The 72,089-nt window shown below is 42.5% G+C and overlaps 1 protein-coding gene across 8 annotated transcripts; it reads right to left on the bottom strand.

Annotated features, from left to right (window-relative positions):
- Positions 1–25,515: 25,515 nt before the first annotated feature.
- On the bottom strand, positions 25,516–69,176 carry LOC148038723 (pentatricopeptide repeat-containing protein At2g33680-like). 8 transcript variants are annotated; one of them, XR_015690308.1, is made up of 6 exons: positions 68,690–69,176; positions 68,538–68,608; positions 68,258–68,457; positions 64,875–68,128; positions 64,456–64,770; positions 25,516–25,940 (listed from the first exon to the last, which is right to left on the bottom strand). XR_015690308.1 is itself a non-coding variant. In XM_087674555.1 (4 exons), the coding sequence occupies exons 1-4, from the start codon at positions 68,736–68,738 to the stop codon at positions 65,614–65,616; spliced, it is 2,835 nt and encodes a 944-aa protein (XP_087530681.1). In that variant the 5' UTR covers positions 68,739–69,176; the 3' UTR covers positions 61,164–65,613. The 8 variants fall into 8 exon arrangements, 1 of the variants encoding a protein (XP_087530681.1); XR_015690312.1 differs by lacking the exon at positions 25,516–25,940 and adding an exon at positions 27,248–27,264; XR_015690311.1 differs by lacking the exon at positions 25,516–25,940 and adding an exon at positions 28,212–28,364.
- Positions 69,177–72,089: the final 2,913 nt, after the last annotated feature.

Below are 72,089 nucleotides of genomic sequence, written 5' to 3'. Positions count from 1 at the left end.
TGACATATTATATAATATAGTTAGAAATGAGACTAAATAAAATTCAATTTCATAGATTTTGATATTTTTTTCTCAAATCTAAGAACTATTGAGTGCACTTACTTCCAAGTTGAGCTATAAAGTTGTTTTTTAGTTGTTTACAATTATGTAGTTGTCATTACAAAATATGAAGGGGCATATATGAAAAGGTTTTGAAATGTGAAGCACCACCATCACTTTCAGCATCAAACTATGAATTAAAACAGATGTATCCATTATCTATGTTGAAAAGTTGTTAAAAGGTCCATTGATATGACCATGGAAATATATTAACACAAATAATGATGCCTATATGGACATATACCATTGGTATATTGATCTATGTAAGGAAAATTTCAAATTTACATATCAACAATTGTAGATATTTGGAAAAAAAACAGGGGATTTAGTCCCTTCTAAGGCCAAATTTATGCTACCTATACATGGTATCTAATGAATCATAAAGTACTTGTTTCCCTTTTATGTATCTAATTTGAAAACTAACTAAAGTACTTGATCCATTTCATAATATGTGAGAATATTTACATAATGACGATGAAAAAATATGCACAAGTTCATATTGGATGTGTAATACATGACAAACCAAGAATAATACTATGATACACATATATGGTGCTATGGCATACATCAAACATCATGGAGGAGGATGAGGATCCTCTCTAATGGCATATGAGCTATAGTATATTGTATCAAGTGAAGCTCCTCCAAGCCAAGATTTATATCCTAATATATTAGGAGATAGAAGACAAACACTCATGCAATTCATAAACAATCCTAAACTAAGAATGCCAGATTGGTTTAAGATCATGTTATGCATACTAGTTTAACAAGAAAACTATAATAATAATAATCATGTAACAAACCTCACGTAGAGGAAATAAAGAGATTGAATACCACTATTGTGTAGAGGTGCATAGGTTGTGTGCATAGCTTATCTATTTGAGTTATTCATCTAGCATATAGAGCTTTGTCTTACTCATCAAAGTCTTACACCTATAGCAGTGGAGTCCTACGCTAGGCTAAGTTAGGCTAGGTATAGGCTAGGCATAGACTTAAATATAGATATAGGCTAGACATAAATGTAAGTGTAGGCTAGGCTAAGCTTGTTAAAGCTATACTAGTCTAGGCTAGGAGAGGCTAGGCTAGGCTAGGTAAGCATATGTTAATTGTATGCTTAGGTGTCTATAGCCTAGGCTAGGTTATGCAAGTGTAGGATAGGTGTAAGCTACATATAGATTTAGGCATACACATAGGCTACTCTATACTAGGTTATAATATGCTACACTTAGGTTATGCTAGGCTAGGATATGCTATCTTAAGATGTGCAATCTAGGCTAGGCTAAGAGTATGCTAATGTAGGTAACTAGAGGACAGGTTAGGCTAGTTCAAGGTTAGATAGGCAGTAGGCATAGCTTAGATGTAGACATAGGGTAGCTATGCTATGCTAGCCTAAGCCTAGCATATGCATATGCCTTGCAACCATGCATGAAAGATATTTTGATGATAAGCCACAACTCAAGTTTTTTGATGCAGATCAAGAAAGATAATCTTCTCATGAGATGTATAGCTTCCATTGACCTCTAAGATGGAACTATATGAAAGCAATGCAACATGAAATGTAAGGCATGTTCTTGCATCTATTTGGCCTAAATATATACTGATTATGGATAGGTTAAGATTCATATGGGATGTTCCCACATGTTAGTAGTAAAGGAATATGCCTAAGGAGGCGATATCTTCTAAATCATAGGCCATTTGAGCTATGTTTCATAGCCCTACTCCTCGATTGCATAGTAATTGAATAGTTAGGATGGTGGAAAAAGAGATTTTGATAGAGTGTTTTCATATAGGTTTTAGCCTATTCATATTGGTTTGGCCTAGAGACTTGCTTTGATGTGGAATATTAACTCATGCTAAGCTATATTTTGATGCCAATGTATGATCCCATGGATTTCTCTTATGGCTAGAGTAACCATATTTGGGAGGTGATAGCACTCATGGGAGCTTGGTGGCGGCAAGCCTATTACAAAGCAATGGTGGTGGTAGATAGGTGATTTTCCCTAAGCTAGAAGGTGGCTATTAGTGTAGTTATGGAGGTCAAGTAGGACATGGCACCCAGACTCTATTACGATTTTCATAGTAGTATCCCTCTTCATCTAGGTCTGGTATGAGTCTTCCCATTGGCTAAATTGCCTCAATTTCTTTAAAGATTTTCCCCTTTGCTTACTTCAATTTTCTACCTCTTTCTTACAATGGTTTCTAGAGTGTGTTGACTAGGTAAGCTCCTAACCTTGAAGTTAGTTTTTTTGTTTTCCTTGTTTGTTTTGGTTCCCTAGAATCCTAGATTTTCTCCTTCAACTACTCTCTTAAACTTTCTTGTCCATTGTTTGCTCATTACCTTTCCAGCTTAAGCGCTTCCTAAAAATTAAAGAAATCAATATTAACACCATTCACACATTATGATTATACTCCCCCATGAACTTATACTTATTTTGACTTAAAGACAAAATCGTCAAGCATTTCTTATGACCTATACTCAAACTATGTGTAAACAATATACATAAAGTTTCATTAACATTCTCACTGTTCTCAACTCTATCTTAGGAACTTTGTTCCTTGATTGAGCTTAAGTAAATAAGAATTTTGACACGAAGGGCTATATGAAGCCCCATTTCTATGCACATAACATGTACCATGTAGTGTACATTGACATCCTTGCCAATGAGTGCATTAATGTATGTGTAATACGCCACCGTTCCGTCAACACCGTCAAGATTTTACCCCCTTTTTTAAAACGAATCAATTAAAAAAAAACAAAATATTTCTTAATTATGTCTCTCCCCCTGTCAACGCCATCGGTTGGCAATGGGAGGGGGAGTTGAACTCGGAGAAAGCGGAGGTGAGGGAAGGGATGACTGGCATTCGACAAGGGTGGAGGAGGAGATCACAACTGAGAAAGGAGTTGACGTGGCAGGTAGAAGGACGACTGAAGATCACGAGGGTGACGAAGATTTTGATAAGGGAGGGGCACACGTGTGCCATTTCTCCTTCTAGGAGGCATAGTTTGCATGGCGAGAGGGCCAGTCTAGTTGTCGGGGTGAAGGTAGAGGGAGGGGGGGACCCGTGTCAATACCCCCCCATAATACCTTTCTCCTTCCCTATAGAAATCCCCCCCCCCCCCCCCCCCCCCCCCCCCCCGCCCCCTTGCTGCCAATTTGAGAAGGAGAGGGAGAGGTGGTGAAGGGGAGCAAGAGAGAGAGAGAGAGAGAGGAGAGGGCAGAGGAACCTAGAGCAAGAGAGGAAGAGAGAGAGATAGAAGAGGCCCAAGGACAATTCCTTGCCTGGACAAAGCCTCGAGCACCCTCTCTCCCCATTGCGATTCCTGTAACCTCTCCATTGACTTCCTCTAATTGACAAGGAGACCGCAAAAGTCGAGACAAGGTGTAGGGAACTCCGACACCAAGGAGTCATTCGAGAGAAGTGAAGGTCACTTTCTAGTTCCAAAATGGCCCCAAAGTGTAAACTCTCCCAAGTAACTGGAAAAGCTGCGACTATGGGAGAAGGATCAGGCGAAGATGCCACCATCAACACGAACAGGTTATCAGGTGTGAACGCTAACTCGACACTCCAACACGAGGTACCGCTATTGTGACTAGAATTTGAAATCGAATATTTAAGCATGGCCATCATTTGGAAGAAGTCATACCTCACATCGAGTAACTTACATATTTTGAAAGGTAGTTGAAAATATTTAAGCATGGGCATCATTTGTAAGAAGTCATACCTCACATCGAGTAACTTACGTATTTTGAAAGGTAGTTGAAAAGGGTTAATAACCATGAGTTGTCAAGAATAGATGAAGCATCTATGGGTTATTGCGGAAATTAAGTCAAGTATTAGGGTTGTGCTCTCATCTCTTGTTCCATCTTTTCAAATGGTATCAGAGCAAGCATTTGAGGAGTTTCATTGACATTCACTTTAGCCCAGAAAGAGAGCTTCATTCACAACTTCCATAGCAACCACTCAATGAGGTATGCATAAGCTCCATTGCTTCTCTAATAAACCCCACCCTTTCTGACATTGTTCAAGACCTTGCCAACATGGATTTGAGTCTAGCAAGTGAGCTTTGAGCTCAATGGCAATAGCAGGAACCCTCTAGGACAACCACTGTGATTTGCAGCAACTATCTTGGTTGTCTTCTCTCAGTTCTCTTCAATCTTGCTCCACCTCCAACACTCTCCAAGTTTTGTTAGAGCTTAATAATCATTGGTACTTGCTCCCTACACTTGTGGCTTCAAACTTGAGCATTTATTGAAGGGTTTGAGGTTAGCCACCATTGATCTACAGTTTAGGACACATCAATAGTTCATTGCTTTAGATACTAAGTATTTGCTTGTGCTATGCTCTATTGATGCTTATGGTACCATTTCTTGTACTCAAATGATGTATTGATGCTTAGAAAAGGACTTTTAATTGATTAGAGCATTTTTAGCTTGGTTGTTGAAGGGTTCTTTACTATAATACCCTGTGGTTAGGAAGCATTCACTATACAAGCTTATGTATTGAATGCCTACACATGCTTTGGGGATGCTACATGTATGTTCTGATGCTTGGCATTGATTATTATGCCAAGATATGCTTATGTTGATCTCTAAACCTTGGATTTGAGCTTGGTTAGATATATATTTGTAGTGACTACTTACTTTGAAGCTTTCTTGGTTACAAGCTTGAAGGCTTACTGTGGGTACATGCCCTTAGATATATTACTTTGTATCATTGGCTACCCAGATACTATAAGGCATATATGTTGAGATTTTCTTTACTCTCGGATATTTTAGTTCACTTTGTGAGAGCACTTTGATCTTTTCTTTTCAGAGCTTGGACTCTTAAGTTAGTGGAAGACTCTTACTTGCTTACGTATATGATTATGGTCTACATTGTTCATGTAGATACTAATGATTGTGGGTTGAATTAGCTTTGAGTTGTGTGCCTAGTACTTTCTCCTTTCAGATGGCTTTGTCAATTTGGATACATTCTTAGTTATATACTTGAGCTTCACTATTCATATGTAGTGAGTTAGTTACAGATTGGCAAATCTCTATTGCTTTTGGGAAATCTTGTGTGCACAATTGGCTTATGCACATGCTATTCTTTTGCTTTGGGATTGCATCTATGACATTGTTAACCCTCAGACGAACAAGGTGGAAAATCTAGAAAATCTAATGCAGAAGACAAGGCCAAGGTGAAAGCGGAATGGAGAACGAAGGAACGCCAATAAAAATTATGAAATACAAGAAGTGTGAAAAAGCTCTAAATCAAGGAGAGGCACACAAGAAAAAGCGCAGGTCAATACTTCTGTAAAAGAGCACAAGGCGCACCATGGTTTATTTTGAGAGCGTCTGGGCTCTGACTTGTGGGCTCTAACCCGTGTAAATTGTAAATGTAGATGGGCAATAGGAAGGAAGCTAGGAAGATAGGAGAACAATGGAAAAAAGGGCCCGGCCATGTAAAAAGGGAATGACCACCCAAAGGGGAATTAGGGCTTTTTACATGGCCTAGGCTATGGCTGCCCATGTAAAAAGGGGATGACCGCCCAAAGGGAAATTAGGACTTTGTATATAAAGTTCAAAAAGTGAATGAGAGCTCATTCTTTGGTGTGTGGCAATAAGAGTCTCGCCTTCTTCTCTTCTTCCCTTCCCTTTGCTTGCTTGTGTGTGCTTGAGGGAGGGAGTGTAAGAGTGTGAGGGTGAGGGATCAAGGAGGTGAAGCTCTCCACCATCTTCTCTCTTCTTCTTCTCTCCTCTTCTCTTCTATTCTCTTGTCTCACGCGCGGCTATGGAGAATGGAGCTTGGAGGTGGAGGCTTGAGGATGCTTGAGGTTGCATCAAGGATCATGGAGCTATTGGAGTGCTTGAGAGAGAAAGCAACTCAATTGGGCATTAAGGTAAGCTCACTACACTCGTAGAGAAGGATGGTACATCGACTATGTGAGAGGTAGCCATTAGTGCTCGCTTGAAACGCTTGAACAATAAGTGGTTTGTGGGTCTTGGCGGTGAGCTTGAGTTTGCCTCTACATTTTGATGTATTGCCAGGACCAACGGATTCAAGCTTGAGCACTTGCGTGCTTGTGCGCATTTCATCCCCGAATCGGAGCTTGAGATAGATAGGAGGTTTTGGGTTTTAATCCATGCTACAAGTAAGTACTTCTGGTTTTTGATGATTAGTTGAGTAGGAGAAATCGATTCAACACATTGCTTTTGATTTTTGTCGCATTTAGAGTAGGATAGAAAGGAAAAATCGGAGTGGCAAGCTCGAAGTTCACTACTGTAAAACAATCCTGAATAGGGTAATAACACGCAAAAATGGGAAAGGAAGAGGGCTCAACTGTCTCGAAGTCATAGGTGGAGTGATTGGAAAGACCAAGGTGCTAACCAGCTAGGGTTTAAGGTCCTGGGTGACTAGGGAAAACCTCATTTGCACTCCTGTTTTAGAGAGAGAGAGCTTGCAAGTCTAGGCTTACGTCAGATCGATCGGAGCATATCAGGGCTTTCAGTGAGATCCAAGTATAAGATTTCATTGGTCTATACTCCTTCTTGGTTCCTTGAATTTCTTATAGGTGCTAGCAATGTTTAGGTGTGGAGATTTGTAGCAAAAACGTGATTGACACGCACTTCGGTTGGGCAAAACCGGACGCCTTCCACAGTGTCTAATTCCCTAAATCGGACCGAGCGACCCATTCAATTCCTAGAATCGAACCCACAAGTCCAATCAGACATCGCATCTGATTTTGAAAATCGGACCAATTCCAAATCGAACACAAACCTGTCCGATCCGACACTCGACCCATCCGATTCCAAGAATTGGACACACCACTTCCATACGATTCCGAGAATCAAACGAGAAGAAATCAAACACCGCTTTGTTCGGATCGAACGCTCGACCCATCCGATTCCGAGAATCAGACATACCCCAAATGGACCAAGTACCCTATCCAATTCTGAGAATCGGACATACCCCAATCGGACGTAGCACCTTGTCTGATTCCGAGAATCGAACATACCCCAATCGAACCAACTCAAGTTGTCCGATCAGACACACCTCTCTGATTGTGACAATCAAATCCGAACTTGTCCGATTCTTAGAATCGGACACTAGTTAATCGGACACAGCCTGAGAAGGAAAACCTAGGAATTTGATGAATCTCAGCTAATGAGAAGCGTGACCCACGCTAGAAGAACCCACCGAACGTCTCACAAGTAGTTACAAACCTAGAGATTGTGATCGAACTGCTTGAAAGGGTGTTTGGTGTTATGGGTTGATTGCAAGACCCCAACACATTTAAAAAAACCCTAGAAGCTGATTAGAATGGCTAGAAACCGAACACGCAACCCTGTCAAGCCAACCCGTAGACAAGAGCGTTGGAGCTACACACGATTTGTTTTCTCACTCACTCTAATTTCCATAACTCAAAGCAAACTTGAAAAGAGCTAAAAGGTTGATTTTGCATAGTGCATGGAAAAGAACACACACACTCACAGAGTGGGGGTAAGTTGAGGACTAGTTGAAATTAACAAGGACCTCACCTAGATTTAAGAACTTGAAGGAACCCATCAGTAAGAGAAGACCCAAAAACATAGACGGGTGATCGAATCCCCAAAGGTAGGCCCAAGCGAAGAACACAGCCAAAAGCCGGACTCAATAAGGACAGGCACTATTGTAGAAGTGGATTTATGCGATCTTCTTATCAACTTGATTGACAACTTGGCAGAACAGGAGGTCCTAGACATGGAAGAGGGAAGCTCAGGCTATAGAAGTAATGAGGAGCTTAACCTAGGAGACTTTCTTGAGGTTGTCCAGCAATTAGTGAACAAATACAATGCTCAAACCTAGCTAGAACTCCGTGGTAGACTGATAGAGGATATCATAGTGGACTTCGAAGAGGAAAGGAAGCTAGCTCGCAGGGCTCTACAAGGCCTAACTGCATATAACTAGGAACAACAAACTAGGAACTTATGCCAGAGCTTAGAAATGTGAGAGATCCAGAGAGTGCTAGCCCTAGCAGGCATAAATCGGGTCAGAGAATAAAAGAGCGCTAGAAGGAGATCTAACACTGAGGGAGCTCCTGAAGAAGCGACTGATAGATCACATGGTCGCAGAACAAAGCACTGCAGCATTGACAACATCACTACTAACAGGGTTGGGAGTCAACCAAGGATCTAAGAGCCAATCGAAAATCCCCATGGTAGCAAAGTAGCTGGACAAATACTAAGCGACCGACGACCCGTACAGCTTTGTGAAGTAGTTTGAGCAGGTCTACAAGGCCAACGGCCTCATGGATCCTACTCAACGCTCCCAAGCCTTTGTACTGTGCTTAGGTGATAAGGGTCGGGGACCTGGTACTACACAAGTCTAGATGCTGTGGAGTGTGCCAATTTCAATGGCTTGAAAAATCTCTTCATTAAGAGATTTTTCGAACCTGGATATTCCAATAACCTATTGGTGCGACTCATGAACGTCAAGCAAAAAGAGAAGGAGGATATTTGAGATTATGTAACCCATGTGAGGAGACTCTTCAAGAGAATTCCCGTGGGCTAGAGACCAACCGAAAGGTCGGTATCCACAGTATTCATCCATAGAATACGAAGCGACGAGCTCTACAAAGCCTTGGTCGAAAACTCAAGCTTGCAGCGAGATGCACTGGTAAGGGTCTTGGAAGAAGCTATTAGAGTGGATGACTAGCTCAAGGAAAGAGGCTCCAAAGGCTTGAACCAAGAAGAGCCCAATGCTAGGAGTTTCGAGAGAGCCTCAACGAGGGATGAGTAAAAGGGACCAATGCACCCACACATTCAATGTGTGCATTGTGGTGGAAACCACTTGCCAGCTAAGTGTCAAGACCCTAGGTCATGACCTTGTGCTAATTGTGGTAGGCTCAGCCATGATACCATGCATTGTCGATTACCTTAGAGGCTCTCGTATCCGCAGCCTTATGGTTAATCCTACTTTGCGAACAGTCCACCAAACTTCTTTGGAAGGGGAGCCCCATTGGCTCTCACAGCACCTAATGATTTCAAGCCATCCATTCCTAGGATGAAGATAAATCCTACAGGTATCCCTAGACCACCTGGACCCTGCATGACCCATCCACCTAGTGATACTCTAGTCCACTATGTGGACAAGCCTAGCAACGACAAGCCTTATGTAAACCCATACATGTCATATGATGACAAAGGCAATGCTATTCTCATGGACTATTGACCAATATCGGTGATGGCGTTAGGTAGAGAGAGAGGAAGAGGCCTAGGAGGGCAAGCCCAAGAGCCAATCGTGTGTTGGACTTGCGGTCACCCAAGATATATTTCTTCGTGATGCCCCAAGAGGAAGCAAGCGAATATAGAGATAAGGCTATCTTGAGATGCATTGAGTGTGGAATCACTCCTCTCTTTGTTGATTGCCCTTGATGGAGGCCATCCTCTAGTTTGGCAAATGAGCCATTGATTCCATTGGGGTTGTTTGGTATCAAGACACTCGATGGGGAGGCCACACCTATCCCATTACATGTCATGACCCGCGGCAGGCCGACATATCATTGCCAGGGCCTAGCAACCTTGACGCAACCTCAGTTGGAAAGAAGAGTCAGAGACGAAGGAAGAAAAAACCAGACGCTAAGGTCACCCTCATAACCAAAAGTGTCACAGCACTACCTATTAGAAAGAAAGTCAGGGACGCAGAGGAAGAAACGTCGGCTCCACACGGACTGCTAAAAAGGGGAGTGCTAGGGTCAGGGAATATCCCAACCCAAACCGCCAACTCGAAGCCATCAAGAAGTTGAAAAATGGGTGAAGGAGGCTCAAGAGCACCTAAAGGATATGGAACCTATACTAGAAGATGAGATCGATGATCTCTCAACTATAAGCATGCTGATCTCCCTCCCACGACCAAAATCAAGGGAGGCGATGGCACCACAAGCAAGGCCACCTAGACAAAGGCTAAATGCTTCGAGCCAGCAAAACAGTCAAGACCATTGGCTAAGAGCCGCAGACTTAGGAGAGAGGCAAGTGACTAGCAACCTCCTCAATACACTGATGACCACCCCCGTAACTCTGAGCTTAGGTGATCTACTTAGGCAACATCCAATACTATCGCTAGAGTTAAAGCAGTGGGCTGAAGAACCAAATGAGCCAATTACCACAGGCTTTCCTGAGCACGACACAAAAACTCAAATATCGAGTTTGACGCTACACTCCATACCTAAATCCTTGCATGTCAATGCTTTCTGGGAAGCCACGGAAAAGCATGTAGTCTTGCCAATCCTAGCTTTGGGGGATGTCTCAAGAAAGGGAATTGTAGACACAGGGGCAATAGTGAATGTGCTAAGCCATGCAGTACTCCAAATTTGGGGTAACCCACCAGTCGAGAATGCTAGGTTGAACATCACATTGACTAACCGAATGAAGGTGTAACCATTTGGAGTGTTGAAAATTTGGCCAGTGAAGATCGTAGGAATCCAATTCTCTGTTGACTTTATAGTCATGAAGGAAGTGGACTACGACATCCTGCTAGGCTGGCCCTGGATGTGCAACGTGAGAGTCATGGAGGATTGGGTCAATGGTCTTATCTTCTTGGGGAATTGAATAATGGAGGCCATAAGAGTGGAGATGGACACATGGAAGACGACCCTTGCCAACCTGGATGCCATCTCCACCACGCTTGTTAACCCCAACACAAAGAAAGCAACAAAGAAAGCAAAAGGAAATAAAAAAGACGCTGGGCAAAGGCGGAAAAAAGGTAGCCCGACTGAAGAAAGAAGAGAAGAAAATGCCAAAAGCGCAAGGGCAATCTTAAAAAGTCCAAGGCAAATGCAAAAGGGAAAATGTGCATTTTAAAATACAAAGGCACACCCTGAACTCTTGTAAAATAGTGCCAGGCGGTAGAAAACCCGGGAAGCTAAAACAGAAGACAAAGACAAAGGCCAAGGCAAAGAGAAACGGAAGACAAAGGTGTACCAGGAAAACCGCAAGTCAACTTTTGTAAAAGAGCGCAAGCACATCATGGTTTAATTCAAGGAGCATCGGGCTCTCATCGGTGCAATTTGTAAAGGTAGATGGGCGGTAGGAAGGAAGCTAGGAAGATAGAAGGGCAATGGGAAAAATGGCCTAGGCTACGACCGGCCATGTAAAAAAGGAGAAAAGGGGATGACCGCCCAAAAAGGGATTTAGGGTTTTTTATATAAAGTTAAAAAGTGAATGAGAAGCTCATTCTTGTGTGAGGCAAAAAGTGGCTCTCCTCTTCTACTTCTTCTTCTTGTTCTTACTTGCTTGAGCTTGTGCTTGAGAGAGGGAGTGTGAGAGTGTGAGGGAGTGAGTGTGTGAGGGTGAGGGACTGTGGGGTGGAGAAGCTCTCCATCTTCTCCTCTCTTCTTCTCTTCTCTTCTCTTGTCTTGTCTCGCTCGCGGCTATGGAGCTTAGAGTGTGGAGCTTGAGGATGGAGCTTGCTTGAAGCTTGCACTTGGATCGTGGAGCTACCGGAGTGCGCGGGAGAGGAGGTAACTAGAACGGCATGGAGGTAAGCTCACTACACCCGTAGATATGGACGGCGCGTTGGCTATGTGAGAGGTAGCCATTAGTACTCGGCTTGGAACGCTTGAAACAATAAGCGGTCTGTGGGTCTTGGCGGTTGAGCGAAAGCTCCCACATTTTGGTTCCGTTGCCAGGACCAACGGATTCAAGCCTTGAGCGCTTGCGCGCTTCGAATTGAGCATCAAAGTAAGGGTTTTCCCCCGAACTGGTGCTTGAGATAGGTAGGAAGTGAGGGGGTTGAAGATGGTATTCGATCTCCTTGGCAAGTAGGTTTTTTGCTTTTTTGAGATTTATGTTGTGAGATGGAGTAGTGTAGGTATTTATTTGTGATTGGGGTGCATTAGGGTAGGAAAAAACAAAGAAAAAGAAGAAAAACAAGCATCAAGGTTTCTGTTGTCATAACAAGGCATGAGGGTTTGATTCGTTTGCCGATTTGTATTTTGGAGTTTATTGGCTATTCCAGGTATATACAACTCTTCCCCTCCATCCATAGCTTGGATCTGGAGGTGTGTACGACAGGTCGTGACCTGAATTGTGTGATTCGGGCGATTTATCGTTGCGCCGGTAAAAAATGCACCGCGCTCGGCGTGTCCGAGTGACGGCAATTCTGGGCCGAGTCCCAGAATCGGCCCTCAACCCACTACCACTTGGACCACTTGACTCGGCCCACCTGACTCGGCCCTCGGACCGCTCAGCCATTCGGCCCTCGGCCCACTACGACTCGGACCACTTGGCTCAGCCCACGTAACTCGACCCTCAGCCAACTGCGACTCGGACCACTTGGCTCGATCCACGTGACTTGACCGTCGGCCCACTACCACTCTGACCACTAGACTCGGCCCTCGGACAACCAAACTCGGACTAGCCGAATTTGACATTCGGACCAGTCACATTCGGCTCTTCCTCCTCGGCCCCTGCAATTCAGACCTGTCGGGCACTCGGTCCCTGCAATTCAGACCTGTCGGACCGAATTTAGATTTTTGCAAATTTTAGCCTAAAGGCAGGAAACTGACCGAGACCATATAGAGTCAAAACCATATCGTAGATCGATCACTGGGCTAAAATTTAGAGCACGTAGTTCAAAATTTGGCTATTAACAGTCCTCCAAATTGTGTATGGCGTTTACCGTAACGGCCCTATGAGCCGGGGGGACTCCCCCCCCCCCAGATCCCCGCAGAGGCGACTTTGCCCTCTCCGCACCTCCCCCAAGTAGGTTGGAGAGAATGCGCGCCGTGACAGGTCCTCCAAATTGGACCCTAGTGTAGTAATGGCTCTACACGAGCATGGATTCTCACTTGCAAAAGAGCAACCAAAAGCCCATACCCGAATAGAGAGAAATAGAGACCCTAGAATATCAATGGGCCAATCTAGCCATCAAGGGCAAAAAAGCCACATCACGAGAACACAAAGACATTGTGTTCAGACCATGTCTAGTCAGAGCGAAATGCAACATCAGGAAGCTACAAATGCCAAGATGACTAGACATGACACTGTTGACAAGAGATGTACCTTGAGCAACACTGCACAAACAACCCAAGACATTGGTGGAGAATCCACATCTAGTCATGCAAGTAGGGACTCAAGGGCATCTATCAAAAGACTTAAATTTACAAGCCAAGACCCGAAAGATGAAGACATAGTACCACCTGCTTATCTTAGGGTCAAACTCACCGTGAAAAGAGAGCATACTATTGATGCTCTGATTGATGAAGGAGCAGATTTTAACATCTTGACCTATGAATCATGGACCCTACTAGGCCAACCAGAGCTCATACCGACTAGTGCAACTCTTAGCCCTGTCCCCCCACAAGCACTCATAGGAAGTGCAAAATCCTTGCGACAATTGAAATGGAAAGCTTGCCTATCCTATTTCATGTTCCTCCAAATAGTGCTAGTTGCGGGAAAGAAATCCTCCTAGGAAGACCCTTCAAAAGGGCGACCAAGTGTGAAGCCGACTATATAGCACAGAGGATACACCTAACACTACTAGGTGTGAGGATAATCGTGACTTTGTATTATGCAGGCAACCGATGGATTTGGGTACCAAAACTCCCTGCTAAACCACCTCTGTCAGAAGCCCAAATTATGTCAAAAACAAAGAGGCGTAGGAGGAAACCTAAACGAAAATCCAAGTCTTGAACCAAAAATATTGGAGTGATTGAGCCCCTCAAGATTGAAATCAAGAAACTAAACATGAACTATCAAAAAATAGATCCTCAATCTAGCATGCTTAGCAAGCAGATATCAGAGGTAACTGTCGAGCGTGCACAAGGTCCACTAGTGCCCAAGGAGTCTTTTACTTCCCAAGAGGGTAATGAGCACCACATGCACAACATTGCTCATGATAAGGCTGATTGCTCAACAAAGCTACAGAATCGTCTAACAATCACGAGCAAATTCTCCAATCAGTGCCAAGCCCACGTAGGAGTCCCAAATCTCCTACATCCTCTTCACCTAAATGGACACGGGAAGCACGGCAACAGCAATAGCCTCGTGCCGCTGCTCAATCTGCACAAGTGAATGTGCAAAGGGCAACAAAATACACGACCACTTCTAATCTGCCTAAGGACTTGACACCGCAATCTACCAATGGTAGCCAGTCCACTGAACTAGCCACCACTACTTCCAATCAAGGACCACAACAGTCACAACCTTTGGCCGTGACAATACCCATTGTGGAGCATGTCCTTAGTAATTCACCTTTGGAAGAAATGTCGCAACAAACATCCTTGACACCTCAAATCCTTCCAAAGCACCTAAAGCCTAGGCTTGAGGATAAATCTCTCGAAGAATTGGCCAAAGAAGTGGGGCATCTGACCAATGAACCAGAGATGAAGTGCATGGTGAAGCTTGATCACAAGCTGACAGCCATCACACATGCATATACCCATGTGGACATCGGAAGGCCAAAACTAGAGCACACAAAGCTCATAACTGAACCACTGACTTGGTATGAGCAGCAACATGTTTGTTTCTGCTATGTAGCTATTGTTGAAGAAGTCATGAAGGACATCCCAAAAGCCATAGCTAGAGAATTGCGCTTGATACCCTCATTTTATACAGCTCTATGTGAGACAAACAAGGAAAAGCTTGAAGTAATCAAACAAAAAGGGAAAGGACAAGGTACCTTTGTACAAAATTGGTACTCCAACCAAAGTTTGGCAGCCAAAATTGGCCACCAACTAATGACACTTGCTGAGCAAAGGAAAGCCCTTTGGACTTCAATACATGATTCCATGTACGTTGCCCCGACCTCATTGAGAGTGTTAGCAACTACCCATGATGTCCAGCTTTCCACCACTGTTCAAAAACATCCCTTGTATGATAAAGTGCTTCTAGAAGAAGATCTATACGTGGCTAGCAGGCTAGGAGTAGGGAACATGGTACTTGATGTCAGCGCATATATCTTCTACCTCACTCAAGACCCTGCAATCCTAGATCTCTATGCTTCCCATCAATACAACCCTGACTTCTTCAATTGGTTTCTTCTAAGCCTACATTACAAAAACCCTAAACCGTCTCATGGTTCTACACTAGAGTCACCCAAACCTCCAGAGCAAGAGAACAGCTCTAAACACAACACTCACCTTGACAAGAAGCAATGGAGACAGGTTCTAATAGATAGGGACAAAAATCTAGAGCAAATGCCTAACCAGGAGCAACTATCAACGCAATCGAATGCGGGGCTGAATAGAGGAGAATTAGCTGGACAGCTAGACTCTCCAAAAAGAGAGGTAGTTGAACCCTCGCAACCTAGCAAGGCTGTTCAACCTAGTGAGGCCGTAGCAAAATCCCATGACGACATGCCACAGGAAGAGAATGCTAAGGCCCAACCAAGCACATCAACTACTGACCTAATTCAAGATCTTGAGTCCTTAAAGGATACACCTCTAGTGTCCAAGAGAAAGAGAAGAAAACAACGAAAACGACAGTTGTAAGCTACTGCAGACGACAAGAAGATTGGGACCAAGAGTACTGAAGAGATGATGAACAAAGCGCATGGTTCATCCATAGATAAACCCATTGCCATCTCTCCTAACAACAGTGAAGTCTCAGACACATCCATGTGTTCTGATAAATCAAAGCAACAATTGCCATCAACTGTTGCTTGCGACACTCAATCCACCGATAGAGAAACTCGCATTGATCAATCAAGAGTGGATACAACACTGTCACAACAGGATGCTAAGACCACGCCGGTCACATCCGAGGAGAACCATGACACAACTACCATAAAGCCTCAGGAGAAACATGAAAACCTTGAAGACATAAGCAATCCTGGCATTGATCAATCTTGCTCATCTAGGCCTGAGCCCCCCAGCTATGCTAAAGCCTAAGGAAACCCTTAGAACTTTGCATGAGATAGCGATTGAGCAAGCCCTCATAGAACATAGAGATGTAACAGAGTGCTTGACCGAGTGGGACACTAAATTGAAATTATTTGCACGTGTCTATGTTCATGCAGACATGGGCACATTCCCTAGGGAGCAACTTAAGGAATATTTGCCTTATCCACTATCGTGGGAAGAGCAAGAATATCTTGATGGACATTATGACAAGCTCTTACATGAATGCATGCGACTCATCTCTGACGAGACTGACAAACTATGCTTAACCGTAACATTTAATGAAATGCTATGCCATCCAAATCTCTTAGAGATAGAGCAACTAAAGCGACAATCAAAGGGTAGAAGCCAATTTGAAAAATGTTGGTTTGAAAAACGAGCTACAATGACCGAACTTGGAGCCCAATCATGACAATCTCAGAGGAGCAACTGGCCAAATGGCGGTCCCAAAGTGACTGGCCAAAGACCAAGCCACTTTTAACTAGGTCGGCAAGCCAACTCCTAAGAGTTGTTGCACTAAACAAGTGATTGTTACTACTAACTATACTAATTTGGTTTAGTCTTTCATTATTTTTACGACATTTGTTTGTAATAGTCCAACTATAGATATCTAAACCCCAGTAAATATACTTAATCTCATACTTCGTTTCTTTTAAACTTTTACAACTAGGTTTTTATATTGGGCACTAAAACGCTAAACCTAGGATAACTACAGTTTCCCTCCATCTTTCAGGAGCGACTCCTCATAAATTTCTCCTGCCATACTAGTGGCAGTTTATCCAAGAAGTTTTGATGTTTGACTTTGAGAATTTTGTTTCAAGGTATAGATCCCTTGGATCCATTTGAATATCTCCATTTAAATTCCCTTTTATATTTCTCTTCGTCAACTGATTAAAATTAATTTTTTTATTTATTTAAGTGATAGCAAACATTCAAAACACATTTTCTAACGTACCATAAACCCATAATTTTAATTCCTTGTAACATTTTTCCTCTTCGTATTGCAATTCATCGTTGCTTTTTAGTGTTTAGATAATTAATTCGTTTTGCAAAAATAACGTCATTTCTTTCTTCTTCTTTACTAAATATCAATCAAGATAAAAATAGGTACTCTCTATACTCCAGCGTAAACACATACATAGTTTATTTTAAATCCCCATATTTCCCTTTAATTTATCAATTAGTCCTAGTGGCCTTCCACTCATAATTCTTGCAATCATCAGATTTTTGTAAATGTAAATAAAATGTAAACATTTAATATAGATGCTCAGACTTCATCCCATGCCATCTAATCATTAAATTGTTAATTTTTATGTTGCTTTTAATTTAAACCAAATATTGTAGCTAAAATCTAACATTAGTAATTATTACAAAGTATTATTAAGCTTCTTATTCTTACCCTCCCATATTTCATAAATTTTCACACCACGGATAATCTCTATTTATCAAAACTAAAACACCTTATCTTAATGCAAGTATTTCTTTAAGGAAACATGATTAAATTGTTATTTCTTTCCTTTTAATCCTTACAAACATTCACTAACAACTCAGAAACTATCTTTTCACCCTTTCACTAGGAATCCATAATTTTCATTGATAAATAACACATTTTATTTAAATGAAAACTATGATTTTTTTAAAATAACCATTTTTAATTTTTTAAATATATTAAATAACCTTTAAATATTATGAAAAAATTTAAGTAAATTCCTAAAGACATAGCCTTTATAAAAAAAATATCATAAGTCATATTGGATTAACAAAAAATTTTGTAAAATTTAATATATGTCAATTTTGAATCATTTTAGAGCATTTTTCACTATTTTTTATTTTTAGAAAATAATTTCAAGTAGACAATCATTCAACACAAAAAAACAGTTTTCAAGGCATTTTCTAAAAATATTAAAATAAACATTTACTCATACTATATCATTTATTTTAGATAAATGAATTAAAACGCTTACGTGTTAAACCGCGGGTCGTCGTCACGTCCTTGGAGACCGTGTCCTCCTGCAGTCCAGCCAAGGGTATCCTCCAGCCAATCATCTCGATCGTGAGCTTATACTATAGTCTTTTTTTCTCCTTCGATCTCTTGCGCTCTATTGCTCTTTAGCTCAATGTAAACCACCCTTAAAGGGTTTAAAAGGATTGAAGAGTTAATTTTAGCTATGGTTTTAAGTTGAGGAGGCGACGGCTTATGAGGGAGATGGAGACTAATTCAATATCTTTTTAATCTGTCCACCAACTCCTGCGCGAGATAGAGCGATTTGACGAGAAGAAATTCTTCTACCAACCTATGATCTCTGATTATATGGTTACATTGATGCTCCATTTTGGCTATTAGAGGAAAGACATGGCGATGGACGAGAACAATAATTGGCATTATTTTGAAGATTAATTGAATTAAATTGACTTCTTTCTGCTGTCTTGGACTTCCCTCTCACTCCAATTAGCAATCGAATGGCCAAAAATGGCGCCCTTCATTCTTTCTCTCCTTGAGAAGTGCCGCCTTGAGAAGATGCTCTCTCTCTCTACTCTCTCGACTTCATTAAAATGGTTGGAATGATGAAAAATTACTAATAATGATGTCGCTTTGCTTGAAAATGATGATGCCTTGAAAACAATGATGGTGCCCTCTCTTCAACATGGCAACCTCTATTATCTTTCCTTTTCTTGGCAGTCCCCTCTTCAAATTTTCATTGCTTGGCGCCCCTCTCCTGTAGACCGACTCCGCCAAGATCGCGCCCTTTCTCTTCACCCCCTCTCTCAGAATCATAGACCATGGCGACCTTTTCGATCTCCCTCTCTCTTCTACAATCAAATCAGATGAAGACTATCAAAATTTGAGACCAGAGAGGATGAAGTGAGCATGAGATGGACGGTTCCTGGCACTGCGACGTCCCTCAAGGGGGGCTTGACCTCTGCCATAGAATGGATACGTGACGTAGAGAGAGGCCGAGATGGTAGCCAGCCCCTCCATTTTCAGGCTCTACGGTCCCCCTATCCAATCGAGCTTCATTATGCCGAGGTCTCCACCATCATCAATCGGCCTGAGCCCAGAAACCAAAGCATTGGAAGGCCATCGCTGCCAAAGAGACAGGAAGTCTCTCTCTCTCTCTCTCGCTCTCTCTTCTCCGATAGCCTTCTTCCCCATCTCCCTCATCAATCGGCACCTCCTCTCTCTCCTTTCGGCAGTTTGCATCCCCCCTTTTTCACACATAACTACCACACCCATATTCATCACCTCGATCTCCTCCATGACCTTGACCATAACCTAAGCATTGCCCTAACAAGCAATGTAAAATCTATTCCAACTAATTGTTCCCACTTGGTGTGTCCATTTCCTGTCATTATATCCTTTTCACTTCATATGTTGTTTTCTAGCTATCCTTGACACTACCTAGTTGGCAAAAAAAAAAACCCAAAAACCCAAAAACCCTTTGTAAATACTAGGTGGCTTGGTCCATATTGCCAGCTAGTGCTGCTGCTATGCTTCATGCAGTTGGCACACTTCGAGTTTTAGTGAGTTCTCTCTAGTTATTCTAGGTTCTCTTGCCGTTATTCATATCCTTGGAAGCTAAGGGAATGGTCAGACATCTTATGAGTGGGAATCCACAATGATGGATCATCTTTGTGTAATGCTCTTGTACCTTTAGTGCCATCTCAATTTTCTATTGAGGGCTTTGACACAATTCTCCTTTGTTGTAACCTAGGCTCATCAAACTCAAAGGGAACTGCATAATCTTCCATGGATGACATGATTTCTAGTGGCTCTAAGGATGTGAATTGTATAAGCTCAAAGGACTTCATTTTGCAAAGTCCTACAGTCTCTAATTCTTGGGCTCCATAGCCTATGCCTTGCAAATGAGATATAAAAGCTTTTCTTGTTTGTACACAGGCCAAAGGTTGAGTTTTGTACCGACATTTCCTGGCCGAACTACAAGGACACGGCCTCCAAAGACAGCAACAACGAACACCGCATTTGTAGTAAATTAAGATAAAAAGTTGGTAATAGGATGCCACTTATATACAAATTTGCCAAAAAATTGTTGCAATAGATGGCATGTTTTTAGGTGTTGTCACAAAGAGACCCCACCTATGTGGCACCAACTTCATTTCGAGTTCTAGCTACAGTTCGAGGTATGGACCTAGCTGGAACTAGCCTAGAGAGCCCTTTGATTGATAAAGTTCTCACTAAGGAGAAACTACATGTTTCCAGTCGACTCGGACAAGGCACCATGCTACTCAATGTTGCCAAATATTTATTATTGCTAAGTAGGCTACCACAGAAGCTAGATATGTGTGCCACACTCGAGTACAATCCTGAGTTCTACAATTGGTTTTTATCCTCACGGAGTGACATGGTTTCATGAACATATACATAAATAAGCAACGTGTTTTGTGACTGTGTAAATAATACCAAAACAAGCAAAGGCCAACACACCCCATGAGCAATGATAACCAAGTACAGGTGATACGTATCAAGTCAAAACTAAGGGATTCAGGTTGGCGATGTCTTGTTTAGCTGGACATTTTCATTATGGTTGAAGCATGTGACTTGCATGTACTCTCACGCCTTTCCAAGTGAATGCAGAATGACACAGGTCAATGTCTAGAAGCGTTTAATATCCAAGTTACCACAAGACCACCAACCCCACAAAGAACCATTATGGAGGAAGTGACAGGAATACCAGAAAACAAAAGCCATGACAGAAACGCCACTGGATGAGAACCCAAGGACACCTCTGCAGAAAGCACATATTGCAACTGAGCATGGCCAAACCATAATCATCGATTACCTCCTCCTTTTGGCCAAACTCTATGTTCGGGCATGAGCCACGCTCTCAACAAGGGCGAACGTCTCTTCATCATCCAGGATTCAATTCGCAATATGCTCTACCCTTGTCCATGCACAGCTCACTCCAAGTGCTACCTCAATTGTTCAATGTCTCACATGTTACAACGAGGTTTGCAAAATGTATCTCTTCATCTCAACAACAGTTCCTCTAGCATCAAGGCTGGTGACACAATCATCTCTGTAATATCCATTCTTCATCCTTTGGATCCCAACATTTCTCAATCCAAATGAAAGGCTAACAGCCTCAATGTATGGCATTGATTGTATTCATTTTTTTCACAAAAGAAAAAAACACAACAAAAGAAAAAAAGCACACATGATCATAGCAACACACCTAGGGTTCCTCAAATTAGGTACATCCAGTGACCTTGGTCGGCTGGCTCCGTCCCTAATCCCCTAGCCCTTTGTATATCCCCCATAATTGTTTAGGGCACATTAAGGGCAGGACATACCTAGGGAGCTCGCCTCGCCTATGGTTAGACCTGTCACCCTGAACCACTTACACAATTCTTTTGCACTCCATCTCAATGCCATTACAATCAACAGTGGTAAGCAAGGCATGAAAGACAATGGAAAAGTAAACCATACTTTTCAAGCACTACAAGTAGCCACTAGCTACCAAAAAATAAGACATCAAGGAGCTCAATTATGCTACATTGCCTTGACAAGACCATAATGATGTCTCAAGCAATCTTCAAGTGTACTCCCCGTCTTCATCGACAAATTTTTCCATCAACTTAGCCCCTTGCTTCACTGACCCATTGTTATACAAGGAATCGGGCCGACAGTCTTCTAACTAAGTAATACCTAAATACGCACGTGTACTCACTTAATATTCACACTATAACCTATACACGGTTTGGGTCCTCAAGTGCAGGACAATACTCCAGGCTTGCTTAGAGTTCGACCTGTCTCCCAAACTAATCAAAATATGTCTTGTGCATGATAAAAAAACTAGCACTACCCCTTAGGGAGAGACCACATGAGAGGTTTTCCAATTGCAGATATTAAAGACTCCAACGAAAGCGCCATCACCTCTACATCAACACTCAACTCTGAATTCTTGTCCTTTACTTCATCATGCAAGACCACCAGAGAATCATCACGAGTAGAATCCCCCATGAGCATCCCAAGAACACCAACACCCGTGTCAGCCTATGAGTGACCATTCCCAACAAAGAGTAGCCCTATCTCCACCTCCAACAATCATATCACCAGCCAAACAGAATAGCAAAGTGCCACCAACGACTTTCATCCGCACTAACATCAGAACTCCTCCCAGGCAACCCACAACAGTCCCTTCCACCCACATCTTCAATGCATGCTAACGCCTGCTACCTACGACGGTGAGTGCCATGGGACTGGCACTCGTCCAGGAGGGGGGTAATGTTAACCCCAACACGAAAAAAGCAACAAAGAAAGCAAAAGGAAATAAAAAAGACGTTGGGCAAAGGAAGAAAAAATGTAGCCCGACTGAAGAAAGAAGAGGAGAAAAGGCCAAAAGTGCAAGAGCAATCTTAAAAAGTCCAAGGCAAATGCAAAAGGGGAAAGGTGCATTTTAAAATACAAAGGCGCACCCTGAACTCTTGTAAAATAGTGCCAGGCGGCGGTGGAAAATCCAGGAAGCTAAAACATAAGACAAAGACAAAGGCCAAGGCAAAGAGAAACACAAGACAAAGGTACACCACGAAAAGCGCAAGTCAAAACTTTTGTAAAAGAGCGCAAGCGCATCATGGTTTAATTCAAGGAGCGTCGGGCTCTCACCCGTGCAATTTGTAAAGGTAGATGGGCGGTAGGAAGGAAGCTAGGAAGATAGAAGGGCAATGGGAAAAAGGGCCTAGGCTACGGCCGACCATGTAAAAAAGGAAAAAGGGGATGACTGCCCAAAAAGGGATTTAGGGTTTTGTATATAAATTTGAAAAGTGAATAAGAAGCTCATTCTTGTGTGTGGCAAAAAGTGGCTCTCCTCCTCTTCTTCTTCTTCTTGTTCTTGCTTGCTTGAGCTTGTGCTTGAGAGAGGGAGTGTGAGAGTGTGAGGAAGTGAGTGTGTGAGGGTGAGGGACCGTGGGGTGGAGAAGCTCTCCATCTTCTCCTCTCTTATTCTCTTCTCTTCTCTTCTCTTCTCTTGCTCGCGGCTATGGAGCTTGAGGATGGAGCTTGCTTGAAGCTTGCACTTGGATCGTGGAGCTACCAGAGTGCGCGGGAGAGGAGGTAACTCGAACAGCATGGAGGTAAGCTCACAACACCCGTAGATATGGACGGTGCGTTGGCTATGTGAGAGGTAGCCATTAGTGCTCGGCTTGGAACGCTTGAAACAATAAGCGGTCCGTGGGTCTTGGCGGTTGAGCGAAAGCTCCCACAATGCTTAGGGGTGATGGACAGACTAAGGAATCCTATGGAGCCCTTACCAAGTATATCCCGTACCCTAAGGATGAGCGAGACTAGATGCATGTTCTCACTACCATCGATCCACCGTTCTTAGACATTGTGGAGTACGAACAAGCCATCAAGGCAATTGGTAAGCTCAAGGACACACGTCAATGCCAGTTTGCATGATGACTGGGAGCCTACATGAAAGACCCAACCCTGTTGCATTTCGAGTCCCAAACGATAGACGAGAGCTTCTAGAGATCCTAGGGTACTTGACCGACCAATTGGCTAGCAATCCAGCAATGAATCTTAAGCCACTCCAAGGCCTCTTAGACGAGCCTGAATGGAAATGGTCCAAGGTACATGATTTAAACTTGAAGTACAATTGGGCCTTAATCCTCTACCAACAAGAAGAGATTTTGTCAAAACTAGGAAAATGACGAGCAACCAAACAAAGATAGCCCTGGCGACGAATATGAGGACTATTGTTCCTTCAATGACAAAAGTGAAAGGGAAATCGATACCATAGAATATGACACTGGGGGACATATAATCAAAAAAATATGAGTAGACTCCAAGCCACGCAAAGACAATGCCCTTAGAGTAGAGAAAGGAGTTAAATACAAGGACTGCGATCAAACTTGGTTGGAGCGGGTGCAATCAACTACGAGCAGGCAAGCCTGCTGGCCTTAACCGAGTGTCGCATAACTATTGCGAATGGACTCACCTTCCGAGCTACGACCGCCAAGAGAAAGCCCCTCTTCTAATAAATACGAAGACTTTGATTCCGAATCGAAAGTTAGCTTAGATAATGACCTTAAAATACCTCAGCCTCCCGAGACTAGTCGCACTAATGGGGACCTAGCCATCCACCTACGACACCGACAATTAAGGGAGGAATGATGGATACTAAGCAAAGAAACGCGAACACAAGAATAGCAAAAATTGCAAGACCTACCAAAACGATTCATGAATTTCAAAAAGGGAGATAGGGTGGAGATCTTACTAGGAGCCAAACGACAAGGGCAAGCAAGTGAACCAATTGAGGGACCTGCCAAGGTCAAGGATGTCAATTTAGCCAGGGAGGGGGAGACTCCATGACTTATCTTTATAGCCAATGACTTGGTTGAGCAAGATGAAGCAAGTCTCATTACTCTCTTGCGAGAGTATGTAGACATCTTTTCTTGGTCCCTAGAAGAGCTCAAAGGGGTAGACTTGAGTGTAGTGACTCACAACATACCCAGGACACCTGACGTAATATCGGTCAAAACAGCGACCATATCCCATGAATCCAAAGCACGCCCATGCTATCAAGGAAGAAATCAACAAGCTAATGAGAGCAAGATTCATGTACGAAATTGAACACACGGATTGGGTTTCCCCCATAGTCATCATATTAAAGAAGAATTGAAAGATTCGAGTGTGTGTCAATTACAAGAAGGTAAACACAGCTATAAAGAGAGAGAATTACCCACTACCGCGTACACTGAGCACATGCTCGAGAGAGTGGCTGGCAAAGAGGCCTACACTTTCTTGGACGATTTCTCTGGATACAATCAGGTGCAAGTATATCCTAAGGATAGGTATAAAACTGCATTCGCCACCACTGAATGGGGAGTCTTTCCCTACATAGTCATACCTTTTGGAATGACTTATGCGCCAGCCACTTTCCAATGACTGATGTGTACAATATTCAAAGTACCCTCATCATCATCCTATCCAAACCACACTAGAATCAACAATAACTTCCATCCATGTAATCTTATTTTCTTAAAGTAGGTGCAGTCCTCAATAACTTCTTCAATTTTTTCATGACCTTCATGTGTTTTTTGTCCCAATAGAATTTTTGCCCCTTTCTAAAAAATTGGTATAAATCTTTTGTAATATGAGCAGAATGGAATATCAAAATCAAGTAAAACACATAAGCACCTAAAACCCTTCTCACTTCAAACACAAAAGAACAAGTCTCGTAATCTTCTATATGGCATCCACTTTCATCTCGGAATGGTTTTCTTCCATAAGGCCCACATATATTACCAACAATCAATACTTCATTTACTCCAAAGACTAATTTTTGACCCAAAAGTCTTAAATTCACTTCTTTAAGCCTGGTCAATATCTTTTCACAATAGACAATGTGAGATGCCACGAACTTTCTACAAACCTAGTCATCCACTTTCTCATCTTTCTCTTCTATTACATATCCTTTGATAGGTACATCATCCAAAAAAGGCATAAATATGAAATATAATCTATGAGCACTTTATTCATGACATTCATCATGTGGACCATAGATTTTATAGGCCCTTGCGGCAAGATACACGTGTGAACTAAACCCAATGGAGCCTTTATCACGGTAAGATCTCTATTCTCAAGAGCTAATTGAAATTGGTTATAGCTTGAATAAAATTCTCCCGATGAATATATGGCTCTCCTTGCAAAAGCTTCATCCAACTCATTTACAACGAGTCATGCTCCCACATTTCTAATGGTCAACTTTTCACTGGCTACATATCCTTAAAAAATCTCAATGTTCCATTTTTCTTCAAAACTGTTAACTAAATGTTGGAATATGGAGTTGAAGAGGGATCTAGAATTCTTGTCCTTATTTTTTGATTCAACAAACCTATCAAGTTAGGAAAGTGCGTGTTGGAACTGGAATAGACCATAAATCGCTTCTAATCAATTGGAATAGCTTGCTCAAGTTCTCCTCCTCATTGAACACAATAGGCTTCCGAATTGTGGAGACAGCTGTAGATGAATAGTAGAAAATGTAAGTATGCATATGTTTGGTATGGAAAAAAAAAAGAACTCTACTACAATTTGATATTATAGAGGTTTACATAAACATGTTAACATTGCTCTCGAAAATCTCCCCTCTTTGGCAAAGGGATGCAAGCATATGATTTGTCTTTGAGAATCTAACTTTGTTGATGCAAGGGCATCATATCCCAAATTGCAAGCTAATATAGTGTATGTTTGCAAAAATTAACTCCTAAAAGTTGTACCACATTGCATACCATCTACAACATATGGTTCTTTTGCTAAGGGATTAGAAATTCACTAAAAGTCCAAGAACAACTCTTCATTAGTTTCATAATAATGGATCTCATACCAATCTCTCATTAGGGCTCTTGTTGTACCTTGTACCCATTAATATATAATTATGTTATATGTCATGAATTCTATAAAAAATCCTCACATAATATTCATGACTAATCGCATGATGCACTAAAAAAAAGATCCATGGATCAAAGGGATAATTGTCCCATAATTGACATCTGAGTGCATGTATGCTAGAATATGTGTCACATGTACTTGTATTTCAAGCAAAAATATTAATATTAGCTATCACTGTTAGTAAAAGGAGCAACTAAGTTTGATATTATTAAAGAAATCAAGATGATCATATTCAAAACTCAATACCACTCGCCTCTCTACCTCCGATGACACAAAACAAATATCTCGTTACTATGAACAAGTTGTGTCATACACAAGGCCCAACATCTCTTCTTTGACTCTATTAGTCTGCGTGACCATCATCCACAACTTGCTCAATGAGCTCCACCATGGAGAGTGTTGTGTTGAAAATTATGCATGTAACTTTGATGCATGATTAACTAACTCCACCTCGGAGTGGAAGTTTTATGATGGAATTGGATCCCTCAATCCATGCACAACATTGTCATGCCACCATGATATTATATGTTGTGTTTGTGATTTCTTCATCAACCTTGATTATTTTGTGTAGATTGATTTCCTCCAATGCCTCCACCAATCGGAAGAACCCTGACTTGTTTGATCACTTCATATAGCATTTCTCGTTTTGAACGGGTCACATAGAATGGTATGCCACTTCACCTTTTCCATCATGGAGTTATGAGAGACAATGTCTTGCAAGGGTACTTCCACATGAATGCCAATATGGCGCTCTCCAAATAGAGGTGATTGTTAACTACACTTTCTTTTTGAATATTACTATACATAAAGTTCATTAGGCTTGTTTGTTTACATGTATGTGTAAGTGTCACATCTTCTAGCATTGTAGGTTCACGCTCTTTAATTCTTTTCTCCTCTACACAAGACAAACCATTGTTATTGATAATGTAAAGAGGAAGAAGGTTCAAAATCTTTCACATCATATGATTATAATACATAAAAATCATGAGTCATGTTTGTTTACTAATATTGTAAAGAGGAGAAAAAAAAGCTTTCCATATTATGATTACAACAAACTCAACCTTACTAGCTCAATGCTTCAAACTTTGCATTTGAGTGGGATATAATCTTATGTCCTCAATACTCCCCTCTGTGCTTTCCACTGCTATTGCACCTCTTCATGTAAGGGTATAGAAGGTAAGCGTCCTCAATGCAAGATTTGAGAGAACTTTCTCTATCATTCTATCCATACTAATGACACAAACGTTCTCAATTGTTGTTTCCATTGTAATAAAAGTGTATTTAAAACAAGTCTAAATATGGAACATTGAGAATCTTTATCATAATTTGGATGAGTATGGAATAGATGGAAAATTTTCAATTTAAAACAATCTCCATGCATCTATTTCTCTCTCACACTACTTGTACCTAGAATTATGGTCTGCTCTTCAATGGTCTCAATCATAAGGCCTATAAAAATGTAGACATGAGTCGTGTTTGGCAACATATTTCCACATCGGTACACAAGATATGTTGGCTACCAATTGTTAAATATCAAATCTCCAGGGATTGGAGAAACCAAATTAATTGGCAATAAGGATCAATCTCCACTCAGTCTTTTTTGGTCAATAATAGGACTCTACTTGCTCTTATGTTTTCATTTTCCAAAAATTTGCATTGTTGATATAATGTTTCTGCACCAACCACAATCTCTTATGAAGGATACAATGAAGGGTGACATATTTGTGAAAGAAATACATGTCAAATTACTTACTAGGGGTTTGAATCCTGTGTCTCTTGCAAATTTTTTCATTTGAGTATTTCTGGTTTATTGTTTTCTCGTTGGATGAAAATTTACCTTTAAGGTAGTCGAGAAAGTAAAGGTATCTCCAATATACTTCCTCATCCCATTGCTGCTCAATTTTTTTATCCTCGTACATGGACTACTCCTCCTTCAAGTTCACCCAGTCCTCATATTCTCATGGTAAAGTTTGCAACATCCTCCCCTCCAACTGACTATACATGAACTTATCAAATAAAATCACTATTATGTATGGAGAAAACAATGATAAGATAGAATCACAAACATGCTAGTATAGAAGGATAATATTTTATGCTTATAGAGAAGCCTCCATCCTACTAAGTTGCAAGACTTATGAGACTCAATATCATCATTTGGTTTGACATCGTAAAAAATTGTATGAAACATGTATTTTCTATGTTTTCTCTTTATCTTCTATGGTGTAAACAAGAAGAAAAAATCATTATCCACTCAAATGTTTCCTCCCAACTCAAAAGTAATTTTTTTCTACCATCCTATAGCGTGGCCCAGAAAGTTTTTGATTTGACACTTAATTTTAAAATGGTGTGTTTTCATATGCTCAAATCCTAGTTTATCATTTAATAATAATGTGTTTAGCTTCTAATGCATCAAATCTAAATTAAAGAGAGAAACCTACATTTGGACATGTCCATCAATACTTGAATTTCCTTGTCAAAACTCTCCATGGCCTTTAATAACCTAACACAGTCTAGCTCATTTAGCTTCAAGGATACCAATGTTTATATTCTCTCCTCATTTAAAATATTGTCAATCTTTGAGTCCCACTCCAAGCACAAAACCTCTCTGTAATGGTAAAAAATGCTATTATTTTGGATCAATGTAGTCTAAATACACATGACTAATAACTATTGAGAGGTAGAAAATTATTGGTATCACTTTTCTCCAATGCTAATTTACAACTCTCACCAAGTGTTGTATTTTTTTAACGAGCTTTTCATTAACACTATAGTATGCTTCACCCCACTTGGATCCAAATTTGGAGTCAAAGTTGTGCCTCTTTTTGTTGGATTAGTGATACAACCATATCATATTTGTCCTCCACTTGGTAAATTATAATTATGCTAATGTTACTGCATTGAGGTTTAGGACCTTATAGTAAAATGAATTAGAAGATAATCTTGAAGGAACTACATTCCACATAGCATTAGTAAGAGCAATCAATGGTATCTTATATCATGTGGAAATGGGTGATGGCTTCTTATGCGCATTCATGCCTTCTCATTCTTGTTCAAGTTTTCAAATATAGACACACGGTCGGCCTACCCACCATTCTTGCTCTACACATGAGGTCTAGATATGAGGTATAAACAATCCCCTTTTGTACCAACCTATATAGATTCTAGTTTAGGGTTTCAAGCACATTGATTCTACCTATTCACTCATATAAAGAAAGCAATCCAAGCATAGAACGAAATGGTTCTCTATATACATGTTTATATGAGATATTGCTAAAAAAAACCTCCCCCTCAATCACACTTTTCACTTTAATAAAGCGATAATCTACATGTATGTATTACCTTGCTTTGCATTATCTAGAAAGGCTATTAGGAACCATTAAAAATGGTAGCAACACAAAAAGTATTCACACTAGAATATAATAGGGGTTTAGGGTTTAGGGCCGATCATATGTGTTTATCTCATTTATCCAAGCTGTAAGATAAAGGTTTCTATTTCAAATATAACATTATCACTAATCTTTGCCCCAAACTTCTAGTGCTTCCTAAGCGAGTGACGTCTCATTTCTTTGTAATTGACTCATCAATTGATCTACACTAGTGCCTTGGAGTCTCCAATGATACTATGAATATACCCAGCCCTCTTATGTATCCATTGCTGAAAAAGGTCTCCAAGAGTTGCTTGTACCTCGTGGTCACTTATCTTATCATGGGCATGGCAACCAAACAACATAATGGGATGGGAGGAAAAGGGATGGATGTCCACATCTATATGTTAAAATATAATAATATCAATAATAATACAAAAAGAAAAAACAACATACAATAATACATCACCATCTCTTACAAATACTCACAATCAACGTTTTCATACGATCTTCAATGTAAGCTTGCACAATATGCTTGTCACAAGTGGCAATGAGAGTAATCTCCCTACTCGTATCCCCAACTTCTGTCGTGCGCTCCTTTCCTATTTATTGTCTATGCATCTTTTGGTCATGTGCATAGCTACTCCTTGTTGTGCACTAAATGATTTGATGCTTTGTTGATCATCACTCTCCTCAACTCCAATCTCTGTGGTTCCACTCTCTAATACTATGAGCTTTCTCTTTCCCTTCCTAGTTTACCTCATCAAAGCATGTCCACCCTCTCTCGAGGTCACTCATCCCTCACATGCAAGTGCAATGGCTACCTCCACCTTCATGGATGTCAGTTATCAGGATTTTGTTACTCTCCACCTTTGTGGTTACGTGCTTCTAGTGACCACAAGTTGGGGAGGAGAGGGGAACAAGTCAGAGTCCTCCTTTGAAGACTCATCAAGTCTCACTTTCTTCCCTACATCAATCCAAAAAAAAAAGTAAAAGGGAGAGGTAAAGCATCATAATTTGATTCAAGAGAGGAGATACTTATCATTAATTCAATTAGCCATTGCACAATTGTACTTTCTTGGAACTCAATCTTATTATTATCAAGGGCCAACACCTTCACACATTTTTTATGTACACTGGTGACAAGAACTTCCACACATCCAAGAAGCAAGCCTTGTGAGATTATCATCTACTAGACCAAGCCTTCTCTTATGCATTGATCACCTTCGAAAAGGGTAACATATGTCAAGAATCGCGTGGTGGGGAGACTTACTTGAGATGCGGCGCCAAACGCACATTGTATACACAAGAGGAAGCTCACTCAAGAACACAAGAAGAGAGATGGATGCCAAAACATTTTCTTGCCGGTTTCTTCTTCTACTTCTACACACTATACAATGTACACAAAGTATAGATAAGATACAACATAAAGGAAAGTGGCCTACTAAGTCAAATAGTGCATAATCAACTACACTAATCGACTGGCGCTATGTCTTTGCCAGCTGTAGGTAGGTGTAATAAACTAAATATAATAAGTGATAAGTCAGTGGCCACGTGAGTATCATAATGACCACCAACGTGCTAAGTGTAGACGTGCAGACCCATCTAGCCAAGTGGTCCATCATCAATGTCCGCACGTGTTGAGCTTGCCATCTCAACACTCCCCCTCAAGCTCAACTCTATGTTTGCAACTCCAAGTAAGCTTCGAAACTTTCGAAGCTTCTCTGCACCCAATGCCTTTGTGAAAATGTCAACTATCTGATCTTGTGTGCTGACATATACCAAGTCAATCTCTCATGCAAGTACCTTCTCCTTAACAAAGTGGTAGTGCACCTCAATGTGTTTTGTCCTAGCATGGAACACTGGATTTCTAGCTAGCTATATGCTGCTCATGTTATCACAATGAATGACAACTGGACCATCTCCCTGCACGTCCAAATCACCTAATAACTTTTGTAGCCATACCACCTCACATGCTGCCATAACAACACCTCTATACTTAGCCTCTGTACTCGATAAGACAACTGTAGGTTGCTTTTTGCTACTCCATGTAACTGCTGCACTACCAAGGGAAAACATGAATCCATTTGTAGATCTTCTGTTTGACATGCTACCAGCCCAATCTGCATCTGTGTATCCAAAGACCTATACGTTCTTACCTGCCTCATAAAAAAGTCCATAATGTAAAGTGGACTTCACATACCTCAATATACGTCTAACTGCATCCAAATGAGGCTTTCTAGGCATCTGCATAAACTGACTGACAAGGCTAATAGCATAGCTCAAGTCTGGCCTTGTGATAGTCATGTAAATCAAACTCCCTACTATCCTCCTGAACATAGTAGGGTCTTCTATCTCATCCCCAACATTAGCACTCAACTTCACATTTTGCTCTAGTGGTACTAAAAGAGGCTTACACGCTATCATACCATACTTGGATAACATATCCAAGCCATACTGCCTTTGGGATAGCCATATACCATCATCGCATCTGATCACCTCAATACCAAGAAAGTATCTCAGCTCACCCAAATCTTTCATCTCAAACTTCTTCTTCGAGAAATCCTTAACTTCAGCAATCCCATTGTCACTGTCACCTATAATAATCAAGTCATCCACATAGATGACTATGATGACCAAACCTGCATCTCCCTTTCTCACATAAAGTGAGTGATCAACATCAGAAATACAAAATCCAATATTGAGAAGATACTCTCCAATCTTGTCAAACCATGCTTTAGATGCTTGCTTGAGCCCGTAAAGCGCCTTCTTTAACCTGCACGCATATGTAGGATGCTCTAAATCCTCATAACCTGTTGGCTGCTCCATATACACTTATTCTTGCAATTCACCATGCAAGAAGGCATTCTTAATATCCATTTGCTGCAAACTCCAATCTTTAGCTGCTACCAAGGCAATCACATATCTAACAGTTGCCATCCTAGCAACTGGACTGAATGTCTCTTCATAATCTATGCCATATGTTTGAGCATAGCCTTTTGCAACCAGCCTAGCCTTATACCTGCTAATCAAACCATTTGCATTATGCTTGACTTTGTAAACCCACTTACAGCCAATAGCTTTCTTACCCTTAGGCAAGGATACCAAATCCCAAGTCACGTTGGCCTCTATCATCCATTAATGTATCCCAATAAGCATAACCAACAGCATCCTCAAAACAAGTGGGCTTAACATTCTCAACTAGTTTCACCATATAAGCATAATGGTGAGCTGTATAACCTTCAAAACCAAATCTTTTAATAGGGTATCTGACCCTCCTAGATCTGCGTACCATCGGATCACTCAATGGAGCCTTTACATTACCATGAGCTCTCTGTACACCTGGTGTCTTGACTGAAGAAATACCAAGCTCATCATCCAAGCTCTTTGAACCACTGGAATCTCCGTCAAATCCCAAATGACTAGTAGATGCATCATTACCATCCAGCACTTTCTTCTTTCCTTTGTCCTTCCCTGCAGCACTTATAGATCCACCTGAAGATGTGGGGCTCCTCCTTAGTCTCCCAGACCAAGGGCTCACTGTAGGTGTAGTACCAAATGATGTTTTTGGTCCACTAAGACTTTGTGATTCTTGTTTATCTTTCTGCACATAGCTGTCCTGATCATTATCACCATCCAAAACATCACCAACAAGTGTATACCAACTTCCCATCTCATCAAATATAACATCCATGCTCCCTCTCAACTCACCTGTGACAGGGTTATAACAACAATACACTTTCTGCTCTAAAGAGTATCCAATAAAAACACATTTTTCTGCCTTTGGATCAAGCTTCTTTCGTAGCTCATCTGGCACATAAACGTATGCAACACAGCCAAATACCTTCAAGTGCGATACATCAGGCTTCTTGCCAGTAAAGCATTCTTCAGAAGTCATCCCATGAACTGCAATTGTGGGAGTTCTATTCATAATGTAAACAGCAGTATTGACAGCCTTAGACAAAAAATGTTTGGGCATATTCTTTTCAGCCATTAATGCCCGTGCAACTTCTGCAATATGCCAGTTTTTTCTTTCTGCAACACCATTTTGCTGTGGGGTATATCTGCAAGTAAATTGTCTTATTATCCCATGAGTCCACAAGAAGCCACGGAACTCATTAGAGAGGTACTCTCCCCCTCCATCTAATCTCAAGCACTTTACTTTTAAGCCCGTTTCTGTTTCAACAATTGCCTTAAAAGATTTGAAGTGCTTAAACACATCACTTTTTTTCTTCATAAAGTATACCCGTAACTTCCTTGAACAGTCATCAATAAATGTGACAAAGTATTTGCTGCCACCAAGAGATACATTCTGTGTAGGCCCCCAAACATCGGTATGCACTACATAAAGTATTTTTCTACTCACTTCTCTGTCATGTGAGAAGGGTTGTCTTGCCTGCTTACCAAACTGGCATGCTTCACAGACTTTATGCAATTCTGCAACTGTAAAAGAAAGCAACTCTGTAACCAATCCTCTGGAGGACTGCATTAATTTCAGACTTTGCATATTTGCATATCCAATACCTTTCAATATCTGCAACTACTTCTTTTCCTTTAGCATACATAGTAGCATCCATTGCAGGAATTCCAGCATCTAAAGTGAACATTCGACCAACTCTACTTCCTTTTGCGACCAACCTGCACTTATCATTAAAGTCTTCTACAAAACAACCTTTTGCATTGAATCGAACCTGCAACCCCTGCTCTACCATTCAGCCAACAGACACTAGATTCTTTGTAATTAAAGGCACATGTAATACATCTGTCAGACTCTTTGTCTGGCCATCATACAAGGATAAGGGAACCTTTTCAATGTGTGAAATTGGATGGCATGAATCATCACCCGTCTGTACATAACCTGGGTTTTATAAGTCTTGCATCTCTCCAAATCATTCAACATGACTGGTCATATGATTAGATGCACCTGAATCAACATACCATACATCATCATATGTCCCCTTTCCTGTAACTGCATTCATCATATGCTGCATGACAAACAAATGCTCATTTTTGTCTTCATTCTGTCGTGAAGATGATGCATAGTTTCCTTGCTGCAATTTACCACTGCGAATATCATCCTTCTTTGCATAGCAATGGGCTGCAATATAGCATGTTTTGCCACAATAATGGCAAACAATAGAAGAATTTCTAGAACCTCTATTCTGCCATCCACCTCTTCCTGTAGAGCTCCCCCTGCCTCTAAAGTTTCCTCTGCCTCCAGAAACCTGCATTTCATCAAACTGTTGATTGAATCTGTTTTGTTGGTTATCGCCAGCACGTCCCATACCACGGCCTCTTGAAGAGGATCTTCCACGTCTCCTTCTTGAACTCGAGTAAAATGCTTGGACCTGTTCACCATTTCTTTCAGACAAATCACCCTGCATATTAATCTCTTCAGTAATCATGAGAGAGATCAGCTCATCAAAATCTGAAAATGGCTTCTGTACATATACTGAAGTGACAAATGATTTTCATGCCTTCTCATTGTTAAGGCCACTCAGAGTGTATGAAACCAAATCATCATCATCTAGCATTGCATCAATCGCTGCTAAGGCATCTGCAATGCTCCTCACCTTCAAAACATACTCATTAATAGACATTTTTCATTTCTTCAAGGCATTCAACTCTTGCTTGAGTTGAATCTTTCGTGCCTTTGTATTTACTGAAAACATGCTCTCAAAAATTGTCCAAGCTGCATGTGAAGTTTCTGCATTCCTGATATGTCCCAGCATAGTTGTGACATTAATGTGACATTAAAAGTGACATTTAATGTAAGGTTAAGGTAAATCTAGGAAAACATGCACGAGAATGACCGTCCGGACTCTTGGGCGCCCGAACCGGGTTAAGGGGAGCCTAGAGAGTAAGAGAGTCCAATAATAGTAGGACTCAAGAAAAGTGGACGACTGGCAGAGGAAATAGGAGAGGGGTGCTAGCACTTATCTAGGCATGGCTGGGAGGAGAATCGCTCGTACTCAGAGAAGTTTTCATCGTTTTTCTGTCTCATCTTTCATTGGTATCAGAGCCTATGGTTCAACGGCCAGATCCGTCATTCGCCAGGTCGCCAGTCGTTCGCCAGGTTGTCAGTCCTTCGCAAGGTCGCGTGTCACTCGTCATTAATGAGTACTGACCGAAAAAAGACGCCGTGAAAGCGTGACGGGCCGTGAAGAAAAAAAAAATGAGACGTGCCACGTCACGTAAAAAGTGACACGTTACGGGCAGAAGGAACGTTCAGACGAAACGACCAGGCGTGGGGTCGCGAGGACCAGGCGTGGGGTCGCGAGGAAACGTGACACGATTGTTGTCACGACTGCTGTGAGATGGACATGACACGACTGTTGTCACGACTGCTGTGAGGGACAAAAAAGTGTCATACACGACTGAAGTCAGGAAATTGAAATTCCAACATGACTGCTTCACTGCTCTAGTCTGGGAAGATAAAATTTGTTCCTTACTCTTCGGGTTTCTTTCCAAACCAGCAACCACCGCCTGCCATTAAAATCAGGAAAGTACTTTACTTTGTATGCAAATTTATTATCTTTGCTTTTCAATTCCAGTGTATTAATGGCAGAAAAAGGGAAAGAAAGGGTAATGGAAAGCTCTAGTTATGGTAGATCCCCATGAACCAGAAATACAAGAAGAACAATGGGAAGAATTTTTTGCTACGCGAGAGCAATTGGATGATCTTACTGCTCGTGTGCAAACTCAGGGGGTTCAAATGGAATTTTTAACTCAAACACTTGCTGAAATAAAATCTCAATTAACTTTATTGTTGGAAAGAGATAAAAATAAGATAGAAATCTCAGATGTCCCATCTTCATCGAAAGATTTAGATGTGACTATGCGCGATCCTAAGGAATCCCAACATTACAATAAATTAAGGGATAATCCAGTTCTAAAGGATATGAAACCACCTCAATTTTACGAGGAGGAAAAAGATAGGAATAAAGACACAATCTTTAATTTCCTCCAAAAATGGAAAGATTTATATAAATTAAAAAATACCCCACCACATCTCCAAGCACTGGAGGCTAGTTTAACTTTGGGGCCCAAAGCATATAAGCGGTAGCGAACTTTAAAGGAGGCGAATAAAATACCTGAAACCTGGGCTCAATTTGAATCCGTCTTTTTGAAAGAATTTCTTCCTGAAAATGAAATGGAAAGAAATTGGAAAGATTGGGATTATGTCAGACAAAAGGGAAGACCCCTACTGACATATGTGGAGGAATATCGCGAGATAATCCTCAAACTGGAAGGAATAGATGAATTCCAAAAAACAAGAGGATTCATTAGGGGACTAGATAAAGCCTGTAAAAAGGAAGTAAAACGAAGTTTACCTAAGATGCTGGAAGAGGCAATTAAATTTGCATTAATTCATGAAGATAGTATGCGTCCAGGTACACTCACTTGTCTCACTGATACGGAGCCCAAGTCTAAGGAATTGGAAACCTCAAAATTTGTGGGCAAATTTAAAAGGAAAATGCCATTTTTTAAGGGTAAAAAACAACCTTTTGAAAAGAAACCATATATGAGGCCAAAGTTAAGTCCTGATGACTTTGATAAGGCCAAAAAAGAAAAGTTGTGTTTCAATTGCCTATCCCCTAACCATGCTGCTTGGAATTGCCCTCAAAAGAAAAAGGGGGAAGACAAAGGAAAAGATAAGGACAAGGGCAAGGGAAAAGAAAAACAAATCCATATAGTGCAGACCTTAGAATTAAAGAGCCATGAAAAGTATAAATCTTTAGAGGTCTTGCACATGGATGTACAACATAAGTATTGTATGTCAACTTCTATGTAGCAGCCTACTTTTGGGCCACATGATTTACTTAGAGTACATGGATTGATAGCTAGAAAGAGGATTAGAGTTATGATTGATGACTCTGCCACACATAATTTTATAAATTATGCACTTGTCAAAAAATTGAAACTTTCCCAACAAACGAGTGGGCATCAATATGTTATTCGTATGATGCAAGGCCAGGACAATAAAATATGGGATACAATGGTATCCAATTTGGAAATTGAGATTCAAGGATATAAAGATAAACTTGATTTCCAAATAATGAACATGGAAAGAGCTGATATTGCTCTGGGGAGGGAGTGGCTATGGGGATTAGAACCATCCTTAAAACGTAGTTATCACCATAATACACTGGAATTTGAAAGGGATGGTAAGACTTTTGTTATTCAAGGTGAACATGAAGTATCTGATAATCCTTTGCTGTGTTCTACTGAAGTTCAGAAGCTGATAAAGAAGGAAGTTTGTGAGGTATATATGCTATGGTCTTTTCCTGTACAGAATACTTTTACTTTCTGTAATATAAAGCAACAATTTTCTTATGTTTGTGAGTTCAATGTTAATAATGAATTGAGTAGTTTGTTAGATGATTTTAAAGATGTGTTTCCTTCTGATTTACCAAGTGGCCTTCCACCAGATAGGGGTGATATAAATCACCCAATTGATATAAATAAGGATACACACCCTATTTCAAAACCACCGTATAGGTTAAGTGAAACACAACATCAAGAAGTTGAAAGACAAATTAAGGATTACCTGGATAAAGGGTTTATTCAACCCAGTAATTCACCTTGGGCTTCACCAATTTTATTGGTAAAGAAAAAAGATGGTTCTATGCAACTTTGTGTTGACTATAGAGCACTTAATAAAATAACCGTGAAGAATAAATTTCCTATGCCCAGAATGGAAGATCTTTTTGATCAATTACAAGGGGCAAAATTCTTCACAAAGATAGATTTAAGATCAGGCTATCACCAAGTAAGAATTAAGGCACAAGATGTTTCCAAGACGGCATTTCGTACTAGATACGGGCATTATGATTTTTTGGTGATGCCTTTTGGCCTCACTAATGCACCAGCTACCTTTATGAAGCTGATGAATAGTGTTTTACGGCCCTATCTAGGACATTTTATAGTAGTCTTCTTGGATGATATCTTGATCTTTAGTAAATCAAGAGAAGAACATTTGGAACACTTGCAATTAGTATTCCAACTGTTAAGAACACATTCCCTTTATGCGAAGAAAACTAAATGTGAATTCTTTGCACGAGAGATCAAATATTTGGAGCATATTATATCGAAAGAGGGAATCAACATGGATCCAGAAAAAGTAAGGGCAATTATTGAATGGCCACCTCCAAGGAACCTAGAAGAGTTGCAGATCTTCCTAGGTTTATTTGGATTTTATCGTAGATTCATTTGAGATTATGTCAAAATAGCTGTTCCAATGATAGACCAACTTAAAGGGAAAGGGAAAAGTTTTAATTGGGGAACAGACCAAAATGAAAGTTTAAGGTAGCTATTGCTATAGCTCCAGTATTATTAATAGTGGATCCCAATAAACCATTTGTGGTTGAAGCTGATGCCAGTGATAAGGCAATAGGCACGGTCTTATTACAAGAAGGTCGACCAGTTGCTTTTGAAAGCAAGAAATTAGATCGCGCAAAACAGAATTATTATGTTTATGAGAGGGAGTTGTATGCAATAGTACATGCAATGAAGAAATGAAGGCACTATTTGTATGGTGCCAAACTTTTAATTTTATCGGATCATGAAAGCATTAAGTGGCTTAATGATCAACCGAATTTACACGGGCGTAAAGCCAGATGGGCCGAACTCCTCCAAGAGTGGTTTCGAAGGGGAGGAGGCCCCTTTTATTAAAGGAGAGAGTGGGAGAGTAGGTTTCCAAAGGGGCAATTGTTTTGTAATATTTTGTTCACCAATAAGAGGATTACTAGCAAGCCTCTTCCCAATGAAAAAAATTTCACAATTCCCCTTCATCATCTCTATGATAGGAGTTATGAACTTTGTGTTAATGACAAAGAGAGAGAGGTCTAAGGGGACTTGCTTTTAATTTTTTCCAATGGGAAGGGGGTTTGTTACCATGTTTTCCACAGCACGGAGGAGCGGAAAATGGAAAAAAGGAAATAGCAAAAAAGGCGCATGATAAAAGCAGAAAAATGCGCCTTGACCGATAACCAGACCCTGAAAATTTTAAATGTTCAGGCACGACCCTCGGAAAGTCTCAGTCTCGCCCCGAGACAACAAAAGAGTAAAAGGCACACCATTAAATATGGAAGCGCTCCCGAATCCTTGTAAAAGAGCGCCAGGCTCGCTCCTGTGTAAATTGTACGCATTAGTGGGGAATATAATAAAATTAAAGTGGTGGAAAATGAGAAAAATGGCCTAGGCTACAGCCAGCCATGTAAAAAAGGAAAAAAGGGGATGACCGCCCAAAAGGGATTTAGGGTTTTGTATATAAAGTTGAAAAGTGAATGAGAAGCTCATTCTTTGGGTGTGTGGCAAAAAGAGTCTTCTTTTTCCTCTCTTCTTCTCTCCTTCTTGCTTGTGTGTGCTCTTGAGAGAGGGAGTGTGAAAGTGTGAGGGAGTGAGTGTGTGGGAGTGAGAGATCAAGAGGGTGAAGCTCTTCACCATCTCCTCTTCTCTTCTTCTCTTCTCTTGCGCGCACGGCTATGGAGGATGGAGCTTGGAGATGGAGGAGGATTGAGGATGCTTGAGCTAGCATCAAGAATCGTGGAGCTACCGGAGTGCAAGAGAGAGGAGGGTACTCGATCAAGCATCAAGGTAAGCTCACTACACTCGTAGGATTGACAGCGCGTCAGCTAGGTGAGAGATAGTCATTAGAGCTCGCTTGGAACGCTTAAAACAATAAGCGGTCCGTGGATCTTGGCGGTTGAGCGAAAGCTCTCACATTTTGGTTCCATTGCCGGGACAAATGGATTCAAGCTTGAGCACTTGCGTGCCTCATATCAAGCATCGAAGTAGGGGATTCATCCCCAAAAACGGAGCTTGAGATAGGTAGGAAGTTTGGGTGTTTTTGATCTTCAAGCAAGTAAGTATTTTGGGATATTTTGGTTGTTTGATGATTGGAAAGCATAAAGAATCTATTTCGATTTTTTGACTTCGATTTTTGTTGCATTTAGTGTAGGTTAGAATTAGGAAATCGAACCGGAGAAGGGTAGGGTTTACTGTTTCAAAACAGGGCAAACAGGTCAATAATTGTGCAAAATGGATAAAATGCTCGCTAGTGATGTCTAAGATCGGCGAGTGAGTGATTGGGGGTATCAACGCCACACTTGGCAAGGGGCATGAGAGCCAGGAGGCAAAGGGAGAGCCCATTTGTGCCATTTCAGTGTGAAAGAGAGAGAGAGAGAGAGATAGAGAGCTCCAGCCCGCATCGATTCGATCTCATCACTGACGCACTTACCGGCCCATTCAGGTATATGAATCTCTCCCTCTACTCCCCTAGATAGGATCTAGAAGTGTATGGCCATGGTGCTGATCCATATCTGGTAAATCGATCAAAATTGTGTTCGCGCGGGTTACGCGCGCCGCGTTCGGCCCATCCAAGTGGCCTTTCCTGGGCCGAGTCCCAGAATCGGCCCTCGGCCCTTATCACTTGGCTCACTCGACCGCCGTCCGAGGCCCACTCAACCAAGGCCCTCGGACCCCGGCCCTCAGACCGCCGTCCGAGTCAACCCATTCGGCTGTCCGAGTCAAAACTTTTTGCCACGTAGCACATTCGGCCTCGACCCGTCCGAACGACCCGTTCGAGTCTCAAATTTGGCCCTTAGCCACGTCTTAAATTCGACCCTCGGCCCAAGTGTTGTTCGGCCCGTCCGAATCACCTTGTCCGAATTCGCCATTCAGCCTGTCCGAATCAAAACTGTCCGAGTCTATCCCCAAAATTCGGCCCTTGGCCCCGTGTCTCGACCCGTCTGAGTGACCTACTCGGACCCTGCAATTCGGACCAGTTGGTCCGAGTGTAACTTTTTATCAAATTTTGCAAAAATTTAACCTGACCCGGCAAATACGCAGCAGCGCAAACTAACAAAACCCTTCGAGTGCTTAGAACTTGATTCTGGCATGCGTAATAAGAGAAATTGTAGTGCACAGCCGCTGGGCAGCTAGAAGTAGGCAGTTGCGAGACCCAAGGACTTAGACGCGAACCGCTGAGCTGTAAAACCTGATTGACCGAAAACGAACAAGGCGACATACGAGGAAACCCTAAACCCTGACAAAACGGCCAAAAAATGGATCTACAAGCCTCTTAGGCCGAAACAAGCTAGAGTGTGTAAGAAGCTGAGGAATTGCTTGCTGCACTCACATTGAATTCTCGCACTTAAAGTACACTTAAGAAAGCTGAAAGCTTGATTGGGCATAAGTGCACAAGAAACGACACACGCACCGAGTGACCATAAATTGAGGTTTGTATTCAATAACCAAAGAAACTCACTCAGATAAACCACTCAAGGAACCCACCAATAGGAGAGGACCCAAGACAGACAAACCATCAAAGCGCAGAGTAGGACCAAGCAAGGAGCGCCAATGATGAGGATCTGTCAGTTCTATTCAACTTGATCGACAGCGTAGTGGAGCGTGAGAACTCGACCATGACAGAAGAGAGCTCAGACCATCGGTCTAATGAGGAGCTTGATTTGAACGTATTCTCAAATGCTATTCAGCAGCTGGTGAGCAGTTACGACGCACACGCTCGGTGCGAGCATCGCGGCAGGACAGCAGATGCAATCATTGCAGATCTAGAAGAGAAGAGAAGGCTAGCCCGCAAGGCATTGCAGGGCATAGCCGAGTACAATAGGGATCAGCAGGCTAGGAGCCAAAGGCAAAGCATGGAGCTGCATGAGATGCAGCGAGTGCTGAACTTAGCTGGCCGAAACCGAACGGACCATGAGAGAGCACTAGAGGGAGACTTGACATTGAGCGAGCTTCTCATGAAACGGCTACTCAATAATACAGCAGTAGAGCAGAGTGCCACCACACTAGCTACGTCGATGCTCGCAGGATTAGGAGTGAGCCAAGGCTCAAAGAGCCAGGCCAAGATACCGATTGTTGCTAAGCAACTCGATAAGTACCAACCTCACGACGACCCATATAGCTTTGTTGAGTAGTTTGAGCAAGTCTGCGAAGCCAACGGCCTCAACGACCAAACTCAACGCTCGCAAGCATTCGGGCTTTGCCTAGGCAACAAGGGTAGGATGTGATACACAAACCTAGATGCTGGAGAGCGAGCCAACTTCAATGACCTCAAGGATCTCTTTGTCAAGAGATTCACCGAGCCCGGATACTCCGATAACTTGCTAGTACGCTTGATGAACATCAAGCAGAAAGAGAAGGAGGGCATCCGCGACTACGTGACCCATGTGAGGAGTCTCTTTAAGAGAATCTCTCTGAGCGACCGACCGACCGAAAGAGCAGTTTCGACCGTATTCATCAGCGGAATTTGAGACGATGAGTTATATAAGGCTTTGGCAGGCAACTCATGCTTGCAGCGGGACGCGGTGGCTAGAGTGTTTGAGGAAGCCATCAGAGTCGATGATCAACTGAAAGACCGGAGCTCCAGGAGCTCAAATCTAGAGGAGACCAACTCGTGAAGCTCAGAGAGAACGTCAGCCTCTAATGAGCGGTCAATCCCATCATCCCAAGATAAGGGGAAGGCCACCGAGACAGACCAGGGCTTAGCTGAGGTCAAGATGGAATTAGCCAAGTTACAAAACATGTTGAGATGACCAACGCGCCCACACGTCCAATGCGTGTATTGTGGCGGAAACCACTTGCCAGTCGAGTGTCAAGACCCTAGGTCAAGACCTTGTGCTAACTGCGGTAGGTTCAGCCATGATGTCGCGCATTGTAGATTACCAAGAAGACTTCCATACTCACAACCCTACGGCCAGCCTTATCTAGCGAACAGGCCGCAGCCATTCTTCGGAAGGTGAGCCCCATTGGCTCTTCCTGCGCCCAACGATATAAAACCAGCCGTCCCTAGAATGGACATCAACCCTACCGGCATTCCTAGACCGCCTGGTCCTTACATGACCCACCCACTGAGCAACGCTCCAGTACACTACGTGGAGGAGCCGAATGATGAAGAGACCTACATATACCCTTACGTCTCGCACGACGACGAGGGCAATGCGGTCCTCATGGATTATCGACCCGTACCGGTGATGGCGTTAGGAAGGGGACGAGGTAGGGGCCTAGGAGGGCAAACGCATGATCCAGTCACCTGCTGGACTTGTGGTCACCCCGGTCATGTCTCATCATGCTGCCCTGAAAGAGAGCAACAAAACAAAGAAGGCTGACCAAAAAGGTGCGCAGAGTGCAGAATCACCCATCTTTTCGTAGATTGCCCAAAGGAAAGCCATCCTCTAGCTCAGCCAACTTGCCATCTGTCCCATTGGGGCTGTCGAAAACCTCGATGGGGAGGCCACACCTATTCCATTGCGGGTCATGACCCAAGCCCAAACGAAACAAGCCAGCATCTCTCTGCCATGACCTAGCAATCTTGACGCAACCTCGATAGGGAAGAAAATCCGCAGGCGGAAAAAGAAAAGATCGGAAGCTAAGGTCGTACTAAAAACCAAGAGTGCTACGACTCTGCCTGCTGGAAAGAAGGTTTCAGACGCAGAGGTAGAGACTTCAACCCCTAAGACGGCCGAAAAGGGAAGCGCTAAGGTAGGGGAATACCCGCATCCGAAGCGACAGTTAGAGGCCATAGAAAAGGTGAAGGAATGGGTGGAGGCTCAAGAGCATCTCAAGGACACTGAGCCCATCATAGAGAACGAGATCGATGATCTCTCCAGCGTAAACGCTCCAATATCACCGCTTTGACCTAAGTCGGCAGAAGCAACCGCGCCACAAGCAGTGCCGCTAAGACCAAGCCTTGATGCAACAAAGCCGCAGATCAATCACGGCCATTGGTCCGGACAATCTAAGCAAGGGAAAGGACGAGTATCCAACGATCTCCTGACCACGCTAGTGACTACCCCTGTAACACTTAGCCTGGGAGATCTGCTTAAGCAGCATCCTACCCTATGGCAAGATCTTAAGCAGTGGGTCGAAGGGTCACAAGAGCAGGTCACGGCAGACCCTGAAGACCATGATGCAGAAACGTAATTACCAAGTTTGACGCTGCACTCCGTGCTTAAATCCTTGCACGTCGATGTCTTTTGGGAAGGCTCTGAGATGCACGCGGTCTTACCAGTCCTAGCCCTAGGTGACACAACAAGAAAGGGAATCGTAGATATGGGAGCTAGGATTAGTGTGCTTAGCCACGCAGTCCTCCAGACTTGGGAAAACCCGCCTTCAAAACTGCTAGGTTTAATGTCACGTTAGCAAACTGTATGAGAGTGAAGCCATTCAGGGTACTGAAGAATTGCCCAGTGAAGATTATAGGTGTCCAGTTCTCTATTGACTTTATAGTCATGAAGGGAGTGGACTACGATATCCTATTAGGCCGACCCTGGATGCACAACGCTAGAGTCATCGAAGATTGGGGTAACGGCTTGATCTTCCTTGGCAATAGAATGGACCCCGTAAGAATAGAGATGGACACTTGGAAGACCTTACCAGTCGACCTATACACCATCTCTGCTATGCTCAAGGGGAACACTTAGGTCAAGAAGCCCTATGGGCCCTTGACCAAGTATATCCCATGCCCAAAGGATGAGCGGGATTGGATGCACATTCTCGCTACAATCGACTTGCCATTCTCAGATCATGAGGCATATGAGCAAGCCATCAAAACGATCAGCAAGTCTAACGAAACACTCTCTACACCAGTCTGCATGATGGCAGGAAGCCTCCCTGGAAAGCCTAAGCCTGTCACCTTCCACATACCATCCAACAAAAGGGAACTCCAAGGGATACTGGAATACCTAATGGACCAGCTAGCTGGCAATCCAGCTGCAAATTTCAAACCACTCCAGGATCTCTTAGAGGAATCCAAGTGGCAATGGACCAGGGTGCACGATTTAAACCTCATGTATAACTGGGCCCTAGTTCCTGACCAACAACACGAGGCATACCAAACCCTAGGAAACGACGAGCAGTCGGATGACAAAGATTCTAGCGATGAATATAAAGACTGCTAATCCTTCAGTGATGAGAGCGAGGGTGAAGTAGATACCGTAGAATACGACACTGGAGGACGAGAAATTGAGCAAATAAGAGTAGACGCCAAGCCGCAAAAAAGGCAGACCCTTAGAGTAGAGAGAGAAGTCATGCGCATGGAATGTGATCGCACTTGGTTGGAAAGCGTAGGAACCATAGACCTTGAGCAAGCAGGCCTAGCCCAGCCAGGAACGACATCAATACTTAGGACTGAATCACCATCTGAACTGCGGCCACCAGGGGAGACCACCTCTTCTAGCAAAGATGGAGGATTTGACTCTGAATCGGAAGTTAGTTCAGATAGTAATCCAGAGATCCCTAAGCCGCCCACGACCAGACATACCAAGGGGGACCTACCCGTCCACCTGAGGCGCAGATGGTTAAGGTAGGAAAAGGCAAAGCAACCCAGGGATACACGAACAGAAGAACAGCGAAAGCCGCAGGACCTCCCTAAACGCTTCACGAAATTCAAAAAAGGGGATAGGGTAGTAGTTCTGTTAGGTGCCAAACGTCAAGGGCAGATGAGCGAACCAATCGAGGGACCAGCCAAAGTCAAGGAGGTAGACTTAGGCCAGGAAGAGGAAACACCCCGACCAGTGTTCATTGCTGACGACTTGACTAGTGAAGAAGAGATGAGTCTTGTCGCTCTCTTGCGAGAGTATATAGAAGTGTTTGCCTGGTCCTTAGAGGAGCTACAGGGAGTAGATCCGAGTGTTGTGACTCACAACATACCCATGACGTCGGACGCAACGCCGGTCAAGCAGAGACCGTACCCTATGAATCCAAAACACGCTTATGCTGTCAAAGAGGAAATTGATCAGCTGATGAGAAATGGATTCATTTACGAAATTGAGCACACAGACTGGGTATCACTCATAGTCATTGTGATGAAGAACGGAAAAATCCGAGTGTGCATCAATTACAAGAAGGTGAACGCTACTACGAAGAGAGACAACTATCCATTGCCGTACACGGAGCATATGCTTGAGAGGGTGGCAGGCAAGGAAGCCTACAGTTTTTTGGATGGCTTCTCAAGGTACAACCAGGTGCAAGTACATCCTGCGAACAGCACAAGACTGCCTTTGCCACTGAGTGGGGCATCTTTACATACATAGTCATGCCCTTCGGGTTGACCAATGCCCCTGCCACTTCTCAACGTCTCATATGCACCATCTTTAAGGACATGCTTTGCAAGGAGTTAGAGGTCTTTGTCGACGACCTGTGTGTCCATTCGACCTGGATCAAACACTTAGACAAACTCCGCGCAGTCTTTGAACGCTATCGCTTATATCATCTCTCCTTGAACCCCTTGAAGTGCCAGTTTTGGGTAAAGCACGGATGCATCTTAGGACACGTGGTGTCGAAGAACAGCATTGCCACTAACTTCTCGAAGGTCAAGGTTATTGTTGACCTTCCACCCCCAATTAATTACAAGGGAGTTCAATGCTTCTTAGGCCATACAGGATACTATCGACGGTTTGTACTGAACTACGCGTTGATCGCCAGACCATTGTACAAGTTGTTGATTGTCTTCGAGTGGACCGAAGCATGCCAACGAGCGTACGAAGAATTGAAAAAGGCTCTGACAACAACACCAATTCTACGAGCCCCAGATTGAACCATTTCCTTTCACATGCACATCGATGCTTCTAAGTTTGCCATGGGAGCAGTGTTGTGCCAAACTGGTGAGCACAACTTAGATTATCCAGTGAGCTTTGCTAGCAGACAACTCACTGAGACAGAGATGAACTACTCGACAACAAAAAGAGAGGGATTAGCCATGGTGTTCGCTGTGAAGAAATTCTGGCATTATCTATTGGCCACACCCTTCATCTTTTTCGTGAACCATCAAGCCCTGCTCTATTTAGTAAACAAACCTTGTGCTACAAGGCGCATAGCTCGCTGGCTCCTCCTGCTTCTAGAGTTTGATTTTTCCGTGGTAGTACGAAATGGCAAACAACATTACATGGCTGATCACATGTCACGCATCCCCACAGGAGAACCCGCTGGACAAGGCATCGTTGACGAGTTACCCGACGCCCACCTATTCCACCTGTCCAGCGAGAGAGATTTATTTAAGGCTGATCTAACGCCATATTGGGCGGACGACATAGTCCAAGTGCTCGAGCACAGACTACCTGAGCGACCAACAGAAAAAGCCCGGCTCAGGCGCTTGATCCTGAAAATCCATCCCTACCAGCTGATTGCAGGCCAACTCTATAGGCTGGGGCTGCCTCAGGTGACCAATTTTCAGCCTTCTCTAGTGATACATTGTTGCGTTTACCGGATTTCAGCCTTTGACTACTGTGTTTTGGTGACCAACCTGCTGCCCTTCATTATTCGGCAATGTCTTATCTCCGACTAGTGGTTATAGCACTTAGGATCTATCTCTGGTGGACATCACTCTTTGACTCTCCATTACTCTGCCCTTGGGCATTTATACACTCTTACATTCATTTACAGTATTTATTCACTTCAAAGTTTCTTCTCTCTATAATTGTCTCTGTGTTTGAGTTTTGAGTTTTTGTGTTTTGCATTTTGCCTTTAGGGTTTGAGTTTTACTTCTCTCTGTACTTGTCTCTGTCTGAGACTTTGTGTTTCAGTCTCGGTCATACATGTTGTGTTTCCTAAGTGTAAACCCTAGCATATCTTCAAAGTGGTATCTAGAATAAGACATGTCATTTTGAAGAGACAAGTGTCCCTAAACTTGTCATTTGTAGCCTCTACTTTCCACTTTTGAGCACCCAAGGCCCACACCTATATATTAGAGGTCTCTCTCTGTTAGAGTGAAGCAGTGCGAAAGCGTATGACCAAGACAAAGAGTGAATAGAGAGAGAAAGAGACTGAAATGCAAAAAATCTGTAGTGAAGAATGCTATATAAGGATGCAGATATATACCCAGGTGCAGAGAGAATGTCTGTGTATGTCTCCACCTCAAAGATCTCACCCTCCGAGAACCCTGAGGGTAGTCTCCATGGTCTCTAACCTGAAAACCAAGAGCACAATTGTGAAAAAGTGTGAAGACTGGAGCCAATAAATAGGCCACTAATGATGCATCAAAATAGTGCAAGTCGGCTCCATTTAATACAGCCGATTGGACAGAAAACTATCCGATTGCATAGTCTATCCGACCTGACACATGGCTCCAGCCTGTTGCCTGCTAACATCAGCTACCACATGGACTACCTATTGTACCTGCTGCACTTGCCTGTCCAGGAAATGTTAATCTCTAATACCCCTTCTTAGATCCTGGACACTGCAAAAAGCTAAGGGATCTCGAGTGCTGTCGAAGTAAAGCCTGAGGAAGCACCTCTGTAAACAAATCTGTAAGATTATCCTCTGTCTTGCAATAGACCAGCGGAATAGTCTCATCCAAAATCTTCTCCCAAATGAAATGGTATTGGATCTCAATATGCTTTGTCCAAGCATGAAACACAAGGTTCCTAGCCAAGGCAATGCAACTCTCATTGTCACACTAAAGAATAGTAGCATCTTGCTGCGGGCAACCAAGCTCCGCCAAGAGCTTGCAAAGCCACACTGTCTCACATGTAGTGGAAGATGTTGCCCGATACTCCACCTCAGTTGAAGATAGGGCAACAGGTTGCTTCTTGCTGCTCCATCAAACAGCACCAGCACCCAAGGTAAAGCAATAACCAGTCATGGACCATGGATGATCCACATCGCTAGTAAAGCAATAACCAGTCGTGGACCATTGATGATCCACATCGCTAGCCTGATCACAATCACTTCATCTTGTAAGAACCAAGTCTGTAGCACCTATACCTACGGGATAATAGATTCCAAGATTAGAAGTTCCTTGTAGAAACCGCAAAATCCACTAAACGGCCTGTCAATTCACCATCTTGGGTTCACTCATGAACTCGGCTAGCACACCTACTGCCTAACATGAGTCAACACGAGTATTAAGAAGCCAGATCAAGGAGCCAACAAACTGCCTATAATGGGTAGCATCCACCAAAGGAGATTTGAAATGAGATATAGCCTTCCAATTCGGGTCCATAGCAGTCATAAGAGACTTGCATCCCTCCATCTCACACGTAGTCAAGAGCTCCTGTACATACCATTGCTGGAAAATAAAGATCCCCCTTGGAGTCTGATAGATCTCATGACCTAGAAAGAAGTGAAAAAGTTCCATATCCGTCATCTCAAACTTCTCATGAAGTGTTGGTTTCGTCTGCTCGACCATCTGAGTATGGTCACCTATCACAATCAAGTCGTCCACATAAAGGACAAACAACACACGACCTACCTGAGGTGTAGGGGTCGGCCTTAGAATGTCGATACCCCAATTTCTCTTGGAGGAACGAGTCAATCTTCTCATTCCAAGCATGGGGAGCTTGCTTAAGGTCATAGAGAGCTTTCCGCAACCTGTACACCTTACCATCAAAAGAACCAAAAGCCGAAAGGTTGTTCAACATAGATCTCCTCCTTCGACTCCCTATTTAAGAAGGCAAACTTCACATCCAGCTGATAGATGCAGCCATCTCCTATGGCTAGCCAAGGCAAGAACTGCGCAAATAGTAGCCATCTGAGCTATAGGGGCAAAAGTATCATGGAAATCAATGCCTGGGCGCTCTCCAAAATCTTTAGCAACAAGACGGGTCTTGTGCTTGTCCAACGTGACGGTACTTGGTCTTGAAGACCCATTTGACTCCAATGATTTTCTTATGAGGAGGCTTGGGCACAAAATACCGAGTGTCATTCATCTTAATTGACTCCAACTCCTGCTCCATCACTTTCTACCTTGATGATCATGCTGTAAAGCCTCCTTCACCGAAGTGGGCTCCCAATCCTGCATGATACAAGTCATCAAACAATAGTTAGTGTACACAAGCTCAGTGTGGTGTGCCTAATTCCACCAAGAATGTTGCGGGCCATCCTGCGACTCCCACTCCTCAGAGACCCCCTCAATCCTTGCATCACGAATAGTGTCACGAGCCCAACGAGGAGGCCAGATCTCGTCTCGTCACTCACCATCCACAGAAGTTTTTGGAAGGCCTACTGACAGCTGGGGTGCAATTGGTGAATCCGGTGGCTGAGAAGTAAACTCCTCATCCGAAGAAGAGTCCTCAAGAGGCATAGGCTCTAGAAGAACAATCGCTGGCGCCCAACTATCATCAAGATTTCCAAGAACACGGCGTTCCTTAACATCACGAGTTTGCTTCCCATCGATGGAGAATGCACAAGGCTACAAGCTCACCACAATAAATGGCAAACCTCAAAAAAGCTGTCCCTTAGACACCTTCCGAAGGTAATCCAAACCGAGTATGACAAAGCTCGACCGAACTGAGTTTGAGAGGTAAGAAGAAGAGAAGTCAAGGCAAAAGAAGACTGCAACTTATAGACTCCATTCTCCTCATATCTTGAAAGAAAACCTATCTCGATCCACAATTAAGAATCCGAAAAGAATCCACATCAAATTCGACCAAGAGGCCAAGGACACAAATATTGTGCACCAAAACGAGATCGTATCCCAAGGCTGGTACATAAAGCACCTCGGATGTATGGGCACCACCTCGCCCATCTGGAATAAGATACATCACCCCATCCCTGAATAGGAATAGATAAACTATCACCAATGATGAGAATTTGGCCATGCGAAGGCCGCAAATGAGCAACACCTACTAAAGGAGGAGTCATGTGCCGTGAAGCACCACTATCAACAATCCACTCCCGAGTGTATGGGGCCAGCAATGCAGCATAAGAAGCCGTCAAGGTTGATTCCTCAACCACCTCCAAGTGGAAAAAAGCAACTAATGAGATATCAATCACCGCTCTAGAATCCTTTGGAGATTTCTTCTTTATCTCTTTTTCCTTCTTCTCCTTGTCTAGGCAATCCTTCTTCCAATGTCCTATCTTGCCACAGATGTGACAAGTGGACTCCTTGTCCTTGTCCTTCTTGGATTTGTCCTCCTTCTTCTTCTTTTGGTCCTTCCCCTTCTTCTGAGAGGACTGACGAAGCAAGCCCTCAAATTTAGAAGCATCGGTCCCTTTCAACTGCTCCTCTTGGTCCAAGACCATAGGAACCAACTCCTCCTACCGAAGAGTCTCAAAATGCCCTGAAACAATCAAGGCAAATTAAAAACCACTGAAACGGGGCAGTAACTGTGAAAGAAGAGTTATCACCATGTCTTCAAAAGTGATCACCTTCCCTGCGTTTTATACATGCATCTGAAGCTACCTCAGCTTGTTACTATGCTCCTCCATAGAAGATGACTTGTTGACACTCATGATCCTCATCTGCACTTCCAAAGAAACTCACTTCATGATGGTCATACGATTGTACATCTGATCAAGCTCCAACCATATCTCCTGGCTACCATAAAATGCTCAACATGAGAGATAACAATTGTAGTGCATGAAAGAAATAAAAACGAGTAGATGCAAGCATTGAGTTTGTCTCAATGCGCCTGAGCCTTTGTCAAATCCACCTTATCTCACTAGAAGAGAGTCTGGACTCATCTCACGAAGAAGGATGATGAATAGCCTCCGTGACAAGATCCACCAAATCATAGGACTCCAAAATGGCAAGCATCATGACCCGCTAGACGCAGTATTTCTCGCCATCGAGCTTTTGATCTAATGAAAGAGCCGGTAAGACAGGCACCTTCCGGTTCATGATCACTCAAAACTATCTCTTAACCTTAAAAGACATCTTCACCTACAATGTCTGCACAAAATACAAAAAAAACAATCCCCTCTGACTATGTGAATGCAGCCTGCTAGGGCTCTTTTCCTCTCATCACATTCTTGCTTCACAGCCAAAAGTGATGGAAAGGTAAAATCTACACTTGAAGGCCCAAAACGCATCCTTCTTCCTTTTCTAATAGGAAAAACCAATAGTGGCTTTAGCAAACCTTCTTCTTTCTCACACGCCCACGCTCGCTCAACCTTGTTCTGATGCGCAGCCCTCCTACTCACCCTTAAACGCTGAACACGCAGCCTTGTGTCACGCTGAAATCTCCTCTTTAGGAAAGTCCACCCTTGGTCAACAGTCCTTCAATGCTCTGATACCATGTCACAGTGAAGCAGTGCAGAAGGGTATAACCAAGACAAAGAGTGAACAAAAAGAGAAGAGAGAGAGAGAGAGAGAGAGAGAGAGAGAGAGAGAGAGAAAGAGACAGTGAAACACAGAAAATCTACAATGAAGAATGTTGTATAAGGATGCAAATATATACACAAGTGCAGAGATAATGTCTGCGTATGTCTCCACTTCAAAGGTCTCACTCTCCGAGAACCCTGAGGGCAGTCTCCATGGTCTATAGCCTAAAAACTAAGAGCACAACTGTGAAAAAGTGTGAAGACTAGAGTCAATAAATAGGCCACTAATGATGCACCAAAATAGTGCAGGTCAGTTGCATTAAATGCATTCGACTGGACAGAAAATGGCTGCACAATCAGCCCCATTGTCTGACCTGACACGTGGCTCCAATCTGTCGCCTACTGACGTCAATTGCCATGTGGACTGCCTATTGAACCTGTTGCACCTGCCCATCCGAGGAAAGTCAATCTCTAGCACACTCTTCATTTCCAATATGCTCTCATGCTGCAATTTCAGTCACATGCTTTGTACTCTCCTATCTATCACTCATCCAAGAAGCACTTTTCTACTTAGCTTGATCTAGACCAAGCACTAAAGAACAAAATCAGCTTGCTGCTTGGAGTATGCAAAAATTGTAGTGACAGGTCAAGCACGAGGATCGAGACAACAGGTGTTTCTTAGTTGCGGAGAGACAAAGTGAGAGAAAGCAGAGCAGAGAGTGTGCACGATTTTAGATACAATGATGAGAGTGTATCTTTAGGTTTTTAGATAGATATATATGTGTAAGTACAAGTGCTAAGGGTATGTTCACGCCCAAGCACATTTAAAGGCACGAGGGCCTTTATTCCCAACAACATTCCACCTAAAGGCAATGTGCCTTAAGAGGAGAAAAGAATCAGCTAAGTCTAGGTATATACAAAGCTGAAATACATATATCTATCCAACTCCCATCATTCGTCGGCAATAAGCAAACTGCTCTGCTAGAAGACCCTTTGTGAGAAGGTCTGCAGGATTATCATTTGTATGCACTTTGACAAGCTCAATGCTTTTGCTGTCAAGTACATCTCTAATGAAGTGGTACTTCACCTGTATGTGCTTTGTCTTTGCATGAAAGACAAGATCTGTGCTAGCATGATAGCACTCTGACTATCACAATGAAGAATAGGTAACTCTGAGATGCCAAGCTCTCCCACCAGACATGAAAGTCATAAAGCCTCCTTGCATGCCTTAGTGGCAGCCATATACTCTGCCTCTGTAGTAGACAATGCAACACACTTTTATAGCCTGGAGATCTAAGAGACTGCTCCTCCACTGTGAAAGTAAACATATACCCAGAAGTGGACTTCCTGCAATCCGCATGACCAGCATAGTCTACATCCGTAAAGCCAACAACAAATGCCTTCTACTTCCCAAAGCAGATGCACAACTCCTTTGTGTCTTTGAGGTATCTCATAATATCTTTCACTGCATCCCAATGCTTCTTGCCAGGGGTTGCCATGTATCTACTAACCACTCCCACTGCAAAGGCAATGTCAAGACATGTAATCATAGCATACATCAAACTGCCAACAGCTTAAGCATATGGTATCTTGGCCATTTCATCCTTCTCATCATCAGATATAGGGTTGTCCTCTGCACTGAGTTTCACATATGGAGACATTGGAACCCCAATCATTTTCCCCCCCTCTAGATTGAAACGTTGCAAAATCTTGGAGATATACTTCTGCTGAGATAGATAGAGTAATCCTTTCAACCTATCTCTGAGTATTCGCATGCCAAGAATGTGATTTGCATCACCAAGATCCTTCATGTCAAAGCTGCCATGAAGACTTTGCTTCAGTGAATCCAAGTCATGAGTATCCTTGCCAGCAATCAACATGTTATCAACATACAAAAGCAAGATAATCAAGGTGCCATCTACTGCCTTCTTGGTGTAAAAACAGTGATCCACTTGACTTCTATGGAAACCTTAAGTCTGCATAAATGTATCAAACTTATGATACCATTCTCTTGGTGCTTGTTTCAGCCCATACAAACTCCTTTTGAGTTTATATACCATCTTTCCTTTCCCTTTTTCAACAAACCCTTCAAGCTGCTGCATATATATGTCTTCATGCAGATCACCATGTAAGAATACAGTCTTTACATCCATCTGTATGAGCTCCATATCTTCAATTGCAACCAAGCCCAAAATGGTTCTCAATGTAGTCATCTTAACTACAGGAGAGAAAATCTCATCAAAGTCAATTCCATGCTCCTGCTTGTACCCCTTTGCAACCAATCTTGCCTTGTACTTTGGTGAGGAACCAAAAGTGACCTTCACCTTGTAAACCCATTTGCATGGAAGTGTTTTTTACCCTTTAGGAAACTGCACCCAGTCCCAAGTGTCATTTTTCTCAAGAGATTCCATTTCTGACAACATGGCTTTATACCATTTCTTGTTGTGTTGCCTGTCCATTGCTTCCTTGAAGCAAGACGGTTCACCACAGTCTGTCAACATGACATAATCAGCCACATAATTTACACCAAGAATAAATCTATCAGGTTGTCTAGTAGCCCTAGACGATCTCCTAACCCAATGACCATTGTTTGCTGGCTAATCCTGCAAATTTCCATTTTCAGCATGCTGTCCTAGCATTTCAACTTGCAAATCAACATTAACAGCTTGTTGTCCTGGCTATTCCTGCACATGTAGTGGCTCATTATCATGGGCAATAGCTGGCTGATTATTTCCAGCATTATTTTTTGCATTTACAAGTTCATTTACAGCAAGTATTTGTTGTTGTACAGCGGGCACATTTTACTATCCAAAAGGTATTTCTTCCCGGAATACAACCCTACAGACCTCCTCAAGTCTTTTCGGGCTGTTTATGCATGCGATCTTCCCGGAAAATAACATCATTGCTGCGTACTACTTTCCTTTTCTCAGGATCCCATTAACTATACCCCATTTTACCCTCGTCACCATATCCTAGAAAAATGCATTTACAAGACTTTGGCTCAAGTTTGCTGCGTTTTTCTTTACAAATGTGCACAAAAGCCTCACAGCTAAACACTTTCAGGTGAGCATATGAAGGTGGCTTGCCCGACCACGCTTCTTGGTAAACTCCCCCCCCCCCCCCCCCCCCCTAAGACTTGTTTGGTGACCAATTAATTAAGTGAACAGCTGTCATAACAGCCTCTGCCCAAAAACCATGGGATAATGCAGTATGAGACAACATTGTACAGACCTTATCCTATATGGTCCAACTCATACGCTCGAGAACTCCATTTTGGGTTGGATTATGAGGGGCAGTGAGCTCCCTCTTTATCCCTTTGCTGTCACAAAATGCCTGAAAGGCCTTTGAAACATATTCCCCACCATTGTCAGAGTGAAGATACTTAAGTGTTTTATCTGCCTGATTTTCAACCAATGCCAAGAATTTTTTAAACTTGTCAAGCACTTCATCCTTGCTACAAATAGAGTAAACCCATACCTTCCATGTAGCATCATCAACAAAGGTGACAAAATATTTATTTCCCCCTAAAGATAATCCTGGCATCTAACATACATCTGAATGTACTAACTCTAGAGGAGAAGATTTCAATGAAAGAGACTTTTTGTGAGACGTCTGTGCATGTTTGCCATAAATACAATGATCACAATGCTCAAAATCAGCATAACGAAGACAAGGCAAGTAACCCAAACGAGAAAGCACTTTCATTCTTGTTTGACTCATGTGCCCCAACCGACCATGCCACAAACAAACACTTGGCTACTCGGTCATGGCAACAACATGGTCACGCACACTAGATACATGAAGTGGATACAAAGTATTACTCTTGCAACCTCTGGCAATCACTCTAGATCCCTTACGATCTTCCATTTTCCATCACCAAAGGTGGTATGAAAACCATCATCATCTAGCTGCCCTGTGCTAATCAAGCTCTTCTTGAGCTAAGGTACATGCCGTACATGCTGAAGTGTAAAGACAGAGCCATGCTGAAACTGTAACTGCACACTGCCAATACCTGAAATGTCACATGCATAGTTGTCCCCAAGATGGACAACACCATGTCGACCCCCTGTATAGTCAAAGAACCACTCACGATGAGGGGTGACATGAAAGGAAGCACCTGAATCGAGAATCCAGGTATGCATGTCATCATCTATATCTGCAAGTAAAGCATGTGCACCAAAGTGTGAAGAGACAAAGAGTACATCACTCCCACTATCACTATCATGAGTGACTACATTCACCTCTTCAATTTTTACACTACTCTTCTTAGGCTGACTGTCCTTCTTCTCTTCCTTGCTATCATGTGTCTTCTTGCCTTTTCCTTTCTCTCTCTTCCATTTGTCGCAATCACGTTTAAAGTGACCATTCTTGCCACAATGATGACACTCAACATCTTTGCCACGTAATTTATTGCGTCCCTTGCTATCATACTTTCCCTTTTGCTATGATGTGCCCCTAGTATGCAAGGCACTGGAAGACTTACTGGATGCATTGTTCTGTCGATTCATCTCTTCCATAAGTAGAGCACTCTCTATATCACCATACAAAAGGATCACATTAGAATTGCTTATAGCAATCCTGAATGTATCCCAACTCTCTGGTAGAATGCAAAGCAAGAACGTAGCCTTAAATTCTTCATCAATCAAGAACTTCAAGGCAACCAGCTGGCTGAAAATGGAGTTAAACTCACTCAAGTGAGTAGACATTGCTGTACCCTCTTTCATACGCAAATCCATAAGCTTTTTCAGCCAATACACTTTGCTTGCAGCACTCTTCTGTGCATACAGTTCTTCCAGTTGAGTCCATATAGCATATGCACAATCCCAACCTTCAATGCTAAACAGCAAGGTATCAAAAATTGATAGCTTGATGGTTGAGCGAGCAAGCTCATTTAATTCATCCCAATCTTCCTGTTCCATGTCCGCGGGCTTTGCCCCTTTGGTTTTCATCGGCTTTGCCTGCTTCTTTTGCAACAGGATTTGTAGCATTGTTTTTGCTAAACTACAAAATTATGTGCTCCTTCAAGCTTCTTTATGTGCATCAAATTACTGCTGTCATTGCTGTCAGCCATGATTCTCAACCCAAATGTGACCAAAAAACAGCAAATGCAGGCCCAAAACTGTCACCCAAGTGACCTAGGTACAAACAAGTACCAACCAGCAATAAATGACCACGTAGAAGCACAGATTTCAGATCTGTAATTCAATTTTCAAAAGCACTAAACCATGTGCTACAGCATTCCACAACTGATTACAGTTGTTCCAAGGGCATATGCATCACATTACATGAGAAATCCCAAATTTTAGCTGCAATTTTTGTTGTACATGTACCCACGGGCATAAAATTTGACACGCACGGTCAAAAGGCCCAAAAATTTTGTGCTCAAAGCATCAACCACACATCTGCATTCTCTCTGTCCTACATAGAATAGGCCAATTCTGCCAAAGTAGAGCAATTTCAGTAAAACCCCAAAATTTTACCAAGTGCTGATGTCCAAATTGCATGGAATTGAACCTACATGTACATAGAATGACCAAATGCTGCACAGATTTTGCCCAAACTACAAAAACCCCAAATTGCACAGGGTCCAATGTGCATCAATGTTGAGAAATTGGGTAAATTTCAGCCCAATTTGTGCATGTACATGAAAAGCCCCAAATGTCAAAGGCAAAATGTCAAAAATTCCTGCAAATTCTGAGACAAATATCACTGTTGCATCTTGCTCGCACCAAATCTGGACAAATCCCCAAATTTCCAAGTCTTGCGTGCACTAATTTCAGTGAAATTGAAAGAATTTCACTAAAATGTGAAAAACCCCAAATTTCCTGAGTAAATGTGCACCGACTTTGCAATTTCTGAGTCAGATTGTCCAATTCTGAGTGAGATCCCCAAATTCGAGAAAAGCCCCAAATTTCTGGGCCTAAACCTGCACAGATTTGCACACTGTGCTTGCGTGTGCGAACACCCAGAAGAGAGGAAATAAATCAGCCTGAAATTTTCTTATTAAAAAAAAATATTGGACCATTGACCTGCCCGTCATCTGTGCAGTCACGTCGCGTGACGGCTTGTCACTCGTGCAGCGCCCCCCCCCCCCCCCCCCCGGGTCACCCGTTACGCGGCAGTCAACTGTAGCATGCCTGTCAATTGTAACACGCATGTCGACTGTAGCACAACTCTAACATGCATGTCGACTATCCGCTCACCTGAGCCTTATCGCAAAGCTATCGTCTGTCATGCACTGCCAATCTTGGACTTGACGCTTGGACCTGTCCTCTATCGCGACCTGCCAGTCTTCGACCTAACGCTTGTACACGTCACCTCAACTGCCGACTACTGTGCAGAAGCAAGCTTCTTCTCTTGTGTAGACCTAATTCGCACTTCTTGAGAAACGCGAACACCATTACCAACGCTCTGATACCAGTTTGTAGTGATGGGTCAAGCACGAAGATCGAGACAGGAGGTGTTCCTTAGTCGCGGAGAGACAGAGAGTGAGAGAGAGCAGAGCAGAGAGTGTGAACGATTTTAGGTACAATGACGAGAGTGTACCTTAAGGTTTTTAGATATATATATATATATGTAAGTACAAGTGCTAAGGGTGTGTTCATACCCGAGCACATTTAAAGGCACGAGGGCCTTTATTCCCAATAAAAATTAGGGTTTCAAAACCCTAATTTTCAGAATTACAACAAATTGGCTCTTTTATATATAGTTCAAGTACTTGGTACTCGTGGTTTGTATCAATAAATTCCTATAAAGGGGGAGGAGCCGGTTCCCCTCTCAATGTGGTGTCGACTCTCTTCTTTCTCTCTCTCCCTCTATCCTCTAATTTTCATGGTGATAATTGATCAAGTTGGTTAAGTTCAAAGTATTGTCATTCTCATGTTCTTCCCCACGTGCTTACACAATGTGTGTAAAACCTATTCTTTTTAGGAAGTTGCTACCAAATGGGTTTAGTTTCTTTGTTTCCGTCTGTTGAAGGGGTGTCACCCTTGTTTTGGGTTGCCTTCATATTTTGTGAATTCTTCCCACCTCTGGTTTTCCCTTGCGAAGAAGAGGCAACTAGACCCCTCTCTAAATAAGAATGTGGGGAGGACTTGTGGACTTGATCTATAGCCTCGCATAATGCAATAACTGACATTCGAACTCATAGAAGATTGGCAATTGAAGCAACGAGATGATATAGTGGATGAAGTGAAAGTACTTTTGAGGAACCTTGTTTAAAAGGAATGTAACCTAATCATTATCTGATTTTGATGAGCCAGTAGTTGCAAACTTGGTGAGTAACCCCCAATATTCAGCCAACCTGAATTTCACATCATCCCTTTCCTTGATGGAAAACTCTTGAAGCTCAAAGTGGAGATTGATGCTCCAAGTGCGATCTCGTGCCACATAGTGGTTAATGAGATGACTCCAATGCTCAAATGTGAGGAAAACATATGTAACTGAGAATAGAACTCAAGAAGCAACCCCTACATTAACTCAACATTGGTTGTGGCATTACGGGCTCCCCATTGATGGATGTGATCAAGGTGAGCCAGGTACAGGCTCTAGACCAACGATTAGGTCCAAAAACCCCAAAGATTCAAGCACTTGTTGCATGAAGTTTGACCAAGTGGCAAAATTTCACATGTTAAAACGAGTCTTATTCATGAAGGCATTCTTGGACGTAGCAACTGGAGTAATAGTACTATAGGATGGAAAAGGTGATAGGGTGGGTAGGGTGGGGAAGTGGAGTACACTTGGGAATTAATCCTAGAGTGCCCAGTGCCCACCATGCATGTGTGAAGTGTGCACGATGGATCCAAAAGTGGAAATGGATTGGCTAGGCATAGGTATGGTGAGCGCATGAGTAGCCCATGGAGGAGGAATAGGGACACGTGGGGCAGAGGATGGAAATCCCTACGTGGGAGTGACCCATGGAGTATGTGACAACACACCATAAGCAAAGGATGGAAATCCTTGTGTCTGAAAGGTTGATGAGTAGAGAGGTGAGTGATCAAAGTTAGTGAGGGGAATGTCCATCACAATTGTACCAAAGCAAAAGGATGTGCTCATTTGTGGAAATATAGATGTCACAATATTAAAGGGTAGCACTCCCCTTGACGATTTACCAGGGTGCAAAGTAGCATTCACCTAAGGATAGGTGACATGGGATGTAGAGTAAGAGAAAGTGCTAGAGCCTACTTATTTATGGATGCTGAAAAATCCTCCCAAATTAGGGTTTTACATGTAGGATATAGAAACTCTTTAGAACCACTCCTCATTTAAAAACACTTTAGGTAATTTGCATGTTTGGGGCTGTTTTAAAGAGCTAATCAGTATGGAATGAATTTTTACCTCAACATTGGGCCTTATTTTCCACTATGGCAACAAAATCTAAGCCAATAAGAAGTAAATCATCTACATACAACAGGATATAGCTGACCCCCTCTGAAGTGATATAAACATGTAAGTTCAAGGAAACACAGCCTACTGGGCTTCCTCTGCTCATCCTGAACCTATTTCTAATGTCGCAGGTGATGAAAACACAAAATCTGCACCACAATGCTAAAAATGCAACCTTTTCTCCTTCACAAACAGCAAAAATCTGCAAATAACAGCAACTTCACTCGTTTCCCATGCTTCAACTGTTTGTCTAAGCCTTGTGTCAATGTGCAGCCCTTCCACTTACCCTCAAATGCTGCAAACTTTTGTCATGTTGAAATCTCCCTTTCAGGTCTATCCACGATCCATCAGCCCTTCAATGGTGCTCTAATACCATGCTAGAGTGCAATGAATGCCAAAGCATATGACCGGACTGAAAGAAAATGAACATGGAGAGAAGAGGAAGAGAGAAAGAGACAGTAGAATGTAGAAATTTGCAATGAATGAACATTGAAATGAAGAAAGTAGACTTGAAAGAGATCACCTTCCAAACATTTAGACTCCAAAATCTCCATATGCAATGGTTAGAGATGGTTGATGTGATCCATCATAAACACAAACTTGTTTGGATCCAAGGTCCACATCTACACTTCCAAAGCGACCCTCTTCATAGACATCATCCTCTTATAAAGTTGATTGAGATGCAACCACACCTATATGGCACCAATCCTATGCTTGATGTGAGCAATGATGGACAAGTGTACACAAGAGGAAGAGGAAAGACCAAATACAAGCATTAAACTTGTCCTACCGTGCCTAGGCCTTCATTACTCAGTTTGAGAAAGAGTTGAAGACTCCTTGACCATTGGACAATCAATGGCTTCATCACAAGCTCCGATAAATCATAGGACTCCAAGATAGCCACCTTCATCACTCACCAGATGCTGTAGTTTTCTCCATCGAGTTTCCGATCTTGAAAAAGAGCTGGAAGAACAGGGACCTTGCTGTCCATAAGGCCTGGAATTCCATGTCAACTTCAGCAAACATCCTATTTGCTTTTGAACAACTTCACATGTGTGGGACAGCCCCCCTTTGGCTTCAAAAAGGCGGACGGATGAGACTTTCTTTGCCCGTTCACAAAAGAACTTTACCACTGGAGGTGATAAAAATTCAAATCTGCTCCAAAGGTCCAAATTTTAAAATGCAGCCTTTTTTCATGCTTTCATAGTTGTTCCTACACCAACAATCAGTGACCAAGCCGCCTTTCGCACAAGTCTCCATTCACTCAGCCTTGTCTCAATACAAGGCCCTCCCCCTCACACCCATATGCTCAGCCTTTGTATCATGCCAAATCCTCCTCTTCAAATCTGTCCACACTTGATCAGCCCCAAACCCGCTCCATTGCCATGTCTAAATGCTGCAATGTGGAAGCATGTGCTCGAACTGATCTCATGTGCTGAACATGGATAGAAGAGAGCCCTGCCCGGCAGCCTGCCCATCGCCCAAACTGCCCGCACCCTGCTGCCCACTGCCCATCCTCATGGTGCTGCACGTGCTGGTGTCCACCCTTACTGCCCGCCTAGCCCACCTGCCCATCCCAGAGGTGCATCCTCTAACATGACTGGGCTGACTAGGCATAGGCAAGGTCACCATATGTGTAGCCCAGCAAGAGTAGACAGATGCACAATAGATCCTGAACAGGGCATAAGGCTCAATGATCTGGAGTACTGTCAAAGAACGGGGTCTAAGGAAGAGCCTTGTAAACAAACCTCCCAAGTTATCCTCTATCTTGCATTAAACCACATCAATGGTCTCATCGAAGATTTTCTCCTGAATGAAATGGTACTATAACTCAAGATGTTTCAACCTAGCATGGAATACAGGATTCCATGCCAAAGCAATGCAACTCTCATTGTCACAATGGAGTGTAGAAGGACCTATCTAAGGACAGCCAAGCTCTCCTAACCACTGCCGAAGCCACCACTCTCTCGTGGTAGAAGACACCACTCAGTACTCTGCCTTTGTAGATGACAAGGCAACAATGAGCTGCTTCTTGCTACTCCAATAGATAGCACCTACACCCAAAGTGAAGGAATATCCTATCGTGGACCTTCTGTGGTCAACATCTCTACCCCAATCTAAATTTGCCCAACCCTGTAAATCCAAGGCTGAATCTCTTGTACCTCTGGATAATAAATACCTAGGTCAAGGATACCCCTCAAGAACCACAAAATCCTCAAAGCAGCCTACCAATGAACCAATTTGGGCTCACTCATGAACCTTGCAAGCAAACCTATAGGAAAACACAAATCAGTCTGAGTGTTAAGGAGCCATCTCAATGACCCAATCAATTGCTTGTAGCAAGTAGCATCCGCCGCTAGTGAATCGCCATGGGCCGTAGCCTTCCAATTTGGATCGATGGGAGTAAAAAGAGCCTTATATCCCTCCATCTCAAACGTAGTCAAAAGCTCTTGCACATATCATTAATGGGACATGAAAACCCCCCTAGTAGTATAGCAAAATCTCATGACCTGGAAAGAAGTGGAGAACGCCCATTTCTGTCAGCTCAAACATCTCGTGCGGTGCTGCACAATAAAAGTGAGCTGCCACATGCCATCTTGTGCGGCCTGTCTAGCCTGCCCAACTGCCCAGAAATGCTGGCAATGACCTGTAGCCTGCATAGAACTGTCCAACCTAATAAATAGGAAATGTGTAACTATGCCCAGAGTGCTAACTGTACAACAATAACCTGCCAATGCCTGTCCAAGGGATGAATAAATCTCTAACATCCTTGCATCTGAGTGGCCCACGGAATGAGTGAAATAGCATCATAAACAAACGGATATCCCTGCGTCTAAGGGGCCGTTGCGAGTGATCCAGGGGAGAGTGAGGGGGATACCTAGCACAGCCATTGCAAGATAGGCAAGTGCACTCACTTGCGGCTAGGTGTGAGTTAGTGTGTATGGGTGGCATTCCCAGTAACAACATACCAAGGTGCAAGGTGTTGGTAAGAAACATGCGGAACTGAAAGTGAAAATGATGAATTTGGAACCAAAACAGAAAATCCTAATCCTATATTTTACTTGACATTGGAGGTATTGGCCGTAATGTGGATGATACAAGTGTTGAATCTAATCCTAAGCTACTGAAAGCAAAAGAAAGAAATCCTAAAGTATTATTTGAAGAGGGAGGGAGGTGAGTGAATTGCAAATGATTAGCACCAAGAACATGCTCAAATGAAGCAGAAGGTTATGTAAACATGCATCTTTAGGCAAACCACAAAATGGCAATATAGACTAACACCAACTAAAAAGTAATGTGCTTCTGAGGAAATGAGATGATGACATTACCTTAGATGGGTGCAATCAATCAAGATGATAGCTGCTGCCCAAGCTTAGAGTGCTCTGGTCTCCGATTTGCTTTCAAAAATAGTCTTGTTTCTATCATGTGGCAGTGGACAAACATCCAAAAAATCCTGCTTTCATGTTTTCTACATCTTGTTTCTATCATGTGGCAGTGGAGAGACATCCAAAAAATCCACCCATGTTACCCAAGGATACTTCAAGGTCTGTTCCTAAAGAGGAACTCGCTGAGGTGAGCAAATCACAAAGAGCCTCAAGTCTGTTTCTAGACGATACAGCACCACATTTTCCTGGTGAAATGTCCTGCGTGAGGATGAAAAAAGTTTAGAAAACCATCTGTACTCACTGTAGTAATTAACTAACCCAGTTTACCAGTATGTTCTTTATAATGATTATGCACTGCTTACCAGCATGGAAAACCTGTGTTCTCTATTTTCTTTGGGAAGTCAATGTACTTATAAATACAAGCTCTGGTCTCCAATTTCCTTTCATAACTAGTCTTGTTTCTAGCATGTGGAAACCTGCCCAAGCTTACAGTGCTCTGATCTCCAATAAGCTTACACAAATAGTCTTGTTTCTATCATGTGAAGTGGACAAACATCCAAAAAATCCGCCCATGTTAACCAAGGATACTTCAAGATCCGTAACCAAAGAGGAACTCACTAAGCTGAGCAAATCACAAAGTGCCTCAAGTCTCTTTCTTGACAATAGAGCACCACATTTTCCTGGTGGAAATGTCCTGTGCAAGGATGAAAAAAGTTAGTAAACCATCTATACTCAAGTGTAAAACTAGCCCAGTTTACCAGTGTGTTCTTCATATTGATTATGCATTGCTTACCAGCATGGAAAACCTGTGATTCTCTATTTTCTTTGGAAAGTCAATGTATTTCTAAATATCAGCTCCAGTAGCACTACATAACATTCACACTAGCCCTAGTTTTGTATCATAACAAGGTCATCCCCTTGCCCTTCTCATAAAGGTCTAAAGATATTTGAAGTCCCACACTGTGAGTAGGCATATCACAGAAAGGATCAAATCTTGCTTGCCAGAGTAGCTGCATACATGTTCTGCGGAAAGTTTCCCTGCAAGGGTACATGCCGTCCATATATGACAGATTGCTTAGAACCATACGCCTCCCAGATAATTTAGCCACCTTGCTCCAACAAATAGCCTCCCATTTGCTGTCTCTCCTGCCAGTTAAGAACACTATAATTCTGCAAATCCTTTTTGTTCTCTATATCCTTCCAAACGTTGTCAGATCTAGGGAGTACCAGTTCCAACAGTGGTGTATATCCCTCCTTCTTCAATGCTGATGATAAACCTCGTATCTTTGCATCATAAAGAGGTACATTTTCTCCCACCTTAAATTCTTCAACCATGCCATCAAACTGGAGGATGGCAGTTCCAACTTTCTTCCATGCATCTGCACATTTTCTCAATTCACACAAACCAGTTGCTTCTTTCAGCATTCCTGAGTTTGAATACATATCTGACATCAAGACGAAGGCTATAGCATAAGAGCAGTTAACACAAGCAAGATAATCAAAACATTTTTGTCCTAGCTCAACATTCCCATGCATCCTACAGTGACCCAGTAATGATGTCCACCCAGCAACATTATCCCGAAAAGGTGCACTATGGAGTAAGCCTTCTGCCTCCTTCAGGCATCCAGCACGGCCAAGAATATCTACCAAGCAATTGTAATGGTCAATAGAAGGAAATATGCCATACTTCTCCCTCATCGATTTGAACTGCAAACGACCTTCAGCAATCAGGCCTGTATGACTGCATGCAGAAAGAAGGCTAATATAGCTCACGCTATCTGGTTTCAAGCCCTCATTTTGCATATTTTCCAAGGTTTGCAAAGCTAAATAATACTCACTATTCTGAGCATACCCTGCAATTATGGTATTCCATAACACTATATCCCGGCTTGGCAATTGCCAAAAGACACTTTGTGCGTCATCAAGGCTCCCACATTTTACATACATGTCAACTATTGAACCCCAAACAAAATTGTCTGCTTCTTGGCAACCACTCTTAATAATGTACTCATGGATCAGCTTTCCCTGATCTAAGGCTACTATGCTAGTACACGCTTTCAAAGCACTAACAAGTGTAATATTATCCGGTACAACACCCTGCCACTGCATTTTCCCAAAGAGATCCAGGGCACAGTCACCAATACCATGTTGAGCATACCCTGCGATCATTGTGTTCCATGTTCCTACATTGCCATCAGATAGCACATCAAACACTTTTCGAGCATCTGGTAGACATCCACTTTTAGCATACAGGTCTATGAGGGTGTTCCTGACCATGGCATCCAAGTGGAAACCCCATGCAATTACCTCAGCATGAATCAACTTAATGCTGTCTGCTGCCACACAAGCTTTCAAGATGTTGACGAAGGTGACATTGTCAACGTCCACACCTATGTCAACCATTTGTTGATACAACTTAAAGGCCTCATTACTTTCTCCAATTGATGCATGTGCAGCAATCAAGGCATTCCAGGATACATTATCTGGTTTGGTGACTTCATGTTGCATATGCTCAAAAAACTGAATGGCTACATGAATACAACCACATTGAGCATAGCCTGTGATGATTGAATTCCATGTAATCCCGTTGCGATCCTCAAGAAGGTCAAACACTGTTGCAGCATCCAGCAGGCTCCCACATTTTGTATACCTGTCAATCAAAGCATTGCCAACTAAAACATCAAACTCAAAGCCCACCTCAACAGCCTGTCTGTGAATCTTTCTGACCTGATTGAGATTTGAACATGCTTTTAACATGTAAACAAATGTAACATTCTCTGGCTGTATACCGTCTTGACACATTTGCCACAGAAAATGAAGTGCTTCCTGAAACTGCCCTTGATGGGCATAAACTCCAAGTACTGCATTCCAAGTTACAATGTTTGGCTCTATGCCCTCGTCCTGCATCTGATGGAAAAGCTTAATAGCTGACCCTTCATGGCCATCCTGAGCATAGCCTGCAATGAGTGTACTCCAAGTCACAACATCCCGATTAACTGATTTATCAAACACATTTTGTGCATCTTGAATCCTTACGCATTTTGTGTATAAGTCAATCAAGGCATTGGCTACAACAATGGTGGATGACTCAAAACCATTTTCTATGACGTGCCAATGTATCAGTAGTCCCTGTTTAATGTCTGCTAAATTAGTGCAAGCTTTGAGAATGGCAACAAAGACATGCCCATCTGGTTGTACAGAAGATTGTTGCATCTGATGATATAGCTCAATAGCCTGCTCATTGTGCCCAAGCTTGCTATGAGCTGATATTATGGCACCCCACACAAACACATCTGGTTTCGCCAGTTTCTTGAAGACTTCATCTGCTTCTTGCAGACTACCAAACAAAGCAAACATGCGGATGAGATGGTTTGCCAAGAATGTGTCTGATTCAAATCCACATTCTATTATCAGCCCATGTAAGTTTCGTCCTACTGCCAAGTTTCCCTTGTCAATGCACTCCTGCAGAAGTCGGAAGAACACAGTTGTAGATATCCGGATCCCTGCCTCCCAGTATAACAGGTCCACAGCATGAACAGCATCATTAAGCCTGCCATCGTCACATAATTGGCGGAGATTCCTGAATACACTTAAGGAGGAATAATCCCCTGCCACACTGCCAAAAAGATAAGAATCAAAGGGTGTGACCTCACAAGAGTTGAGGCTTTAAAGAAGTAAGCAGCTTCCTTTAGCAGCAAAAAGCTTGTGACATAAAGGACATCAGCAGTTTTAATGAACTTGTAACCTGATATTGCCAAGACCCAAATTGTCATGCTTTGCATCATTATCAAACAGTCGAAGTGTTTTAGTAGCAGTATATGGATCTATCACATTCTTATCTGAACTATATGACTCCGCTTCTGACCAGGGGGCATCCAACCAAGGGTCGAACCACAAGGCCTCATGAGTTTTTTTGTGCACAAAATCAGGCAATTTGGGGTTTCTCTGTAGTCAAAAAGCAGTGCATCAGCCCCAGTCCAAAGTGACATGGAATTCTCCTTCGCTGCCTCCCTCATAGATCATACCTTGTTGAACCTGTTGTCCCACCACTGAGAAGGGTCTTTGAAGAACTTCTGCCATAGCTCCCGGGTGTTAGCTGCATAACCAAGAACAAGAGTTACAAGACTGCATTCCCTTATCCATCTTGCCTTTCAATTAGAGGAGATGGAACAGAAACCTCTTCTTGAAGTCCTCGATGCTGTTAAAGGGAAGATTCTTTCGGTCATAGCAACGCTTAGCAATCTGCATGGAAACTATAAACAAGTATTCCCGCTCAAGGGGACAGAGCAGCATAGAATACTTGACTCCAAGCAGCAGAAGTTCATGATGAACTTCCACTCCAGTGAAATTCTGACGGTCAGAACACTGCTCTCCCAACCTGGACAGTCCATTCATGCGATATCTGTCTGTGATTGATCGAGCACAATCATGAGGCCTTGCATATTCATTGCATGCCTGGGATTTGCATCCTCGATGAATTAATTGTGAAGTCCGTCAACCGGTCAGTCGAATCAGCTCGGCATTCTTCCATGTTTGGAAACATAACGGGTCTTATCAGGTCGACATACTTCATGTTTACAAACTGCGATTTTTGGCCTTTTTAAGCGATCACATTTGCATCGGAACGATTATAGCGCTTCGTACTAAAAGACCCCAGGGCACCTCTAAAGCCATGATTTTTCCAGTATCCCTCGGGAAAAGAAATGAGAACTTGCCAAAGGCCCTTGCACCTACTTTTTATAACTAGGTTGGCACGTGCAACCATGTTTAGGTTTTGGGATTTTGTTTATTAGACAATTGGAGGTGAGCATTGGTAATTTCACATCTACTATATTTTTGGGGGTCCTTGCCAAAAGGAAGAGGAGGTAGGCACAAAGAAGGGGGCTCTGAAATGACAATCTCACCATTGTATTTGGTAATTTCTTGGAATTATTTTTTCATGTGTATGTAAGTCACTACGTTGTTCCTTTTTAAATTATCATTGCGACCAATTGTTGTAACTTCTAGAACTCTTCTCAATCTATTGAATGATGATACACATCATGAGGAAAAGGTAGGTACCTTGTTACTTGGGCACAGAATAATTGTGCAACAAGCAATGCGACCCATGGCTCCTAAGAGACCCACTTGGGCGGTACCATACATGATTGGACAGCCTCATCCACAAATGCACTTTGTGGCAAAACAATAACAGGATACAAGGGGTCGTTGTCCTATTCTACACTCATTCTATCTAAAGTAGTATGGATAGAGCCTTCACTTGACTTGTTTGAAGGAGAATCATTGTTGGGTATGTTATAAGTGATAGAAGTGAGAAAGATTCCTCCTCTTCTTGCCATCTTTTTTCTTTTCTTCTCTTTCAACTAGGAAGCACGCCAAATGGCCAAACATTGTTTTATTATTCACATAGAACGCTCTTCTATAATATTTACTAGCGTTCCGTGTGCGCTTTGCGCACGTGAAACGCTAGGCCGCTTCGTGGCAGCTTCGCACGCAAAGCTGCCGTGAAGTGGCATGCGAAGTTGCCATGCTATCGCACGGCAACTTCGCTCGATAATCCATTTCTCCTCTTTCTCCCTCCTATTTTCCCTCTCCATTTCCAATATGATTTCTCTCTCTCTCTCTCTCTCTCTCTCTCTCTCTCTCCAATTCTCTCTAGGCACCCTCTTTCTCTGTCTCACGCACACGCACACACCAAACTTAAATCTAAAAGTAGTTTAAAAAATTTGTAACACAAAATGACAGACATAGAAACAATATCTTCCATGCACCATACTTACAAACTTTCCTCTCGACATCAATGTAAGCAATCATATGCTTGCACACGCGATACTTAGAAACAACAACGTAATACTAAAACGGGTCATAATTGAGACAAAGACCAAGTACCACGAAAAGAATTTCTATAAGAGACCTAGTGAGAACAAAGCCACAAAGGCCAAGTATAAGGCACGCAAGTGTTTCTAAGCACCATAGGCAAATGGCCGATGCCAACAAAAAAAAGACAATGTCTCGAAGATGCCTAATAGAAACAAAGCTTCCTCTTCTTTGAGTAATCATTAACAAAATCTTCCTCATTGAGCAAAACATGGAAGGCGAAGTCGGAAATGATCCCATAGTTTCCATTGGTAATCGCATGGGCGATCCAGTAGTCCTACCTCTCTCTTTACCATCTGCATTGAAACAAAAATCACAATATAAGTACGTGAAACAACAACGTTACACTGAAACGGGTCATAATTGAGACGAAGACCAAGCACCACAAAAAGAAATTCTATAAGAGACCTAGTCAAAATGAAGCCACAAAGGCCAAGCATAAGGCACCTATGTGTTTCCAAGTACCATAGGCAAATGGCCGATGCTAACAAAAAAAAGACAATGTCTCCAAGACACCTAATGGAAAGAAAGCTTCCTCTTCTTTGAGGAATCATTAACAACATCCTCCTCCTTGAGCAAAATATGTGAAGGCGAAGCAGGGAACGACCCCACAGTTTCCATTGGTAATCGCATGGGTGATGCAATAGTCATACCTCTCTCTTTACCACTTGCATTGGAACAAAAACTACAATATGAGTATGTGGAACAACTAACAAAGATCATTCCATCCCAACAATAATAATACCTGGTCGAACATTTGTGAACCACTTCTTAGATACGGACAAATGTTGATGCAGTATCACAAAACAACCTAAATCCTTAAACCCCATACTTGAACCAATGCCTCAGTATCTTATCAGTATGAGAGCGTTGAAATCTCTTCTAATGGTAAACCTCGTACATATGCACCTAAAAACATTGCATGTATCCACAATGTACAGCTTCAATAAAAACTGAGAGCTTGATGTCGATATTAACATCATCATATAAATGCTCGATGACCCTTGCAAGTGTCCTTCTAATGATATCATCAGGAGCTACAGTGAGTAACATGCACTGTAGCTCCTTTTGATAGTCAGAAGTTGGGTAATAGTGCCACTCTAGGGTAGGCATCTACAAAAGCTAAATAAATAGTGAAATATGAAAAAAATATACTTCCAAGAGAGTATACGCCAACCAAACAGGGCACAGAGAGCAATTCACATATATACAAAACCAACGTCCCTCATGGTCGTCAATAACTACATCTCCACAAAGAAAGCAACAGAGAGCAATTCATATATATGCAAAACCAGTGTCCCTACATGGTCGTCAATAACTACATCTCCGAAAAGAAAGCAATGCACATTACTGCACCTTTCGAAGAACATCCTTGTATACAATGTTTGTGATCATATCCTCATCCTCTTCACCCAATAGCACTTTCACACCATGCGAATATTTTACCCTTGAAAATGCAACGTACAGCTAACCATGTGTAAATACTGGTGCCTTTAGATAAAGCCCAACAATGAACAAAGTCTGCCCCTGTGACTTGTTGATTGTCATAGCAAATGACAACCGGATGGGAAACTATCTCCACTTCATAGTAAATGGCAATTGTGTAGCATCCGAAACAAAAGTAATCCGGGGAATAAAAACTCATTCGCCCACATTTGCCCCTATTATTATCTGAGCATCTCACTTTCCTATTGAAAGCT

The sequence above is a fragment of the Lygodium microphyllum genome, chromosome 3, assembly GCF_053477565.2.
Source record: "Lygodium microphyllum isolate KBCC chromosome 3, Lygodium_microphyllum_v1.1.10, whole genome shotgun sequence".
Taxonomy (NCBI): domain Eukaryota; kingdom Viridiplantae; phylum Streptophyta; class Polypodiopsida; order Schizaeales; family Lygodiaceae; genus Lygodium; species Lygodium microphyllum.
The sequence above is the reverse complement of the archived record's forward strand: the minus strand, read 5'-3'. Positions and strand labels throughout refer to the sequence as shown.

Bases quoted from the DNA above. Each gene is read 5' to 3' on its own strand.
- LOC148038723 (XM_087674555.1), bottom strand. From the start codon at position 68,738: ATGACCGAAAGAATCTTCCCTTTAACAGCATCGAGGACTTCAAGAAGA. The intron at 68,458-68,537 runs GTATGATCTATG...TTTTGACTACAG, and splicing joins GGGACAACAGGTTCAACAAG to AGAAACCCCAAATTGCCTGA. The intron at 68,129-68,257 runs GTTACAAGTTCA...TCTTTTTGGCAG, and splicing joins TTGGGTCTTGGCAATATCAG to TGTGGCAGGGGATTATTCCT.